This window comes from Plecotus auritus (genome assembly GCF_963455305.1).
Source record: "Plecotus auritus genome assembly, chromosome: X".
NCBI classification, from domain to species: domain Eukaryota; kingdom Metazoa; phylum Chordata; class Mammalia; order Chiroptera; family Vespertilionidae; genus Plecotus; species Plecotus auritus.
Window position 1 is genome coordinate 144,627,156 of NC_137784.1, and position 69,045 is coordinate 144,696,200.

A 69,045-nucleotide genomic window follows, 5' to 3' on the forward strand; every position below is an offset into this window, starting at 1 on the left:
GGCTGGTTCGAGGAAAGACAGACCTAAATTATCTTGAAGATGGATCTCCTCTCCTCCGCACTCCCGGTGCCAGCGAGCAGGTCAGAGAGGTCCCGGCACAGCCAGTGGCAGTGAACCGGCCAGGGTGTCCACCCGCTGACCAGCGCACTTTGGAAGAGGGTGCAGGCCAGGGGGTGTCCCCTCTGCTGTGGGGCTGACCATAGCTGCCGCGCGCCCCGCACAGGCCACATTTTGGGAAGCTCCTCACAGAAGAGGCATCTCAGAGGGGCACGCGGGACAGATGCACTGTGGTCATGTCCTCCAGGTCCGAAGGAAGTACCCGATGAGGAGGAGCCTGTGGAGTGGGCAGAGCCGAAAGCTGACCACAGGTGTCTGCAAAGTCTGAAAGACGGTGTGCATAAACGTTGGGCTCTAGGAATGGGGCGATGAGTGTCCAGGCAGGAAGGCAAGTTAATTATCCTCCAAGCCTCAGTTTCCCCATCTGTGAAATGGGGGTAAGAGTGCCTTTGTTATAGGGTTGCTTTTTATAGGAAATGATTGATGCATGTAGTGTTTAGAACTGTCCGTGGCAGGCATCAACCCTTATTAATCCTAGCTGCTGCTCTTCTAAGAGCTAAGAAAAGCTAATGACCCTTCTGTTCCCACAGCTCAAAAGCTGTCCAGCTTTAGCGGGGGGATGGGCGCTCTTCCTGTGTCCTCTCTTCCCTGCTGTAGCTCTCCCCATGGTAGGAGCAGAGTAATTGTTATATATTTATGACAATTTATACACACACACACATATATATATATATGTATACTGACTTCAGAGAGGAAGGGAGAGGGAGAGAGAGACAGAAACATCAATGATGAGAGAGAATCATGGATCGGCTGCCTCCTGCACACCCCACACTGGGGATGGAGCCCGCAACCTGGGGCCTGGGCCCTGACTGGGAATCGAACCGTGACCTCCTGGTTCATAGGTCGACGCTCAACCACTGAGCCACACCGGCCTGGCTGCGTTATCAAAGCTGAAAGCGGGGAGAAAAGTTGTCCAGAAATAATGGAAGGACAGCGGCTGTATAATCTGGCCAGAGGCTGGGCCATCATTTAGCGTTGGTGGACGTGCAAGACTTTCTCAACAGAACTAGAGGGTCTACTTGTTCTGGGGAGGAAGTCCCCCCCCCCCTTGAACTTGGCCCCACATTTTTTCAAAGCTTACCTGGGTGGAAGGCATCGCTTCATGCAGATGATAAATTCCTAGGTTCCCGTGGTGAACACAGCAAATCAGCTGAGTCCTGCTGATCCCAGAAAGAAAAACTCCTTTTGCAACTGATTGGACAATCTCTGTAGGATCTGATCCCAGAAATACTTTAAGGTTTGGGGGGAACAGCGCATGTGTGTAGGAAGCAAACAATATTCTGGACGGGAAAGAGCCCAGCTTTGGAGTCAGAATCTCTATAGCCGAAGCCGGCCAGGTGACATGTGTATTTTGGGAAGACAATAGTAAGAGCTTAAATTTCCTCAAACATCAAGTGTGAATTGTAATACCTCACCCATAGGGTGGTTTGGGGGTTATGTGAGATAACTTGGAAATGGACCTCCTCAAATTACTGAAAAGAGTAAAGGTCTTCAATAAACAGTAGCTATTTTTATGCCCTGACCGGTTTGGCTCAGTGGATAGAGCGTCGACCTGCAGATTCAAGGGTCCCGGGTTCGATTCTGGACAAGGGCATGTACCTTTGTTGTGGGCACATCCCCAGTGGGGGGGTGTGCAGGAGGCAGCTGATCGATGTTTCTCTCTCATTGATGTTTATAACTCTCTCTCCCTCTCCCTTCCTCTCTGTAAAAAATCAATAAAATATATTTAAAATAAAATAAACAGTAGCTATTTTTATGCCCTAACCGATGTGGCTCAGTGGATAGAGCGTCGGCCTGCGGTCGGAAGGGTCCCAGGTTCGATTCCGATCAAGGGCATGTACCTTGGTTGCGGGCACATCCCCAGTAGGAGGTGTGCAGGAGGCAGCTGATAGATGTTTCTCTCTCATCGATGTTTCTAACTCTCTATACCTCTCCTTTCCTCTCTGTAAAAAAAATCAATAAAATATATTTAAAAAAAAACAGTAGCTATTTAAAAAAATATTGTCTTTATTGACTTCAGAGAGGAAGGGGAGAGAGAGAGAGAGAGAGAGAGAGAGAGAGAGAGAGAGAGAGAGAGAGAGAGAGAGAGAGAAACATCAATGATGAGAATCATTGATCAGCTGCCTCCTGCATGCCCCACATTGGGGACCGAGCCCGCAACCCAGGCATGTGCCCCGGCTGGGAATCGAACCGTGACCTCCTGGTTCACAGGTCAACGCTTAACCCCTGAGCCACACCGGCCAGACAGGGGTTTGGGTTTTGTTCCAAGTGCAGTGGGAACTAGTAGGGTAGTGATGTGCGGCGTTTCAGAAGCCCTTCCGAGCCGCCCTGTGGAGGAGGATGGAGGGGGTGAGGGCACCCAGCCCAGCTGGGATGATAACCCTGTATGCTAATGCCGCCAAGAGATGGTGGTCGGCCTCGGGGCTGTGGGAGCCTGGGAGAGTGGGTTTACCGCACAGAACATTTGGAAGTAGAATCAGTGAGCCTTGCCAGGGGACTGGAGGAAGGTGAGGTAGCAGATGGAGATAGGTCAAGAAGGAGCCCCCATCCCCCCAATTTTGCTTTAAGCACTTGAGTGGCTAAGACATTTTCTCTGAAAGGGAAGGGAGTTGTGACAAAGGACAGGATCCAAGGGACGGTTTGTCTGCTCATCACTCTTTCATTGGCATCTACTGCCGGGTCTGGCCTTTAGCAAATACCCCAAATACGTGTAGGCCAATTCAGGTTTTTAAGAATTCAATTTGAGCTGAAACCGGTTTGGCTCAGTGGATAGAGCGTTGGCCTGCAGACTGAAGGGTCCCAGGTTCGATTCCGGTCAAGGGCATGTACCTTGGTTGCGGGCACATCCCCAGTGGGAGGTGTGCAGGAGGCAGCTGATCGATGTTTCTCTCTCATCGATGTTTCTAGCTCTCTATCCCTCTCCCTTCCTCTCTGTGAAATATCAATAAAATATATTTAAAAAATTCAATTGGAGCCCAGGCCGGTGTGGCTCAGTGGTTGAGTGTCGACCTATGAACCAGGAGGTCGTGGTTTGATTCCTGGTCAGGGCACATGCCTGGGTTGTGGGTTCCATCCCCAGTGTGTGTGTGGGGGGGGGGGGAGGGGGGGGCGGCGCCCGCGTGCAGGAAGCAGCTGATTCATGATTCTCTCTCATCATTGATGTTTCTCTTTCTCTCCCTCTCCCTTCCTCTCTGATATCAATAAAAATACATTTTAAGAAAAGAATTCCGTTTTAGGGGTGCTCTGAGGCAGCGTGGCTAAGAACATGGGCTCTGGAGCGAGGACAGCCCGGATGTGAATCGTAGCGCCACCGTTTTCCGAGTGAGAGGGTCTGTAACCCCTCTGTCTAGTTTTCTCACCTGTAAAGTGTGGATAATAACCCCACCGACCTCATGGGGTGACTGTAAGGACGCGCAGTATGTAAAGGGCTGCGCACATGTTGCTATTGTTACGAAGCCAGACAGCGATTGCCCCGGTGAGAGGCGGGGCCCCCAGGTTGCCATGGGGCTGAACCTGGAAACAATGCTTGCGTCATCAGCAAGGGGGGGAGGGGGATGGAAAGCCATGGCAGAACATAGGGAAGAGCCCAGAAAGAGGATCAGAAGTAGGATGAGAACGGCTCGTGAGTCTCTTTTCCGCCCTGGCTGCTTGAAGATCCACCTTCATCATGAACGACACGGGAACCATCCGGACCAGGAAGTTCATGACCAACAGACTCCTTCAGCGGAAGCAAATGGTCACAGACGTCCTTCACCCTGGGAAGGCCGCAGTACCCAAGACAGAAATTCGGGAAAAACTAGCCAGCATGTGTAAGACCACAGCTGATGGCATCTTCGCGTTTGGATTCAGAACCCACTTCGGTGGTGGCAAGACCTCTGGCCTTGGCATGATTTATGACTCCTTGGGTTACCCAGAGAAAAAGGCACCCACACACAGACGTGCAGGACATGGCCTGGATGAGAAGAAGAAGGCCTCCAGAAATCAGAGAAGGAAGACAGTCAGGGGGACGGCCAAGGCCCGTGTTGGTGCTGGCCAGAAGGGGGCTGAAGATTGAACAACAGGAGGAGTAAAGATCCTTCGGAGACTTTATCTGCGATGGTTGTGCAGATTTTTCCTGAGAGGATTAATAAACTATAAACTTAAAAAAAAAAAAAAAAAAGAACTGCTCGTGAGCGGCGTCTGAAAGCCAAGAGCAGCTCAACGAGGGAGTGGTCAGCGGTGCGGGGTGCTTCCTAGGCCAAAGGGAAGGCTGAAAAATCACCCCCTTCCTGGCAACGAGAAGTAACTGGTGATCTTAAATAAAAAATAATCATCATAATACATATATACATTTAATTGATCTCAGAGAGAGGAAGGGAGAGGGAGAGAGAGAGAGAAACATCCATGATGAGAGAATCAGGGATCAGCTGCCTCCTGCACGCCCCCCACTGGGGATCGAGCCCACAACCCCGGCATGTGTCCTGACCGGGAATTGAACCCTGACCTCCTGGTTCATAGGTCGACACTCAACCACTGAGCCACGCCTGCCGGTATAACTGGTGATCTTGAGCACTTTCTGCAGAGTGGGCAGCGAGGCTGGAGGTGTGGGTCGAAGAGTGAGATAAATAATGTATCTATACCAGCCGTGGGCAAACTACGGCCCGCGGGGCCGAAAGAGCGGAGGGTTCTCTTGCTCTCCCCTCCACTCCTTTACTTTGAATTTATATTAGTTCACACAAACACTCCATCCATGCTTTTGTTCCGGCCCTCCGGTCCAGTTTAAGAACCCATGGTGGCCCTCGAGTCAAAAAGTTTGCCCACCCCTGATCTATACAAAGAAGACCCATCTCCAGATAAAATTAAGGACATGTGTATATACAGAGAGAGCGGTGTGTGTGTGTGCGGGGGTGCGCCCCTGTGGTGTTAAGGATGTTTCGTGCACATACAAACAAACATGTTTACATCTCCCCCTACTTTGTTTTGACACAAACTGTAACATGCCCACATTGTACCATATTATACATCCCCATTCATGTCTGTACCGTATGTCCTTCCCTTAACAATAGATCTTAGCGGCCATTCCATATCAGTACACAGAGCAGGTCTTTATTTTTTAAATAGCTACAGAATATTCCTTTGTGTGCACGTACCATCAATGCCATTGCTGGCTGGGCATTTAGGTTGCTTCTAATCTTATGCTGTTACAAAGTTGTATTTATACCAATATCTTAGAATAACTTCAGCAGTCGCTGCTCTTTAGCGTGCACACCAGGTAAGGGGATGGAGATGCCGCATGGACGCAGACACCGCTTTTGAGAAGAACAGCTGTGCAAGGGAGCAGAGAAACAGGGAGCCGGGAAAGAGATCTGGGGTCAAGGAAGGGCATTCTGAAGACGGGAGATGCTTCAAGGAAATGAATACACAGAGCCATTCAATAAAGGGTGCGTGTGGGGGGGAGGGGACACCCAGGAAGAGCCTCTGGGTCACATTATAGCAAGTGTAGAAGAGATACTTCAATGGTCTGAGGCCCTGTGCTGGGTGCTGTGGGAACACCAGGGTGGGTGGGTGGGTGGGTGGATGGATGGACGAACACAGGCCTTCAGGAAGGTTCCGCTCCAGCAGGGAAGCTATGATGTGTCGCAGATGAGCGGCAATATTGTTAGGAAGTGGTGCATTCTGTTAGTGAGGTACAAAGATGTACAAACTTCCCCCGGGGTACCTGCTGGGGGAGTTTCCTCACATTTCCGTGGTTCCCTGGGTTCCTGATTGGACGTTAGCTGGAGGAGAGAATGACATTTTGCCTGAAATTTGTAGATTTTCCCAAAGGGATTAAATGACACGCATGCCCTGGAAGGCTTTAAAAAGGGGGGAAATAAATAAAACCCCCAAGAAGAATTTATATTCCTGATGGCTTTGCTGATGGTCTTGTAAATTGTATATTTAATCAAAGGCACTCGAATGTCTTTTTTTTTTTTAACTATTGAAGAGCCATTTAAATGTCAACATAAGTGATTCCCTCCCAAATAGTGCTGTTTATACATTACCTCCCCTAATAGACCATAATGATTCATAAGGAGGCATTTCTCGCCTCTAAATTGTAGGCCTATTGAAATATAAATTAAGATGATAAATAATTTGACCTTACCTGAGAGAAATAAGTATTTACATGCGTCAGATACGAAATTACCCTGAATATCAGGGTCCCTAAAAAGACAGCCTTTCTCCCCTGGCTGAATTCAATAAATAAAGCGGCTTAGGAATTTCCTCGTGTGTGTGTGTGTGTGTGTGTGTGTGTGTGTGTGTGTGTGTGTGTGTAGGAAAGAGGGACATAAACAAAAGAACAGGCCGGTGGCCGGCCTTCCCCACCCTCCTGACTTCCCATTAGGCTGGGGGTCGGCGCTGACCCCTCTGCGGGGAAATGGCAGGAAGGTGCGGACTGCCCCCGCTGCGCCCTGCGCGTTCTCCTCCCCCCGCGTCCCTCCCGCAACGCGGCTGGAGTTTCTAAACATGGAGTTTCCACGGGAACTTTGCCAGGCCGAGCTCGCAGCCCTCCCGAGTCCCCGCAGGGGGATTCGCCAAGTCGGCGGCGCCGCGCGGCCTCCGCGCCCCCCTCCCCCCGGGGAGCAGCTGACCCGGCCTGACTCCCGCAGCTCCGCAAAGCCGCTCCGCGGGGTTCATCACCCGAGAGGGCGCGGAACCTCCCGCGATCAGCGCCCCCGCCCGACCCTACCCCGGGCCCCGGCGGGTGGCAACCGGGCGCCCTTGGCGGGGCGCGAGCCAAGCCTGCCCGCCAGGCCTGTTTGTTTGCCGCCACCGGCGCTCGGGGCCCGAGGCCCGGAGAACTCTGCACTCCCCGGGCCGGGGCCGAGACGCGGGGGTCGCCGAGGCGGCGGAGGGGCGCTGGCGGCGGCGGGCCCAGGCTGGGCGCGTTGGCTGCTGGCGCTGGGTTTCTGTTTTGTTTTGAAGCCGGCGTGGGGGAGGGGCAGCACCTTGTCAATGAGAAATTTCCTGTTCGCAAGACTCCGCTTGCAGAGTTTCTGTCCTGCCCTTGAACTGACAAGAGGATCTCGGCAGTGCGGGTCCCCGAGAGCCCATCCAGGCGCGCCGAGCGCGCGCGGGGGTGGGGGCGGGGCACCCGCGCCGCGGCTCCCAGGCCCCGGGAGTCCGGCCGAGCGGGGCCGACGCCTGCCCTCCCGGTTCCCGGGCGCACCCGCGAGCGCCGAGCCGAGCGGTGACTAATCTGCGGCTTTCGGCCTCTTGGCGCGTAGCCCAGGCTCGTCTCCCGCCCCAACCCTCCCCCCCCCCCCCCGCGCGCCGTCCTCCTGGCCCCGCAGCGTCAGGCTCAGTCGAGAGAATCGCGCGGGCCAGCGCCGCCACCGCGTTCCCGGGAGTGTGGGAAGCGGGTCGAGGCGGGCGGCTCCGAGCCGTCTCTCCGAGTCGCCTTTCTTCGACCCAGGCCCGAGTAGGCGCGTGGTTCCTTCCCTGTAAGCACTTTGATCGGCGCTTCCTCTGCGCCACCGAGGAGCCGGGGCGAACCGGAGATTTTAACCCCCTGCGTGCTGCCCCACGGTGGGCTCCGTAGTGAGGGCGCCGCGGGGAGACTGGTCGACATGGGGGCGATCGGTTTCGTTGGGCAAACCGGAGTCTGGAGGAGCCCGACCGGATCAGAGGAGCTTGCCCAAGCGCGGCAGGCTCTCCGGGGGAGAGCAGGCCGCGAGGCCCGGGGCGGCTCGTTAATGTTCAAGCCCTCCCCGGGGCTGCGCGGTAACCCGACCTGCCAGGCGAGGCGAGGTGCGGGCCTGGAAGGCACGGGAGGCAGAGGCTTCTGGAGGGGGTCGAGAGGCCCCGGGGGTGGGGGTTGGGGGGGAGAGACTGGCCTTCACGCACCTTGTCTGCTGGCACGTGCACGGCTCCCAACCCGAAGAGGGGGGCCTGGCGCTCGCCCCAGGGCCTCGCCTCTGGCCGCCACTCCCTCCCTGGCCAGGTTTCGCTGGGGAGTTAATGATTGATTTACTGGCTCCGCGCGGCCGGCGCCCTCCAAAGCTATTTGTCCAAGCTGAGGAGTTGCTGGCGAGCGGCGCAGAGGCCGGGAGAGAGGGGGTCGCCCGGGAAGGGAAGCCATGCTGCCCACGGGAAAGAGCGGCCACTTGATCAGCCCCCACGGAGCGGGGCGAACCCGCTGGAGGCCCGGGCTGGGCGAACGGAGCATTGGGAAGCGCCACACGTAAACGGGTTGGCAGCTGGTGATTAGGCCGCCCGGTTTTATGAGTCATAATGGGCCGCCCGCCTGGCCCTCAACCTGCTCGTTGTGGACGCGGCGCGCCGAGGTCCAGGCGGCGGACAGTGCCGCGCTGCGCAGAGGGGGATGCTCTGGGGGGCCTGGCCCGCCGAAGGCGCTGCAAGGATTTCCCCTCATTTCTCGCTTAAGGCAACACAAACACCCTAAATCAAACCGCTCCGACAACCCAGGGCTCCACACAGACACATCAATAAGGATTTCGCCTCCCGCGTTCGAACGCACTGAAACACTTGTCCTATTTTTATGCAAATGACACCACACAAATAGATCTCCCAGGCCCGGGAGTAGGGCGAGAAGGAGGGGCGCCGCCGCCCCAGCCTGGAGGCTGCGAGAGGGGAGGGAGTCCCAAGCCCGCACCCCGGGGCCCGCGCCGGCTCAGGCGCAGCAGGGCTGGTACTGGCCAGGCAGCCCGCCCCGCGCGCCGTGGCTCCCTGCCAACGCCGCCAAGTCGGCCGCGTCCCCCAGGCTGCCTGCAGAGGCGGATTAGGGAAGGAGCGAAGCGAGCCTGTGACTAATCGCGGGGCCTCGGACCGGAGCACCAAGGCCATGTGCGACTGACAGGATCGACACTAGCAGAGGACACGGCGACGCCTCGCTTAATTGCAGGCTGAGCAGCTCCAGTGCGGAGAGCCCTGGCGCTCCCGCTCCGGGGAGGGAGGGAGGGAGGGGTGGTGTCTCCTGGAGCGAGGGACCTGGCCCCCGCTCTGCAGGAGTGTGGCCGAGCCGGCCAGCATGGGGCGGTCCAGCTCCCAGGCCTAAGGTTCCGACCCTTTCCCCGTGGAGCCCACGGCCCCCTTTCTCGCCCTGGATCCTGTAAAGGAGGCTGTACAGCGGGGGTGAGAGGTTCCAAAGCACAGCATAAAACCCCTCCCGCGAACCACTTTCTTCGCTTCCCTCCCCTTCCTTTTCCACCGCCTCATACAAAGCCCCAAAGATCAAGGAGAGGGAGAGGCGAGTCAGGGCCGCCAGGAGCCAGGTCACCCGGTGCCCCAAACTCGGGGCTCACAGAAACGCACCCCAGGCTCTTCCCCCCCTGGGCCTGGTCCTTCAGGCCCAGACCTCCTCCCTGGAGCGCTGAGGCCTCTCTGGGGAGAAGGGGGAAGCGTCGGCTGGCCTGCGTGTGTGTGTATGTGTTGTGTGTGTGTGTGTGTGTGTGTGTGTGTGTGTACGGGGGAGAGGGGAAGGCGGGGTGGCACAGAACCCAGCGAGAGAAGTTTCCACCACGCTCTGGTCGGCGGCTGCCAAAATCCCCGGGCCCCTCCCCGCCCGCACCGCCTGGCGTTGCCCCCACAAGTTTGGTTTAACGAGAGCTCGGGACAAAAGCAAACGCTTTCTATAGACCCCGAAAACAAAGGGGAAAGAGACGCGCGGGGCCGCCTCGGAGAGGCTGCTGGCGTAATGGTGCCGGGCCGACAGCAGAGCAGAAGAACTGCAAAAGCCGCGCGGGCGGGAGGAAGTGCGAGGCGGGAGCGCGGGGAGGCGGGCGGGGGAGGGGCGCTGCGCCATGTTTCCGTGTCACCCGCCGAGTCGCCGGCGCTGGGCTCGGCCGCCGGCTCCCGCCTGCCTCCGTAACAGCAGAAAGCGTGCGATTAGCAGCCAGACAGGCGGGGACTCCGGGCCCGCGGGGCCGCCGCACACGCTGCCCGCGGCCCGGGCCCGCGCCGCCCCCCCCCCCCGCCCGCCGGGTAATCATCCTCCTCGCCGCCGCGCTGCGTGCACTCTCATTAGAGCGGGGAGGCTTTTCTCTGCGCACTCGCTTGGCTCCCGCTGGCAAAACAACGCCTTCCCCGGCCGGGCCCGGGGCCAGGACTGCGAGGGAGGGCGGGACGGGGAAGGCGGTGGCGAGGCAGCGCCAGCAGCGCGGGTCACGTCGGCCGCCGCCATCCGCGGGGCACGGAGATGAGGAGGGTCCATGGCCCTCCCCACGTTGGGGCCGTACCTGGTACCAGGCCCTTCGTGCGGGGGTGGCGGGGGAGTTGCCGGCGCCCCCGCGACCTACCCTCGGCCGTCTCCCCAGGCTAGAGTGGGGGCCGATTGGAGACGGGGGCGAACCCAGGGAAGGCTCCCCAAACAGGTTTTGCCCCAACTGTCTGGCGGACGGCTAAAGGCCAGAAGCTCCCTCCCCGGGGAGGCGGCCCTTTGACCCTCAGAAGACTCGAGTCCCCAAGATTCGGGCATGATCGCACGGGAGAGGTGGCCGAGGGACGGCCGTGTCTCGCCCCGAGCCTCGGCGCCCCATTTTCTCCCCCGCGATCTGTGCACGCAGCAGTAGGCAGCCTCTCCCGGCACCACGCGCCCAGCTGCAGGGCCTGGAGCAGGTGTTCCTGCCCGGCCGGAGCGTTGGCTCCGCGCCCCTCCCGTCCCAGCTGCGGGGCTGGCGGGAGGCGGGGGGCGCTGAGGGCGGGGTGGAGGGGAATCTCACTGGAGGCGAGAAGGATCCTGCGGACTTGAATGGGGAGACCCCAGGGGGAGGACGGCCGCCGGGGCCAAGAGGGATCGAGGGTGACGCGCGGCCAGCCCTCTTCTGGAACAGCCTCGGGGGCCCGCGGAGGCCGCTCGGGCGGCGCTAGGGCTTCCGGTCCCGGTGACTGCGGCGGGGCGGCCGGGAAGTTCCCGGGGCGGCCGCGAGGAGCACCCTCCCCGGCGGCCACCGCTGCGCAGCTCTCGAGTGGTGCCCGGGGAGCCTCCCGGCGTCTGGCCGCGCCGCTCGGGGCTGCAGCAGGGCTGGGGGGCCGAGGGTGGTCCGGGCCCAGCCCCCGGCGGAGAGGGAGGCGGCGGCCGAGACCCCGCGGAGCTGCGGCGCGCCTCCCCGCCCCCTCCCCTCCCGCCGCCGCTGATGGCGGGCACGTGAAGCGCAGCTCGGCGCCTCGGCGCCAGCCAGGGAGCGGCCTGCCCCGCCGGCTCAGCTTACCCGCGGGCCCAGGAACGCGGAACCGAGCCCGGCCGGGCCCCGCAGAGCCCGCGCCCCCGCCCCGCTCCCCGCTCGCGGCGGCCCCGCACCCCCTCCCCGCCCGGCCTTGGGGCCGCGCCAGACGGCTGGCCCGAGGGGAACTCAGGCTGACTAATGGGTCGCTTGTGGGCCTTACGTGAGGCCCGGCTGTCAGCGGATGCCCGCTCGCTCGGCGCCTACGCCGCGGTCAGGCTCTTCGGGGAAGGGCGAGAGGAGGGGTTTCCCCGCTCCGCGGTTTCGGCTCCCCGGGGACAATCCGGCCGCCGCGGCTGGCCCCGGGCTGTAGGTCGTGCAGCCCGGGCCCCGAGGGAGCACCCCGAGGCCGCCTCCCGCCTTGAGGTGCGAACCCGGGATGGGGGATGAGAAGCTGGGAGCTTGGGGCTCCGGGCCGGAGGTGGGCGCAGAGGCTGGTCCACTTGGCCTGGGGCTCCCGCCTTGATGTTGGGGATCTGGGGCCAGCCGCTGGGCCGGGGTGAATTTCCAGGCTGCCCTGGGGGCCTGGAGTTCAATACCGAAACCGCTCTCACAACAAAGTCTTCCGGAAACCCCTTCGTGAGATTTTTGTGTGGAAAAAAAAGGATTTTTATAAAACTCCCCGGGAGTCCAGCTGAGAATTCGTGGGCTTGGGGGCGTGCGATGCCTTGCCCTTCCTTTCCAGGGGCCTGTAAAGATCAGCAGTTTCTTATTATTTCGCATTAACAACCAGTTCGTGTTGACACAGTTATACGACCCTCCCAGATAGAACTATAGTTTCAACACACCAGCGCGCTGCTGGAACACACCCACCAGTAACTAAGAAGGAAAACCCGGCTTCGAGCTTGGGGTTGGATGCAGGACGAACCCCCCTCATGCATCTCTGGTTTTATTCGGCCTAATTACACGAGGAATCCTGTCCCCCCCGCCCCCCAGGAGAAATCCTGAAACCTGGAGTTGAGGTGCGACTTCTCCTGGGGGGCCCTGCCAATGGGGAGGGCGGTGCTGGCCTGGAGGAGGTGGGTTTTGAATGTCACTTCCCAATGAAAATGCTTCCCTTTAGCCTTTTTCCTCCGTTCTTTCTTTTTTCTTTTTCTTTCCTTTTTTTTTTTTTTTTTTTTTTTTGATGCAGTTTTCCAAAGGAGCGTTTTGGTGAGATAAGAAGTGACCGATCAAAATCGCTGAGGGGAGGTTGTAAGCAGCCGCTTTGCCCCAGCTTAACGTTATCTTATCTTTCACACTTGCGCGGCGGAAAAAAATTGGCTTATCTTCAGCCCCACCCCCTTCTCGCCTTAATTGCTAAAAAGCACTGGTGTGTTAAACCTGGAGGAAGAGGGCTGATCACCAGTAGGAAAGGAAGATTCCAAAATGTGGGCGCCTGGGAACAGCAAGGTTGGCAGGATTTATCCTCCCCCCCCCCCCAGGCCTTCCTACTACAGCGTAGAGGGGCCAGTAGGGGTGGAAGGTTCCATGGCCAGGTTGTGGGGGGGGGGATTCTGGGGCTGGGTCACGTGGCTTCCCTAGGCCTCACTTTCTCGGCTGTGTTTCCCAACCTCTTCCCCTTCATCTCGCCAACGCAGGCGTGGGTCTCCAATGGTGGCCTCTCGCTTTGCTTTCATCCCCCCCCCCCCACCCTTACAGATCCCCCTTTTGGGGAGGGGGGTGCAAGGCCGGGACGCACGGCCTGCTGGAAATCATTAAAATATATGCGAGTGTCTGCAAACACACTTTTAAATCATGGCGTTTCCCCTCCGCTGGTATATTTAAACTCCAGAGCTGATCTCCTCCCTCTCAGTCGTTTGTCTGTGTCACCGACAGGCCGCTAATGGCCGGGCTTCCAGGCGCTGTGCATTATGCATTCGCCTCCTCCCTCTGCCGCACACAGAAGGTTCTGTCAGGCCTCGGAACACAAAACACCCTGCGCGCCCCCCCGCATTCGTGGCTGGGGGCTGCCGGCTGCTAACCCGCTGGAGACGCAGGGATGGGGGAGGTGGCATGGGGGGGCCAAGGCTGAGCAGTGTGTGTGTGTGGGGGGGGAGTGGGTCAAAGTGCCGTGGATTAGGCTGCTTGGACTCCCCAGCTCTGTGCCAACCCCCAGCTTTGCTCCTGGCTTCGACCTTCTGGAGTCAACCCTCCCTACGCCACTCACCTCTGCCCCCGAGTTGGTGGGGGCCTCAGAGGTATTTGGGGACAGATGGGCTTAGAATCAGCACTGCTGGGCCGGACTCTCTTCCTGCCCCCAGCAAGGGGCTGACGGGGCCTTCCAGATCCTTCCAGTCCCAGGGGTGGTGGGTATCCGCAGGGGTCGCTGGGGAGCGAGGGAGGAAGCCTTGATCCAAAATGCCAGGGGCTGTAGGCCGGGGCGCTGGGTCCGTGGACCAGTAGTTGACGGTTTCCCGCCCCCCATCCCTGCGGTTTGGTGCGCACTACCCCCAGCCGGGTAAAACCTGAGCTGGAGGCCCTTGCTACGTAAGCAGCCTGGGCAGGACATGGCGACCGGGTTTACCCGCGGGAGCATCGGCCCACCACCTGGGCCTCGAGGGCTCTTAAGCTGGGACCAGGTGGAGTGCAAGACAGGACCTCCCCAAGCGACCTGCATTTATGCTTATTCGGCTGACACCCATCTGTCTACCCAGCGGGCCCCCCAGTGTAAGTGGCAGTTCACCCACTGTCCCTGAGTTTGGGGATCTCAGAGCCTGACACTAATCCGGCCCAGACCAGAAATTCCCAGAGGCAGCTGCTTGCTGTTAGCACGTGGGGCTTGCCTTTTGGGCCCTCCTACCCCAACGGCAGCTACCTTCAGTTTCTCTCTGGCAAATTCCTGGGACGGGGATGCCCTGCGCTTGGGAGGGTGGGCCAGTGGCTGTTTTAAGGGCCCCTGGGTAAGTCCTGAGTTCTTTTACAAAGTGACTGAGGAAGACTGTGTGTGTGTGTGTGTGTGTGTGTGTGTGTGTGTGTGTGTGTTTAAATGGTGAACATGAATAGGCGGGCCCTACAGAGCTTTATGACTTAGATCCTACGCCTGTGTTACCAACGACCCCACACACAATGTTGGGGTCCTAGGGGCCTCCAGACACGAGGAAGGACCTTACCGTGGGGTGCCTGGCCTTTCCCCCTAGGCCTGGGCCACCCTGCAGTCGGTCTGGCCTGAAGAGTGGCCAGGCTCCAGGGGAGCTCCCCGAAGCCCCAACCTGCTTGCCCAGTGGCAGATCCTGGCTACAACCTGCACAGGAGAGTGCCTGGGGGCTGGAGGGACAGGCATATGTTCTCACCAGGAGCCCCTCCGGAGGGGATAGGGGCGGGGCGGCCCTCCGCCGCTCCATTAGAAGCGCCTCTTCTGTCTCTCCGCTGCCCTGCACCCTCCCTCCCTCCCTCCCTCCCTCGCACTCACTCACTTGCTCTCCGCCTGCTCTGCTTTCATTGAAATCGTCCCCTGACGGAGTGCCTGGTCTAGCGGCCTGACCCCGCGTCAGCTCCCAAGGGGCTGGTGGGAGGGAGCAGGCTGAAGGCCCCGGCTGCCCGCACACACGCTGCGGGCTCCGTGTGTCCCCAGCTCCTGGAGCCCCTTCTTGGGTGGGAACCCACGATGGGACTGCCCTGGAGCTTTCTGCTTCTCCTCCCTGGAACACTTCCAACTACCCGGGCCCATAGGGATGAACTCCCTGCCCACCCCCTTCTGGCTTGGGGCACCTCAGGAAAATCTCACATTTTAATTCTCAGTGAGTCATGAACACCTCCCCGCCCCCCGCACCCCCCCCCCCACACATATGCCTCTTAGGACTCCCTTAATAAGATATTTTTTAAATCCCACAGAGTTGGAAAATGTGCCCTTAGAGATGGAAGAGAAACCCTTTAATCCCACTAGCCCAAACGAGGGTACCTTGGAGGCGAGACTCCTGAAAAAAAGGGGGTTTGAAATGTGGCAAATTACGTCAAAGGCGAATTTACTGGCTTGTTTGTCTCCAGCATCAAATTTCTCCCACAGTCAGCCCTCTTGGAGGCCCCTTCACATTTACAGCGACCCCCCCCCCCATTCATTTCAACCCTCAGACTTTTAAAGTTAGACAAACAGGCCCCTTTGTCAGCGGCCCCGGGGGGCCGCGGACTCCTAGAGGCAGCAGGCTTCATGCTCTCGCTTGGTTCCGGGATTTTCCAAAAATTCTGAACGGTTGCTTGCAATTCTTAACTCCGGGAAAAGCCTGTGCCTTGGGGGAGAGTCGGGAAGGCATGGGAAGGGGAGCAAAGAGGGTTGGGCACGTGGCCAGCGTCCCTGCGGCCGCCTAACCGAGCCGGAAGAGCCTGGCAGCGCTCCCCCATCGCCAGGCCAGCTCGCCAGACCGGCCCACAGCGGCACAGCGGCCTCATTGCCTGGAACAGCGCTCCGAGAGTTTCCCCACAAGCGCCCAACTTGAGCCTTCCCGGTTATTTTAGATTTGTTTGGAATAAAAGAAGTCGCTTCAAAAAGAAATGTTGCTCGAGCACACAACCAGAGGCCTTTCTCCAGCTGTGTCTGTAACTCGCATGCATTCAGTCTAATAACTTTTAATGTCTGGCCCTAAAACGTCTTTATAAAAAATAGCTTTACAGCATAATAGTCCAGGTGTCTTTCTGCTTGTTACCGGAGATTAAAAAAATGTGTGGGTTTAGCTTCCAGAGACATCCACCCCCAGAAAGACGGAGGGAAAAAGCGTGCGTTCCACCCTGCAGGCGCAGGTCCTGGGAGCAGGGGGCCACGGGGCTGGGGACTGCTCGCGGGGGCACTTGCCCGTCTGTCTTTTACATCAGTTCTTATAAGCCGCCCTGCAACACGAAGATTTGATTGTGCCCGAAGTTTCGGATTTCAAACGGTAGAGATGTTTCACTTCTGCTTTGGGAAGGGCTGTTTTTATAACTGCTAAGAACTAAGACAATAAATAAAATCGCACCTAACACCAGTCCCGCAGTCGGCATTAGGTCTACATTTTAAAAGGGATCTTCTAGCTAGAGCTGATTTTGGCCTTGACCTTGACTTAGTAATCAACTTGAGATGCTTTTGATTATTTTGGGCATGGACACACTCCAGGATATTTTAAAACTTTCCGTGTGGATTCACAAGCCACCTCCATTTCGGATGGATGTTCTCATCCAGCCTGCACCATCTTGTCCTTAAGCAGAGACTCCCCATTTCCAGCACGAAAAGACCCTAGTGGGGTCACCTTTGGCCTTTTAGTCCAGGCGATCTGGGTGCGGTGAAGCCGGTACACCCCACCCCCACTGCCACCCCTTTCCGCTAGCTTCAGGTACTGGGGCTTCTCGGCCGTCCCCAGAGGCCCTGCGCTCCGGGGAGGCCGGAACCTCGCCTCTCCGCTTCCCCCTCCCGCCTGCCTGTCCCCGCCACCCCCCTTCGCCCCCGCCCCGCGCTCAGCGCCGCGCCGGGTGCGCTGGAGAAGCTCAATACGTGTCAATTGAATTAACTGCTGCGGGCGCGGGCTGTACGATCAGCACAACGTTACCGAGTGGAAATTTATGGGGCGAATGGTGTAAGCCAAAAGTTGCTCCCTGCCAAGGAAAATAAAACGCGGGAGATAATCTCCTGAGGTGAGGGTGGGGGGCTTGGACAGACCCTCCAGCCCTCTGAGGTGCAGACTGGGAAATGCCCGCGAACCGGGAGACATGCTGGCGGATCTCCACTCTTCTACCGTGCCCCCTCCCCCCCCCCTTCCCTCCTCCCAGTGCTCCGAGGGCTGCCTCCTCCACCCCCCGCCTCTCCGAACAATTCCCACACAATTGAAACGTCCGGGGAACTCGGGCGCGGAGTTCGGGGCGGAACGGCCCCCGGTGCCTGGGGCCGTGTTTTCAGGTAGCTCCTGACAGCTAAACCAGAACGGGCTCCTCCGGGAGGAAGGGACGCCCCAGGCAGGGGGTGGGCGCCAGCGGGCACCCGCCAGGCTCCGCTTGGTCTCAGAGGGGACGGGCGGCCGGGGGAGCGCAGCGCTGGTGGCAAGAGGAGGCAGCAGTGGCTGCCGTTGGGGTTTGACAGCTTTGGCTGAGCGGAGTGCGAGGCGCTTTATGGTAATTGCGGTCCTCCACTGGCCTTCTGGGTAGCGAGGGGAGTCTCGGCGCGCGGCTCCGAGAGCCGCCCCCGCCGCCCCCCATCCCCTGGGCTGGGGATCCGCGGGCCGCCCTCGCCGCCGCCGCCTGAGTCGGTCTGGGGCGCGCCCAGACCCGGTGTGCGCAGCCAACTCGGTCCGAGCGGGGGAGGGGAGCGCCAGGGGCGAGGGGGGCGCCACCCAAGTGGTCTGGGGTTCGGACCCCGAGAGGCGAAACGCGCCCGGCGGGGTATCGCCGATGGCTGGGGCAACTCGGGCCAACGTTTCCTGGGGGATCACCCCTCCGCGAGCCCACCGCCGCGGCGCCGCAGCAGAGGGTGAGCGAGGCCAGGGGAGCTCAAACTTGCGAGAGCTGGAGGCGGCGGCGGGCGGGCGGTTGTCGCCCGAACGCTGCGCCTGCGGGGGGAGGGGAGGCGGCTGCTGGGAGGAAGGGAGGGAGAAAGGGCGGGTGGAGGGAGGGGGAGGAGGAAGAGGAGGGAACCGGGGAGGGGAGACGCGTTGGGATCGCGGCGTGCGGCGGCAGACGGAGCCCGGGCTCCCAGCGGCAAGGTGAGCCTGAGCTACGCTCCTCGCCGATCGCCGGCGGAGCTCGGCAGCTGCGGGGAGACGCGCCGGAGCCCAGACCGCGACCGAGAGCGGGAGCGAAGCGAGCGGCGGCGGAGGGGGAGCCCGCGAGCCGCCAGGCGGGGAGCCCAAGCCGCGCTGTCGCCGCGCAGGGACGACTTGGCCAACACACTCACGCTCTCTCTCTTTCCCTCTCTCTCTCTCACACACACACACACACACACCCAGCCCGAGCGGGCGCTCACGGCGATCCGTCAACATGGCGCTGGGGCTCCTGCCCGAGCGCGGGTGGCAGCAGAGGCGGCGCGGGAGCTGCTGAGCCCGGCCGAGCCCGGCCCAGCCGCGGGAGCCCGGAGGATCGCTCGGGGCTGTCGCCACCTGCCCGGAGGCTTTGAGCCCGCCCCGCCCCGCCCCCACCCGGTCCAGAGCCCACCCCTCAGCGGGGCCGACCCCGAGGGCAGCCGGCTGGCAGCAGACAGCGAGGGAGGCGAGCGAGCGCGGCGCCGCGAGCGGGTGGCGGCCAGCCGGGGACGGCAAACTTTGCCGCTTGCCACGCTTCCCCGGCACGGCTCCATCTCTGATCGCTGCCGTCGCCACCGCACTTTCCTCCTACCCCGCACACCTCTCCACACTCACCCACCCAGCCGGCCCTGGCTCCTAGCCGCCTGGACTCTGCTCGGGGTAGGGGGGACTTCAAAGCTCCGGATCGCAAGCTCCCGGCTGACTCCCCGGCCGGGGATTTCAGGTCAGTGCCCGAAACACCTTTCCCCGGGGAGGCCGCGCGGGCGGGCGCGCCGCGGGCTGCAGTCGGCCCCCTCCCTGGGCCCCCGCCCGCTGCGGGCTGCTCCTCTGACTCGTGTGTACCCCGCGAAGCTTTCGCCTCGCGCTTCCCTTGGCTGTGATCGCTTTCGTTTTTATGTCTTCGCTCTAACTTATTAAAAATGCAGCCGACCTCGGCGGCCCTGCGTGGGCACCAGGGAGGGGCGCGGCGGGGGTCCTGCCGCCTCCCCGAGGGCCGGGAGGAGATCGGGAGTTCGCCGAGTGGAAGTTTGCAGCCTGTGTGTCTGCGTGCGCGGGAGCGCGGTCGCCCGCGAGTCGTGCGCGGGAGGGGGGGCAGCTGGGCTGGAAGCTGGGAAGCTCGGCTCGGCGTTAGCTCGCGAGCAGGAAGGGGAGGGCGGCGGGTTCCCGTCTGCTTTCTTTTTCGACTCGGGAAAGAACTGTAAAAACCCCCAGCCGCCGCCGCCTCGTCTCGCCTCTCCGGGGGCGCTCGTTCCTCCTGGTGGAACTTGGCGTGTGCTTGCGCCAGGGTGTGTGGCAGGCGCCCCGGCCGAGCCGAGCTCGACCTGCTCCCGCCGCCGCCGCGCAACTCGGGAGGGGAGTCCCGGGTTTTTTCTTGGCTTGCCCCAAAGCACGAATCACGTGGATTTAAAAAAAAAAAAAAAACTACTAGGAAATCGACCGGAGCGAGGGGTTCCGACTCGGCCCGTCCGCCCATCCGCCAGGTCAGACGCTTTGTTTTGTAAATGTTCCTGTAAAATTGCAATCGGCGACCCCCTCCCATCCCCACCCCGCTTCGCCCCTGCGGGCTATGTTTTAAGTTCGGAGCCCCCAGGGGTGGGGGTAGAACGTGTCGTGGGGGGGGGAGGGCGGGGGGGGGGAGACCTGGGCCCTCCGCTGGGCAGCGGGGAGTCTGGTGGGAAGCCCTGCTGGGCGTGTGCGAGTCTGCGGCCGGAGGAAGTTGGTCCCACTCGGAGGGTGTGCGGTGCTGAGGTGGAAGGTGAAGAGGAACTTGCGCACCCGGGCGGGATCCTCAGCCGCGGCGGGGAGGGCGAGGCGCCGCGGAGCCGGTGCTTGGAGCAGGCGGGGGGCCGCGCTGCAGAGCCTCCGCTAACTCGGGGGCTCTGGGCGGCGGCGACGTGCGCCCGCTGTTTACGAAGCGAGCCCCGAGGCGCCGTGTGCGGATCCGGGCGGCTGGAGGCACGCGTGGTCCCTGCGGGCTTCCCGCTGCTGCTCGCCCTCTGAGTGGGCACGTCCCCCGGTCCCGGAGACGGCGGAGTCTGGCCGTGTGCAGGCCGAAGCCAGGCGAGGCTTAATTTGCCGTTAATGAATCTTTTCCAGAAAGTCCAAGATCTCCAGCTAGAGGCTAGAGGCTGTGAGTGCCCGCGCGCGAGGACGCGCGCCGCCGGCGTCTGAAGGGTGGGGGTTGGGGGATGGAAGAGTGAAGGGAGGGGGGGGGTATGTGTATTTAAAAACAAACCTTGAAAAGAAACCAGTGCGCTTCAAATAGGTATTCGCACAGCTTCGCCGTGTCTAGACTAGACAGCTCAGGGTTTTAGGTTTTCTTTTTTTCCCCTCTTTTTCCTTTTCTTTCTTTTTCTCTTTTCTTTCTTTTTTTTTTTTTTTTATTTGCGAGGCTAGGGGAGAGGTAATGGTGCTACGTTCCAGGGCTAGCCTTTTGGAGAAAGAGCCTTAAAATGGCCTGGGAGTAAAAAATGGGGAGGAAATGGCCCACCCCAGAAGGTGGTGGGTGGTGAACCCAGACAGACTGGGGTATTTCTAGCGACCTGACACTTCCTGTGGCTCTGGAAACGGACACCGCGGGTCGAAATCAATCCTTACGAGGGTGTTGGATTCGGTTTTGCCAACAGAATTGCTTGCGTGGAAGGCGTTTTAATTGTCAGCCTCGGAGACTCCTCTACCTGGACACCCGGAGAAGACGTTTGCTTCTCGACCCTTCCCACTCCACCCCCGACCTGTGATCTGGTCTAGGCTTTGCGCTGCTGGCTCTCGTGTTTATTTGGGGCATGCTTTCACCGCGTGGAGGAAGTGGGGGGGGGGAGATGTTGATTAATATGCCGTCCAGGTTTAATCCGAGCCTGGCCTTCGGTGTGCACGCCGCTGCTAACCTGGGCCGCCTGGGGTAGTTAAGGGGAATGCGCGGGGTTCGGGCGCCTGGCGCTCGGCAGGCAGATTGGGGCGCGGACAGCCCCGGCGCTGTCCTTTGAGGCGCTGTCACCAGTAGGTGACTGAGAGTTAATTAGGAAGTGCTCTCCGGATCAATGGGCCGCACAGCTCATTAGCGATTCTCTCCAGCCCTTTGCAGGGCCGGCCGGGCCTCTGCCTCCCACACAGGCCGAGCCCCGCGGCCCGGGCCACGGAGCGCGCCGCTGGGAAGTGGGGAGGGCCGGGCATCGAGGGGCAGGGGAGGAGGCGAGTGGAACTCCGCCGGGCGGCGTGTTGCGTGCGGCGCCGCGGGGCCCACGCAGCCCGCTCTTTCTTCCTGCCCTCGGTCGCCTCGACTGTGTCTTTAACTCGCTCCCGCTCGCGTCGCTGCCTGGCTGCTCCTCCCGCCTCCCTCGCCTGTCTCTTGTTCTCCAAGCACGACGCCTGTGCTCCCCGCCCAGTTTGGGATTAGACCAGATAAAAATAGGACTGCCCAGCGCGCAGAGCCGTGCCTGCGGCCCGGCAGCCGGCTTGGCGGGAGCTCGAGGGGCCGGGGCCGGGGAGGACCCGCGGTGCGCTCGGGGCGGCTCGCGCCCGCAGGCTTCCCCCCTCCACCCCGCAGTCGCGGTCACGCTCCCCGGGCTCTGTCCGTCGGGAGCCGTGCGGGCAGGGGGACCCCGGCAGGGTCTCGCGCTCTCGCGGGGGCTGTTGCTGTGCTTGTGATAGATCGGTCTAGACAGGCATGCAGGCTCCCTCCCGGCTGAAGGACGGGAAGGGGGGGGGGGCGGGCCGCGGAGGCGGCGGCAGACTCCCGTGAGCTGAGTGAGCGAGCCAGCCTGCGGGCCCGGCGAGTAGGGTGGAGGGAAGGCTGTAAGGGGGGTGGGGGTGGGCACGAAGCCTGACAGAAATTCCTGGAGGCAGAGGAGCCCCCGCGAGGGGGGGGGGCAGGAGTCCCTAGGGCGTTTCTTCCTCTAATGTTTGCACGCGCACATCCTGGTGCGTTGGGCTGGATTCTTCCAAAAACCAAACGCAGCTGATGGATGATCTAGTTTCACCCGGTGCTTCTCACTGGGGGAGGCCTGGGCAGTGAGCGCCTCAGCAAGGAACCGAATGTGGGAGATGCGGATGTAGCCTCGGCGTTCCCCGGGAGAGACCTGTGGGCCACCCGGGATGCGAAGGTCGCTCAGAGCCGTGGTGGGTGTGGGCCTCTGACCAGGACCGGGGCAGATGGAAGACCCTGTGTACAGGTCTGCATCGGAGGAGACCATATAGGCCCTTGAGTTGTCTGTATACATAGACACACTTTTAACTTGAACTTGTGGGGAGTTAGTATGAGATATGTGAGGAAGGCTGCCTCCAAACAGGAGTTGGACAGTGATGTGTATAAGATTGATCATGTGTATACGCATCCATGGGGTCAATATTGAATTGGTCTAAAAATTGCTTACAGCTGTGCAGGCATTGGACTAGTTCTCTCCAGAGGTTGAAATTGGTGGGTGGGTTACCCTACATATAAATAAACCATCAGTAGCACCCCCGTCTCCTCCCCCTCCCCTCCCTTTTAGGGTTTGCCGTCTAGGGAATGTCCTAGTTACATTTCACCTGCAAACCTGTCTTGGTCTGGCCTGAAAATGGGCCACATGTAGTCAGACATGCTCAGATTAATCCTGGTGCCCATAAGAAGCAAGAGATTCTGCAGGAGGGATGCGCACATGGACTTGCAGGTACAGAGACCTGTAGCGACACCCTAAGAAAAATCCCAGACTTCGATGAGCTGGAAACGGGGAGAATTTCTGTAACTTGGGTCCAGACACAAAAGCCCCTTTAAAGGTGTGAAGAGGGTCACTTGGAAACAAAGCATGCGTAGGCACACGTCCACGCTTAGCTACACAGGCTGAACGGCCAACAACTCGGTGTCTGCCGGAGACTTTCCTTCGCAATGAGACCTTGATGGACCCGGGAGCGTGGGCCACGCCATCACTTCCACACCCTCCTTCGCAGGGAAATGACGTGTCTTTGGCTAGAAGGGCACTGCAGGCAACGCTGACCAGCTTCAGGGCGGATGGCCCGCCATCACCAATATTCCTCCCGGTTATAGTTCCTTCCCATCTAGAGTGGAAGAGAAGGTGTGTGTGAAGCGGGCAGGAGGATTCCTAAGAGATTTGGAGTTCTTGACCTTCAGTGGCTGGGGGAGCAGGGCACACTTCGGGGAGGAGGACGAGGTGGCGCACTGCTCAGCTGTTCAAGGCCACCCAGGGCCCCAGTGGGCTGAGACAGACAGAACCGGAAGAGGTGCGAAGTTCGGCCCCTGGGAGGGATGGAGGGGGTGTGCTTTCATTTTGGTGTGCCTTTTCCCCCTGGAGGGGACCATGTGGGTTCGGCCTGCGTAGGGTGGATTAGCAGGCACCCCTGACCCCAAACGCACACGTAAACTGGGCTGTGGTTTGGTTGGCCCGCGGCGTCGATTTGCCACGGTCCCTCTTTGTCTGAGCCCTGCCGGGAATTCCAGCTTTCCTTAGGAAGGCCGGGCTGGGCCACGGGCTGGACGGCAGGCTCGGAGGCCGTGCACAGCCAGGACCGTCCTCAGGAGCGCCTGGCAGCCCTGACAATGCCACCTTGGTTTCCTCGAGGGCTCCTGCCAGGTGGGGTGGGGGACAGTGCGCGAGTCCTGCCCCACCCCTCCCCCGCCAGCCCGTGGCTGAAAGGAGCTCAGATGGCCCTTTGTTAGGCCCCAGGGTCACACCCGTGCCCTGGGGGCCGCAGAGGGGCGGGAGAGCGGTGCTCTGGGTGAGAAAGGACCGTCTTGCTAGGAGGCTTCATCGCCAGACCTCCAGATTCAAGCCGGGCGAGACCTCACCCAGCCTTGGGAGGGAGGACTGGGCCCGCCCCGGCTGCTCTGCCAACGTGCGTGGCCGGCCAGGTTCTGTCTGTGTGCAAAGCCGGCCGCGCTGCTGAGCCCTGGGTGGCAGCCGCCGGGTTGGGAAGCAGCCGGGGCGGGAGTGGATGGCCTCCCACCCCGGGGGGCGGGGGGCAAGCTGCCTGATCACCAGCACTCGGCCTGGGATGTGCACTGACCTCCAGCCCTGCCTGACGGCCTTCTGGGGTTGTCCCGTGCGTTCCTTTGGGAGTGAGACGTGACTTGGTGTTGGATGGAAATTAGTGAAGGACGCTTTTCCTGGACATTTCTGTAGAAGGAAGGCCCCCTTTGCCAGCGCAAGCGCATCTGTGCCTGCCCCCAATGGAGGGGCTCAGAAATGGGGATCCCCACTTGGTTAATTTTTAGAGCCATGTCTCCCCAGCCAACGGGCACCCCTCAGCACCCATGGCTCGGCTCCCCGTGGCTAGACCCGTGGGGAAGTCCGCTAGGAGACCCTGACAGCATAAAATATAATTTGTGATCTAAGAGACAGTTTCCAGTATAATCTCATTATGCACCACAGCCTCCCGGTGTTATTTTGTGGAAGGCGGACAATGATCAATTTACATTGACCCGGGGCTGGGCGAGCTTTTAGATGGTAATTGCCATATTGATTTGCATGCAAAAAGGAGACCTGCTAAAATTAAAGACGGAAGCTAAATTAAACTAAATTTATTGTCTAGGTGCAAACCGGAGGAACTACTGGGGAAGGGGGGCGAGTGGGGTCAGTGTGCCGGGGGCAGAGCAGGTGAGAGGCCCCGGAGTTTCAGGTCACGGATTTGGGAGCAACCTTTGCCTTTGTGGTTCCTGATGTGAGGAGGGGACTTGTTTAGGATGTGGGGACCCAGCGGGAAAAAGTTATAAACAGGCACTATTGCATTGAAGGCACTGGAGTCTTTTAATGCCAGTGGTCGCTGCACCGGGGAGGAGAGGTTTATAGGGGTCTTCCCGCACCATTTCCGGCACTTTCCCCCACTTCCATTGTTCTGCCCGAGCGAGCGCTTGCAGTCGTATCAGGGACACTCAGAACTCTCCATCTGAAGAGTTTGAAAAATTTTTTTAAACCGCCCAATAACCCTTTCTGCCTCGTTCCCTCCCTCCCAGAGCGCGTGAGTGCGGGGCGCGCCGCACGGGCGCCCCCGGACAGGCTTGGGCCGTTGGAGGCTGCGGGGTTCCCACCCGGACTCAGCCGGTCGCCGATCGCTGGAGAAACAGCCCGCTCCAGGTGGCCCAAGTGGGGGGAGGGGCGTCTCCCGCGGTCGGGGGCGGGGGTCACCTCCCCGGAGGTTCCAAGGGCCTGCACCGAGCTGGGGGGCGGGGAGGCCGGAGGTGGGGAGCTGGAAACCCTGGCCCGATCGAAGATGCTGGAAAGTTTAAAAATGAGAGCTAGCCACTGGCCTGGAGTCAGGGGAGGCCGGGCCTCGGGGCGTGTTCGGCTGGCTGGCAGGGTGAGGAGATTCCACACATCCGGAGCCTGCGCGGACGGAGGAGCAACTGGTCCTCCCCGCACCTGGTGCCTCCCCGCACGGAGCTGAGCGGTTGGGTGTGGGTAGTTTGAGGAGCATCTGAAAGCCTGGGGCAGGCCTGGAAATTGGGGGTGGGGTAGGGAGGGCATGTTGGGCGCTGACTCCCGAGTTTCTGGGAGGAGAAATGGGGAAGGAATGGCTTTTTGTGTTGGGACCTCCGGGGGTCCAGTAGGGCTCTGCATCTTGCTAGCCACTTCCACCTTAATCCCCGCCCCCCACCACACTGGGGTCCCAGGGTTTTTTTTCTTACAAGCCTAAGCTTCTCCAAAGGGCTGTTGCTCTATCTAGATAATTTGATGTATTGCTCGATGTAGTAAAACTCGGGGGGCAAGCCTAGTCCTGGGGCCGGGAATCAGCACTTTCTGCAGAGGCCTGGAAGTAGCAACCCACCAACTCTCCGTGCCTATTCCGGGATCCCGGATGGAGGAGAAAGTGGAGCCTTGTTGGGGCCCTGGCCTCACACCAAAGTATTCCAGCGCAGGGAGATGTGGAGGATGTGGGGGAAATTTCGACAGACTTCAAATGGACCGAGAGATTACCGGGTGTGGGAGCAACCGGGATCCAGGCTCCTGTGGACTAAAGTTCCCTCGGTGTTAAAGGCCAGCTTGTTACCCTCGCCTTGAGTAACAGGCCTGTGGAAGTCTGCCGAACTTCTTGGCGATTTGGAATGGCACAATTAGACCAATAATTGGCTCCTCTCCGCGACTCCAGGACTGAGTTTGACCGTGGCCCATTTTTACTAGCTGTGTGACCTTGGGGGCAAGTTATTTATGGCCTCCGAGCCTCGGTAAGTTTCTTCATTTGTAAGACTGGGAATAATTACCCACCTTAGGATCAAAGACTGCTTGGCACATAGTAGGCCCCGAGGATCAGTGACTGCTTTGAATGGCCGGTCGTGTTCCTATAAAGTTGCTCCGTCAGGCCCCGCTCCCCCTAAGACCCGAGGCCTGTCTGGGGACCAACCTGCAGGTTCAGTTCCCCTCCCGGGGTTTCCCCAAGGACCTTTCTCCCCGGTCCACCTCCCTGGGTCCCCCTCTCCTTTTGTTACAGTGCTTTGCATTCTGCATTTTAAAGGGTTCCATATGAAAGGACTTGGATACCCCCCGCCCCCCCCCCAAGTGGGATCATTATATGGTGAGGAATTGATTCCAGAACCGGTATCTGGGTGCTCTTTGGCGAGGTCTTCCCGTCATTCTTTGGGGGAGGGGACTGCCGTGGCTGCGGGGGGGGGGGGGTGGGGGGGGAGGAGACCTGGTTGGAAGAGGTGAGAGGGGGTGGCCTGCTGCTGGAGCCAGAGGTGCTGTGGTTTGTTTGATAGGGATTAAGTCCGGATGTTATGAGGGCTCAGTGTGGTTTTCAATAAAGTCTGCCAGGGATTGCTTCTTTTATATCGATATGTATTTAAAAAAATTACTAGCGTGAGAAGAAAGCCAGACCCGCACGGATCCCGGCCGGTAGTGTGCTACTGTGATCAGGTTTCCCACTCACTCCCACAGGGGAAGTCAGCGTTTGATTGAAGCTACACTTGGTTCTTGACTCTCGGGGGATGCCTGCTCTGAAACGGGAGCCCTCCCTTCTCTCCTCCTCCCTCTCCTCCTCCCTCTTTTTCCCTTCTTCCCCTAAAAGCCTTTGTGCGGAAAGAGCTTCAGTAGGCACGAATCCCCGTCCCTCTCAAGAATGCCTCCCAGCCTTTGCTGACACTGTGTCGCGAGCAGTGGCTTCGACCAGGCCAGCCCTTTGGCCCCCAGCTTAGCTCGCTGCTCCAGAGGCAGAGTGTGGCTTTGCCCGCCGTCTGAAGACACCCGAACCTTTGCCCTGGGCACCCCCAGAGAGGGGGGGTGAAGGTGAGGAGCGCAGGGCAGGGGGGCTGTTGCTGAGGGTCTCGGTGGGGCAAAGCCATGTTCCAGGTTTGGGTGTCAAACTTGGTTTCATCGGAGAAACTCTTAGGCATCGCCCAAACCGTCGTCTGCCCGTAAACAGGCAAGTACCACGGTATCGCCAGTCAAAACACCCGTGGAACAAGCAGCCTCCACCTTCGTATTTATTATTTTATTAACAGCATTTTACACGGCATTTAACAAGCACAGCCTGCCCGCTCTGCGCTCCCTGCAGACGGAGGGGGGGGGCTGGGGGGGTGGCTAGGAGAGACTTCTGGCTGGAGAAAGCTCTTCAGTGAGGAAGGAAGAGCAGCGTTTGGGGTTGGTTTCTGCTGGCTCCAGGGAGCAGGCGAAAGTAATGTTTCAGACGAAGCCCACCCCCCCCCTCCTCCTCCCCAGGCTGGTGGTGCAGATGCGGCGGATCTGGTCTGCACTTGGATTCCAGAAGGTGAAATCTAGTCCGCTCCATCCTCCTTTGCCCATCGGTTATCGGTGATTTTCAAAGAATAAGTATTTGTCCGCTATCGCTATTCTATATCCTGGTGGAAAGTTTATAACGAAAAGTAATGCCTTTCTTAAGTCATAAAATGAGCCTTGTATGATTATTTAATTAAAATCTATTTAAAGACCGATTAGGCGTGTAATTTGCGCTAATAATGACGATTATGGAAATGTTCGACTTAACCAAAAATCATAAAGGAGACATTTTGATCAGTGGGGCGACCAGTAAGTATTCAGGGAGTTGGACAGTTTCCGAAGCACCGGGGGCTGAAGAAAGCGCAGAACGGCCTGGCCTGGGAGCCGGCACCACCTTTATCCCCAGCTGAGGAACTGGGCGGGGGGGGGGGGAGGGGTCCCCCAAGCCACCAGGAGAAAACGAGGAGCAGGCAGCCCTGTGCTCTTTTGCTTTGACAATCTGGCAGCGACTAACGCATGCTGCCTTGGCTAAGCCTCGGCTGGAGCCCGGAGGCGCAGGGCGGCGGGGGGGGGGGAGCGGAGGGGGGGGTCCCTTGTTCCGGAGAAACCTGCCAGCTGCTGGGCTCGGTGCGAAGGCCGAGGAGGCAGGCACAATGCCGCTGTTGTTGGTTTGATCTCGAACTGTGGATTGTTAGTCTGGCCCTAACTATGTGGTAAGGGGGGAATTGAAGGCTGTTTACAGCAGTGCAAATAATGTGACAGCTGTTGGTGCGCGAGCCGAGCTGCGCCTCCCCAGCGCTCACACAAAGCGCACCCTATGCGGCCACAGAGGGGGCCCCCACTTTGTGGCCAGAGTGTCCTCGGAGGGGAAGAGAGCTCGGAGGCGCCGCCGCCCCCGCCACGCACCTCTCCGGCTCCCGGGCTTGGGGGTGGACGTGCGGGATGGCTTGCGCGTTGCGGTTTAGGGAACTTGTTAGAAAGAGGCGGCGGGAGCAGGCCCAAGGGGTCATGCGTGTCCCTGTCTGGAGGGGCTTGGCCAGGATCTGGGGACCTGGGTCCGTAGCCGCTCGGGACAGGGCTTTTAGGGTTTGGGGAACTAACTTTGGGCCCTAAGCACGCTGCTTGGAAACAATGTGTTACCAACTGGCTCCGAAGGCCGTGGTTCCGCTCTGGAATGGCCCTGCTGTTCACACAAGTTAGACAGGCCGGCGCTGTGTGTGCACCGCGTCTCGCCTTGGGAACCCACGTGTGTAGGCTCGGGACCCAAATCGGGGGGGTGTAGTTGGGCGGGAGGGGTGCAGCTTGAGTTCTGATTACCCACATCCCTTACCCTGCCCTCCCGAGCCGGCCCCCCTTTCTCGAGTGCATTTGCTTCAGCTGCAGGGCTAAGAGGTGCAGCCCTGAGGGCTGCCCACAGCGCCACCCACTCTGACTCAGTCAACTGGAGGCACCCGGCCACAGGCCTTCTGAGTTCCTGCCCCCCCCCACCCCCCCGCCCCCCGCCAGGCTCTGCAGGGAGGCGCCAGGGCGGGAGGGACAGCAGTTGGTGGCAGCAATCACCAACTCCAGTCCTGGGATGGCCTGTGAGGGGGGTCTGGCCCTGGGCTGTCCTGGGGCCAGTGGAGTGTGACCCCCCTCCCTCCCTCCCTAGGTGGGAGCCCTCTGAGCCTACAGGATGTCTGCACATGGAGCCCACCCCGCCCCCACCGGACAGGTCTCCCCGTCTGAGTTGTAACGTGGACTTCTGCGTTGAGTCGGGTTCCCCAGCGGGGCGCCGGGAGATGCTTCTGGAGTGATACATGAACTTCCGTGCCAGTTCTAGAAATTGGGCTCTCTTTATGACGTGTGCCATTTTCTGTAGGAATGTTGCTTGCAAAACGAGTTTCGCCTCGGAGGGAAGGCGGAAAGATAAACAAGCTCGCAACGCCAAAACACTGGCAGCCTCTCCCTCCTTCCAGCTCTCTTAAAGCAGCCGGCCTGTATTTCCAGGATTAGACTCCGTGCTTGCAAGGAGGGACTCTGGTTGGCTTTTTTTTTTTCCCCCAAGCAAATGCAAATTAGAGAAAAATAATTTTCTTTCACCGATATGCAATGTATTAGTCTCTTGTTATCCTGCTCCGAGGCAGGCCTCATCTGCGCGTCTGCCAGCTCGCTCACATCTGCTCGGCGCTGCTCGGGCCATTTTAACCTTGGCGGTGGCAGTGTCGTGTCGTCTAGTTCCACGGATCAAGGAGGAGTAATTAAGCTCTGAACAGCTACAAAAATTCACGGGCCCCCATCTTTTTGTTTGGGGGTGTTCCAAGTTCCAAGGCTGAGCAGCAGACACGGGGTTCCCATTGTTCCCTGTAAAGAAAGTGGGTGCCCCTCTCCTCCCCTGACCCTCTGTCTCCAGCCTTCCCAGGACCTCCAGGCAGCACACAATTGGCAAGGAACGCGGGTGCAGGCCACAGGACCCTGTGTTTTATGCATCTTTTATTCGTAAAAAGTTCCTTTGTGCTTCCTGTGTGTGCTGATGGTAGCTGTTGTTAAGAGCCTTATGGTGTGGCTCGTTCCTTTGGGGGGGGGGGAGCATTAAGTGGGCTTCATTTCTGCTAAGCCCTGGTGGGGACCGCGGTGTGCTGACACCCCCTGTGGAGTTGTGTGAATCGTTTAGTCTGGATCTGCCCCCAGGTTGTATCAGTGCCAAGTGGTAACCCAGCTCTGTAGAGACTAGACAGAAGGGAGGGGGTGTGGGATTTTTTTTGGGGGGGGAGGGGGGTAAGTGATTAATTGCATTCAACCTAGGGTTCCCGATCGTTCTGAGCCTCCTCCTGCTGGGGAGGCCGCCGGCTTCCAAATGGGCCCCCCTCTTGCAAACACACGTGGTTGCGTGGCACAGCCGGAGAGAAAGTGAAAGGAACAAAAAGCCCGCAGTGGCCTGGATGGGCAGCGGGAAGGGGACAGTTCCAGCGACGGTCCCTTGAGCTGACCCCAGGCGGTGGATCTCCCTGGGGGGCGGGAATGCAGGGCTGGGCTGCCAGCCGCAGAGGGACAGCCGCTCCCCCTCATCCTGGGGCTCCCCCACCCCCTCCATCTTTACAGTTGGCTACACTTGGCTTGCATCTTGGGGGGAGGGGTCCACGGAGGCAACGCTCCAGGCTGGTCAGGAGGGAGCCCAGGCTGATGCGGGGGGGGGGGGGGGGGGATCGGCAGGCAGGCAGCACACCCTCGCTTTCCTGTGCGCCCTCCCGAAGTTGCTTTTTGTCAGATTCGGTGTCGGGGGAACGGAGGTGCCGAGCGAGGGCTCGGGAAAGGGGACCCCAGAAGTGTGCGGGGCTCAGGGGTTAGGTTAATCCAGGTCAGGGGAGGATGGGGGGCGGGGGGCGGTTTCGTGGAAGGCCAGGCGGGGTCGCGCCGTGGGAGCGGGTGCGCGCCGCCTCGCGAGGAGCCGCGGGGAGGGGCGGGGAGCCCGGAGCCGCCCGGGTGTGTGCGGTGGGAGAGAAAATCCCTTTGTTGCCGACTGATCGCGCTCGGGGCCGAGTCGGGGGAGGGGGCGCCCCTGCTGCTCTCGCCGCCGCCGCCCCCGCACCCCCCCCCGCCCCCGCCGCGCCCCCCCGCCCCCAGGGCCAAGTTCACTCCTGACCCACCCTAGTGGCTCTCTCCTCTGACCCACGGGCCTGGGAGGGGGGAGGGAAGGTTCTGGTTGCTCGGAAAGGTCAGGGCTGCCGGAGTGCCCCGCCCTCCTCTCCTCCCCCACCCCTTGCTCCGCAGCTCCGTCTATTACTAATGCAAAACTTGGGGCGTGGGTGGGGAGGCCCCCGGAGGCTAGCGCCACGACTGGGAGTGTGCCAGGAGCTAGCGCCTGGGCAGGCTGGATCGCTCCCCCCCGCCGCACCCCAACATGGAAGGCAGGAGGGCCGACCTCCCTCAGCCAGGCCCTAGAAGCCTGAGGCCCGACCGTGGGGAACAGCCTGGGGGTGCCAGCTACCTGCTGCTAGGCACACCCAGGAGGACCCGCCCCGACACCGCACATCCGGAGAGCTTTCTCCTCTCCCACGCCCAGAGCCCCCCATGTAAAATAGGAACTCCCCCCCCCGCCCCGCCCCCACCCCCGCCAGCAGAGAAGCGCCCTGTGTGTGACTCCACTCCGTCTGCACTTGGAGCTGCCCCAGGAAGGGCTCCCTAGGGGGAGCTTCGGCTTCCCCGAAATCCTCACCACTCTGCTGAAGGTCACCCTCCCCGGCCCGGCCCCCCCTGTCCCCGCCTCAGCCTGCGATTCTGGGGTTGCTGCGCTGCACGTTCAGCGCAGTCAGATGCTGTCTAATGGGGTGAAACGCGGCCTGTCCCGGCGATTGCCAGGCAGAGCTCAAGTCCACGGGGCAGGTTGATCCCCTGGGAAGCATGTGCCGAGTGTTTACAGATGAGGGCCACCTGCCCAGAGGCACACATGTTCTCCAGAGAACAGCCATGGGGTGAGGGACACCCCTTCCCGGAGGGGGTCCCACTGCACGCGGGCCGGGGGGTCCCTGCTCGGGACAAGGGTGCCCAGCGAGGGAGCCCCTGGGCAGGGGCCCGTGGAGCGCGGGAGTGGGACGCTTCGGTGGCGAGGTCTCCATTCTGTCTGCTCCACTTGACAAGCGTGATGTGCAGACTTAACTGATGGGCACCTGGAGGGCGGGCGGGGGCGCTGGGAGGTGGCCTGGCGCCAGGGGGAGCCGGGCGCGGAGCACGGACAGGTGCCAGCGGGGTCTGTGCCGCCTCCCTCCCTTCGCCATCCCGCCTCTCCGCCACGGCGCCTTCTCCTTCTTCAACCTGCTCTTTGTTTTGTGCGAGGGCAGCTCACCTTTAAAGAAGAGAGAAGCGTCTCTCCTTTTCCTCGGTCCCTAATGGTGCCCTCGCGGCAGGAATAAGTGGCATGGTGGTGGCACGGTGGTCCCTCTGACCTCTTTCTGCCAATCAGGCCCTTCTCCCCGGGCCGGGCCAGGCTCAGACACGAATCATAGCTCTGGGCTTCCAGAGCACATGCCTGCCCACGTCTGGTGAGGGAGACCCGAGCCTGTCCGGTGCTTTCAGTTACCGCCAACCGGAGAGGCCGAGGCCCCCTCGGTGTGCGTCTGCGTCTTGCGAGCCAGGTCTCTCCCCAGACCCGGTGTTCCAGCAACTCCCCGGCCTCCCCGCCTGCCCTCCTCTTCGGACCACCTTCCGTCCTCATCCCCGTCCCGCAGCCTCGCGCCCTTGTCTCCACTCCTGGGAAAAGGGTTAACCCCCGAGCCTGGGTGGAGGCCCGCAGCACGCACTGCGAACAGGTTGCTGCTTGCCCAGTGCTTTCCTGAGTGACTTCACACAGCCTGGCACTTGGAGAAGCAGAGCTGCCCGGGAGGGAGGTGGGGGTGTTGAGAAATAAGGGCAGATGAGCCTCTAATATGTGGCCCTGTTTATCATCCACGGCCAAGGCTAAAACAAAAAAAAAGTCCCAACTACATCAACAGCCGCTTCTCGAAGCAGCGCGGGTGATCCAGAGTGGGTGATTGGCTCTTATTCTCTTCTGGTTTCTTATCCCCACCGTCCCCCTAGTAAAGCATCCCGGAGAGATGGGGGGGGGGTCCCGTTCTTCGTCATGGTGGGATGGTGGGGGGTACACAGTGTAGCCTTTGGCAAGGATGTCCCTGCCGGGCAGTTGGGCCCTTGTCTGTTACCCTGAGAAGGGCCGGGTGCCAGGCGGGCCCATGGCTCACTGGCCCTTTCCACTCGGCTCCATCTTGGGCCAGGAGCCTGAAGAGTTAAGTCTTTAGCTTGTTGCAATGAAATTATGGCTGGCAGTGGCGCCGCTGTTTGTTCAACAGACCTCCACTTTTAAACAGTTCACAAAAAGTTCATGGGGCAGCTACAGATTGTGTGTGTGTGTGTGTGTGTGTGTGTGTGTAATCAGCAGGATCCAACAATGGACCCCCCCCCGTCTTTTTTTTGCTTCTTCGTGTTCATCCCTGCCCATCCCCCTGCCAGCGTCACCCCTAAACACACACACACACACACACACACACACACACACACGGGTGACGCTGAATTGTGGGTGTCCTGGGCCTCGACACTCCCTCTGACCCTGTGTGTGACACACATCATCCTGGCGCCCCGGGGTCATTTATCTGAGCAGCAGGGACACGGAAAACCCCACAGGACGAGCCTGGCAAAGGGCAGAAGCTTTGAAAGACCCAGGTTCCTAAGCTGCGTTTACTTCCCACCAAGTCCAGGCCGCCCTTCGTCAGCAAAGCCCTTTAAAGCAGGGGTCCTCAAACTACGGCCCGCGGGCCACAGGCGGCCCGCTGAGGACATGGATCCGGCCCGCCGGGTGCCGCTGCCTGTCCTGCTTAGCAGCCGACGCGTCCCGGGCCCGCAGTGCGCATAGGAATTTGTTCATAGTTTTTTTTAAACTATAGTCCGGCCCTCCAACGGTCTGAGGGACAGCGAACTGGCCCCCTGTTTAAAAAGTTTGAGGACCCCTGCTTTAAAGGAAGGAACTGGGGGATGATGGGGGCACCCCCCTCCCTTCCTCTGCCTTCAGCCAGGTGTCGGGGGCCCTGTCACCGAGTGGCTACTAAGGAGGTGTGCAGGGAGGGGCTGTGCAAGGGAAGGCCGGTTTTGAAGACGGATGCCGGCGATGAAGTTTCGCAGGCGCACACTTGCTCCTTCCACATCCTTTTCTTGTGGGGTTTGGTTCAGTCAGCTCCACATTGAGCATGGCACACAGTAGGGGTGGCGTGGTCCGGTCCCACTGCTTCAGCCAATGGCCAAGGACACCGGCACCGAGGAATGTTGTCCACCTTCCACATCAGGCCGCTCACGATGTCTTCCTTTTGTTGGAAGGAGCCTTGGGGACATGCCTGGTCCGACTCTACTCAGATATTATTATTTGGACCAAAAGCCCATGCGCCTCCGCAGACCCTTCCTCAACGCCTGAGTCCGACTCTTTTGGGGGCGGGGGGCGTGGCTTGTGCTTTGGAAGCTCCCCGTCTATGAAGAAAGGTGCTTCCCCGAGGAAGAGCCCCCTCGGGACGCCGCCAGGCCCGCCGCCTTCTGCAGATGGCCCCCGCCTTCCTCTGGCTTCCTTGTTGAACTCTGCGCCGTGTGCCCACGCCCGTGGCTCTTTGATGAACAGACAGTGTTGTATGTCTAGGGGCTGGGGGGGCTACGCTGCTGGACAAAAGGCCTGGTTGGGACAAAGCAATGCCCAAGGACAGCCTGGCATGTGGGTTCAGGCCTCCCCGGCGCTCCCCACCCCCACCCTCTGTGACTCTGAAAAGATCCGGACCCGGTGCCTCCATCCCAGGCGACCCGGCAGGCTTTATGCGCTAAAGTGTAAAAAACGATCATTTGCATATTTTTCCCTGCTAACAAAGGAAATGTGTCGACTTAGGGAACATTTGGGCTTTCGGAAACTGTGTGGGTGGGTGTGTGAGGGAGAAGGAGGAGGAAAAGTTCTGCTGGCCTTCGCGTCGGTGGTCTGGGGCTGGGGGAGAGACGCCGGGGCCTGCCCGGACGACGGAGCCTCGGGATGCGATTGTGATCAGGGAATTGCCCAGGGCCATCGGTCCCAGGCATTAAAGGCTCCCCTACTTATTAACCCAGCATTTAACAGCAGGATATGGGCTGAAGCGCAGTCAAAAGAAACGGCTCAACCTCCGAAGAGCAATTAAAATCCTGCACGAGGATAAATCACGCGCAGTGATAATCCTGTTAATAAAATGCAGCTTGTCCTGACCCTTCACTCATGCAGCAAACTAGAATGTGCTGGGGGTGGGGGTGGGGGTGGGGGTGGGGGTGGGGGCGGGGCTGAGGAGGTAAGGAAGTGGGGGTGGGGAGAGGTGCTTCCCTCCTCCCCGCCCCCCCATGTCTGGCAGCCGTCCCCTCCCAGGAGGTGGCTTTTGGCTGCTCCCAGGGTGCCAGCGGCTTGCAGCCCAGCAGCCGGGGCTGGCTGCTAAGACCTGTGCGCTCGCTCACTAATGATTTGTGTCCCCAGCGAGCAGGCGTCATTGAATTACTCAGCCGCCTCCCCCTGCAGCTCCCAGGCCAAACCACCCGGGTTCGGTGCTTAATCTAATCTAGGGTTGGGGTGGAGTGGGCCACCAGCCCCCCCACCCCCGACTCTTTAACCCTTGAACTGGAAGTTGCACCCCCCCACACACAGCCCCAGAAGCTCAGAGCGGCATGGGCTGCTGTGCCTGCCACCTGCCCGGATCCAGAGGCTGGGCCCAGGCCGAGGAGGCCAGCCTGCGGGCAGGGAGGGGCCCCACCCTGGATGGTGTGGGGTAGAGCTTTAACCCGCTCGCCTCCCCGGACCCTCGGGTGTGGTGTGTGCCATCGGGTGTGGTGTGTGCCATCCGCAGCCCATCCGCCACCGGCTGCCTCCCCGAGTGTGCGCTCTGTGGGGATTGCCTAGAAAGAGGGCTTCTCTCGTTTCCTATTTGGCTCCTTATTCAACCTCCTGGGATTTTGTTTTGTTTTGTTTTAAACAGACTAGACGCTTGAAGAAAAGCTGCCATCCAAGAAGACGACATGCTTTCTGCAACCCCCCTGTATGGGAACGTGCACAGCTGGATGAACAGCGAGCGGGTCCGCATGTGTGGCATCAACGAAGACAGGTGAGCGCCCGCGCCCGGCGGGGAGGGCGGGGAGGGCGGGATGCACGCTGGTCTCCGCTGCCCCGGAGCCAGCCCAGGCCTGGCTGTCTCACAGCCACAGTGGGCCCGAAAGATCGGCCTCGCTGGCGGCCCTTGATTTACAGTTTTAACAGGCAACCCAGCTCAGCGAAGCATCGCCGCCCTTTAAAAGATTAGCCCCTAAAGCGGCCGTTCAGTGCACTTTCGTTCTTAATTTATTATTTCATATTTATGAAGGAGAATTAATCCCAGTGTATATGCTGCTTTAACTCGAAATGTCAGGAGTGCGGGCCCAGGTGGATCGGCATTCGATGTGCTTTTAAAACAAACAGTTTGCGCAGGAATAACTGGGGAGGTAGCCACCCTTCGCTTCGGTTCAGCTTAGCGTTGCCAGGCGTCCTGGGCGGCCCATTCCGCGTGGCGGTTGGCTCCTGGGTTCAGTCAGCTGACGGCTTTGTTAGCTTCCTAATTAGGGATTTTTGGGGTGTGGGGTAGAGACATCTAAGCAGATGATCGAAGCTGGTTTTCGGGGTAATGATGAAACTCTCCTGCTGCTTGTCAGCGGTTTTATCCTGGGGATAAAGTTGGCACCAGGCGCCTGCTTTATCGATGCTCCCTGATAACAAGTCCCAGGGCAGCGCCGCAGCCTGGCACAGACATGGGGCTGCCTCTGGAGCCGGGCGCAGCTGACATTTGTATGATATTAGTGTTGATCCCTCGTCGTTTTGATAAAGGCAATCAAATATGGCTTCATTATCACCATGGAAACCAGCTTCGGAGGACATGGGACCTAACTTTGGGGAAAAGTTTTGAGAGCCCGCCCCTGTGGGTAACCCAGAAGTGGTCGCTATGGCCGGTACACTCCAGCCGTCTGTCCCCTGCCTTGGGCTTGACCGGTGTGCTAGCGTCTGTCCTCACCTTGTAAGGGTCGTCCAAGACAGCAGAGCCCAGATTGGCCTGCTTGGCATCTCTGGAGAAAAGATTGCGCTGGAGGAACGGCTGTGCTTAATTTGCGGCTTACCCACCTCGGGGTCCCGTTTGTGATCCCCCATCCCTGTTGTCCTGCCTTCGTTTTCCCCGGTCCAGTTCGATCACCATTTGGGGACACCTTGCAGTATGGGCCGTGGGGGAGGAATGTTTTTTCAGGGCAATTGGAAAACAATGGAGTTATTAGGAACGGGTCTTTTCTGGGGGCGCTCTGTGAGTGATGGCTTAAGCGAGGAATGCTTTCATGAAGTCGTGTGTCCTTTCACATAGGAAAATTCCTGTAAATGATGGTGACGCTTCAAAGGCCAGACTGGAACTGAGGGAAGAAAATCCCTTGAACCACAACGTGGTAAGAGATGAATGGCTTCTGTTGATGTGCTATCTGAGTCGCAGTGATCTGTAATCAATCGTGCATTAATTTGCATACCATTAACGGGCTTGGGTGGGGGTGGAGCCTGGTGTGTCAGGGCAGGGCTGAGCAGAAAGCCGCAGGACTGGGCCCTCGCCTCATCTCTTCCCCCCTCGGGTCCGTGGCCCCGAGCGCTGCTTCCGGCATGCTTGCCATTCATGCCCACGTCCCCTAGCCTGGTGGGAAATGTGCAGCCTGTCCTCGCTAAGCTGCATGCCACATCCGTGCTCCCAGGCGGAGAAATTGCCAGCCTCCGAGTAGATCCTTAGGGTGTCCGTTTCCAGTAAAATGCGAAACGCACAAGCTTCTCAGACACCAGGGAGAGGAAGTCAAAAGATGCAACCGCAGGTTGACCCCTGGCCTCTTTATTGATTTAGAAATGAGACATCTAAAGTCCTCCGCTGAAGATTGTTTCTTGTTATGTTAAATAGCATCCAGGAAAGACCCAGTGAACACGGCCCCGCCCCCACCCAACAGGCCACGGAGGGTTAGTCTGAGTTCTGGACCCTGTGAAGGCGCTGAGAGGCGTGGAGTTAGTGTGTCTCAGTTGCGGCAGCGTGTTTTTTTGCTGAGAAGGTGAATTTTCCAGAGTTAATAGGTGACTGATCATGTGTGGGCCTCGAGTCTTAAAGGGATTGACATCTTCTGGGCTTTCAGGATGCTAGTGGAACTGGCAGCAAAGGGTTCTGGATGAGGGGGGAGGGGGCCGGAGACCCTGGAACCCTTTCCCCCTTCCTGCTCAGATGTTGAGGCACCTGGTGTGTGACTGAGCAGGTGGCGGTTTCTCTTGGGGACGGTCGGGCTGCTTACCGGAATGGCTCAGTAACACCCGTGTTCTTCCGCGAAGGTGGACGCGACCACTGCCCATCGGATCGATGGCCTGACGGCGCTGAGCATGGACCGCAGCGGCCTCATTCGGGAAGGGCTCCGGGTCCCGGGCAACATCGTGTACTCCAGCCTGTGCGGCCTGGGCTCCGAGAAAGGCCGGGAGGCTGCCGCGAGCTCCCTCGGCGGCCTCGGCTTCTCTTCCGAAAGAAACCCGGAGGTGCAGTTCAAACCCAACACCCCCGAGACGGTGGAGGCCTCCGCCGTCTCAGGAAAAGCCCCCAATGGCTTCAGTGCCATCTACAAGACGCCACCCGGAATACAAAAGGGCGCCGTGCCCCCAGCAGAGGCGCTGGGCTTGGACCGGCCGGCCGGCGACAAGCAGGGCCCTCTCAACATCAATGGTGCTAGCTACCTGCGGCTGCCCTGGGTCAACCCCTACATGGAGGGGGCCACGCCAGCCATCTACCCCTTCCTGGACTCGCCAAACAAGTACCCCCTGAACATGTACAAGGCCTTGCTACCTCAGCAGTCCTACAGCCTGGCCCAGCCGCTCTACTCCCCCGTCTGCACCAACGGGGAGCGCTTCCTCTACCTGCCGCCGCCCCACTACGTCAGCCCCCACATCCCCTCGTCCCTGGCTTCGCCCATGAGGCTCTCGACGCCTTCGGCCTCCCCGGCCATCCCCCCTCTGGTCCACTGCGCCGACAAGAGCCTGCCCTGGAAGATGGGCGTCAACCCGGGGAACCCCGTCGATTCCCACGCCTACCCCCACATCCAGAACAGCAAGCAGCCCCGGGTGCCGTCCGCCAAGCCGGTGAGCAGCGGCCTGCCCGGGGACGCGGCGCTCCTGCTGCCGCCCTCGCCTCGGCCTTCACCCCGAGTCCACCTGCCCTCGCAGCCCACAGTGGACACCTACTCGGAGTTCCACAAGCATTACGCCCGGATCTCCACGTCGCCCTCCATCACCCTGTCGAAGCCATACATGACGGTCAGCGGAGACTTCCCTGTGGCCAGGCTCGCCAAGTACCCGAAGGCGGCGGAGGGGGCGGACGGCGCGCAGCCGGGGCCTGGGCACACTCGGAAAACGGCGGGTCAGGACAGGAAGGACGGGGGCTCCCCTCCTCTCTTGGAGAAGCAGACGATTACCAAAGACGTCACCGATAAGCCGCTGGACTTGTCCTCGAAGGTGGTGGACGCGGACGCGTCCAAGGCCGAGCACCTCAAGAAGATGGCTCCCACGGTGCTGGTCCACAGCAGAGCCGCGAGCGGCCTCGTGCTGGCCGGGGGCGAGATGCCCAAGGAGACCTTGTCCCCTCCGGGGAGCGGCTGCGCCATCTATAGATCCGAGATCATCAGCACGGCGCCCTCGTCCTGGGTGGTGCCCGGGCCCAGCCCCAGCGAGGAGAACGGTGGCAAGGGCCTGCCGCTCAAAAACAAGGCCCTGGACTGGGCCATCCCGCAGCAGCGGAGCTCCTCCTGCCCCCGCATGGGCGGCACCGACACCGTGGTCACTAATGTCTCGGGGGCGGTATCCAGCGCGGGCCGCCCGGCCTCCGCGTCGCCAGCCCCCAATGCCAACGCCAACGCCAACGCCGATGGCGGCAAGACCAGCAGGAGCTCCGTGGACACCACGCCGTCCGTCATCCAGCACGTGGGCCAGCCCCAGACCACGGCCGCCAAGCACAGCGGGGCCAGCAGCAAGGGCGCCAAAGCCAGCAACCCGGACCCGAGCTTCAAAGCGAGCGAGAACGGCCTCCCGCCCAGCTCCATCTTCCTCTCGCCAAACGAGGCGTTCAGGTCCCCACCCATCCCCTACCCCAGGAGCTACCTCCCCTACCCGGCGCCCGAGGGCATTGCGATCAGCCCCCTCTCCTTACACGGCAAGGGACCTGTGTACCCTCACCCGGTTTTGTTGCCCAACGGCAGTCTCTTTCCCGGGCACCTGGCCCCCAAGCCCGGCCTGCCCTACGGGCTGCCCACCGGCCGGCCGGAGTTTGTGACCTACCAGGACGCGCTGGGGTTGGGCATGGTGCACCCCATGTTGATCCCTCACACGCCCATAGAGATCACGAAGGAGGAGAAGCCGGAGAGGCGGTCCCGGTCCCACGAGAGAGGCCGCTACGAGGACCCGACCCTCCGGAGCCGCTTCTCCGAGATGCTGGAAGCCAGCAGCACCAAGTTACACCCAGACGTCCCCACCGACAAGACCCTGAAGCCCAGCCCCGGCTGGAATCCAAGCAAAACCGTCATCAAGAGCGACAAGCTCGTCTATGTGGACCTCCTTCGGGAAGAGTCAGACACTAAACCCGACACGAACGCGTCCAAACCCGCCTTTGCAGCCGACAGCATCGGCCAGACCGCCGAGCCCGCCAAGCCCCCGGCCGACCCGGCCCTGCAGTCGCACCGCGACTTCCTGGCGCTGAGAGAGGAGCTGGGGCGCATCAGTGACTTCCATGAAGCCTATGCCTTCAAACAGGCCCCGGGCCAGTCCGTCTTCGGCTTAAGCAAGGACAGCGTGTCAGTGGGCGCCAGCAAGGACAGCCTGGGGGTGCCGGTCTCCGCCCCGTTCCTGGAGCCGACACTAGGGAGCGATGGCCCGGCTGTAACTTTTGGTAAAACCCAAGAGGACCCCAAACCGTTTTGTGTGGGCGGCGCCCCACCCAGCGTGGACGTCACCCCCACCTATACCAAAGATGGAGCTGAGGAGGCAGAGTCTGATGGCAAAGTGCTGAAACCGAAGCCATCGAAGCTGGCCAAGAGGATCGCCAACTCCGCTGGTTACGTGGGTGACAGATTCAAGTGTGTCACTACCGAACTGTACGCAGACTCCAGTCAGCTGAGCCGGGAGCAGCGGGCATTGCAGGTGAGCCCCACACCCGAATCTCAGGGACTTGACCAGTTGTCAGCTTTTTAATGTGTGAAGGGACCGGGGGGCGGCCTGGTAGGGCAGGTGTGGCTATGAAGCTTATGGTAATTTAAATGTATGCAAGGTGGCTAGCGAGGGGACGTGAGGGGTGGCACGGAGGAGGTTCGTGTGCCTGGTTATTTGAGGTTATTCTGTAGATTTTAAGAACTCCACTCAGATGCCGATAAAGGAAGTTAATGATTGTGAAGGCTATCTAGAGACTGCATGACGTTTACCTATCAGTTGCTTTAATTTCTCTGCCGTTACTGTACGTTAAACGAATATGCCTAGAATGCCTTACGCGCTACTTCGTAGAGGTGTGTAGCAGCCGCATGTCTGTGGGATTCGTGCAATTTTTTTTCACCAAAAACAGAAAAGCTCGCTTTAAGGGATAGAGGATGTATTTAACTTGCTAGTGAATGATAGATGTTGTATAGGAATTTCCTTAAGATATTTTACTTTTAATTAAAAGATAAATAAAGCCAAATTGTTTGTGCAATGTTAAGAGAAAAAATTTAGTTTATGCTTATAAAAATGGATGAAGTTATCTAAATGATCCATTGAGTGCCCATTTTAATTACATAGATGGAAGGATTACAAGAGGACAGTATTTTATGTCTACCCGCTGCTTACTGTGAGGTCAGTTCTTCAAATTTTTATTACTAGAATCTTCCATAAACCTTTTGAGTTAAATTTCATTTCCAAATACCAAGGGAAGTTTGTGGGCCATGGTCGTCTTTATTCATTGTGCACTTTTTCTTTTCTGTTGTGTTTTTGTTTTCGTTTTCTTTGCGTTGTGTTTTCTGTTTTATTTACCTTCCAGAGAGAATGTCTGTCTCTATGCAATAGTGTATGTATGGCTATACATACACAGCGCATACGTATCTATACATATGGCTTTATGGATAAAGAATGTGTGACTACTTACATATAGATCCTCTTAAATTTTTATCTGTTAAATTTTAAAATATCTCAGTTGTATCATAAATTGTGGTTGGTTTTGGGCACACTTTTCTTTGAAAATCCTTTCCTTTAAGGTAAGGCAAATGAAATAGCTTTTATGGTAAGGTGTTGTGTTTTTTTTCCGTCTTCGTTCTCTTTCTAGCGTGCAATGATGCGCTTCTCAGAGTTGGAGATGAAAGAGAGAGAAGGTGTGCACCCAACAACCAAAGACCCCGAGGTGTGCAAGTTCAGCCCTGCCGAGTGGGAAAGCTTGAAAGGAAATCAGGACAAAAAGCCAAAGTTGGTCGCCCTGGAGGAGGCCATTGCTGACCAGAATAACAGTGAGAGATGTAAGTGACCCCGCGTGGCTTGTGTGGGGGACCGCGCAGGGAGCCTTTTGAACCTTCTGGCGTCCAGGGATGGGGCACCCATGGAAGACTGTTCCCTGTAGTTAGTAACAGTCTAGTACAGCATAGCAGAGGAACGGCAGCCGGAGGCTAAGTGTAAGGTGTGGCGCATGGATGTTCTTTGTTGTGGCAGCGGAATGACACTTCCAGCCAGAAGTGGCTCCCGCCACCGCAGGGACAGTCTGGTCTGGAACAGAGAGGGCTTGTGCGCTCCCAAACGCAGAGGTTTTGTTTAAGTGGGGTGAGCAGACTCCTTTTCTGTGGCGGGCGTGCTTGCCATCGTTGGGAGGCGACCGTGCAATGCAAGGACACCGTGTCAATGAAGGGCTTCTTCCCACTAGACAGAGAGCGTTTCATGTTTTGGAGGCAAAATGTGGAGAGGAAGCTCGTGCTTTCCTCCAGCCACTCATCAGTCCCAGCAGCTGGGCCTCTGCTGCCGTGGCCTTTGGGGTTTGCTCACATGACTTCTCTGCCCAATGCGTTGGTGATGGGGAATGAGGGCGTTTTGAGAGAGTGGGTGCAAAATCCCGCCCCAAGACAGGACAGTCCGGGATGATGGGTGCAATCTCTGTGCCATTAAATGCCATAGGTTTGCCATTCCTCCGCACACTTGGTTCAGGGGCGCCTGATGGGGTTTGGGAGGATTTGTGGCCTGGGAGAGCTCACCTTTGGGGCCAGCAGCAGCCTGTGGCCGGGGTTCTGGGGAGGCCACACCGGGACCAATGTGTCCTACGTTCGTCCAGGAGAAGGGCGCTGCCGTTGCTGGTGGAAGTGAAGGTGTCCTTGTTCCTGGTGGAAGTGGGCAAGGCCGGCTCAGGGGCAGGTGCTTCTTCGAAGATGAAGGAGTGGGAATGGCCCCTGGGGGCAGGGAAAAGGTTGGGGAGGGCGAGCGGCTCAGTTTTAAAGATAGGGGGCAGCGGGCTGGGTTCATTCAGCTGCACATGAATGACCCTTATGGACTTTTTTTCTCCTTCCGGCCCTTGTGGCTTGAGCCCATGTGGGCTTGGTCCCCCCCCGACCCCCACCCCCCCATTGGTTCTCTTCTCATGAGAGCGCTGTGGCTGAGAGCCGAGCTCTGAGCACGTGGGGGCTGGAGCAGGCAGGGGTCAGAAAAGGGGGTACAGGAGCTTCTAAGATGGTGGGTGCAGCCTGCGCGGAGGGGCTGGCTCAGGGAAGGTGAATGAACTTGAAGCACAATGACCAGGATTTTCACTCATTCTTTGCGAGGGAGGCGGCTGAGTGAGGTTTTTATTTTAGAAGTTCAACCGATGAGTCAGGAGGCCCTCAGCCCTGGACGTTTATGAATAGAAACCATCAGTGGCATTTGGAGGATGGGGCGGGCAGGAGGCGTGCGTCCATCTCGCCGCGAATGTGGAATGACGTCTCCTTTGCCAGTCCTTCGGCTGACGCAGCCCCAGGACCTGCTCAGTGGCTTCACCAAACTTCTCGCTGGGAAACTTGTCTCCTTTGAGTTGGGACCAGAGATGGCTGCGTCTCTCCCGTAGACAGTGTGTTCCCAAGCTCAGCCTTTGCTGGGGCCGCTGTGGTTACTGGCGAGGAGGGACTTTCGGTCACGGGCAGCCTTCCCACCTTGTACGGGGCTCACCGGGCCTGGCTCACCAGTGGCGAGGGTGCTTTGTTGCCACGGTGACTTGTAAATGTTGCCATGGCAATGCTGCTGCGAAATAATGCTATGGCATAACAATGATAAATTATGGGATGTATGTGCTGAGTCATATGACCAGGCTGCAGGGATGAAGTAAGTGTTAAACCACAAACAACACGGCCACATCACATCTGCTTTACACCAAGTGGCCGAGCGCACATGGCTTCCCACTTGTGGAAGGGCCAAGAGCAGCTATCGCCCCATCTCCTCTGGCCTCCAGGGCGAGCCTGTGGCTTGTGGTTGGAGAGACTCATGTAAGAGCCGCAGGGCGGTGCGCAGGAATGCGACCTGGAGCCTCGGCCCCGAGCTGGCGGCCATGCGTGTCTCGGCGGTCAGGGCCCTCCTGCGGGTTATTCCTGGCCTGAGTGAGGTCTTGGAGTCAGCGGGGAACTGGGCTCTTTGCCCGAGGGGCCTAGAGGATGGGGAAGGGTGGATGCACTCCGTTTGGGAAACAATCCTTGTACGAAATGGGGAAGAAAGCAACTAAAGTGTATGTGTTTATGTGGGGGGGTGGGAAATGTCAGTGAGCCCCGGCTTTAGGAATGCGGGGTTCCTGAGGACAGTTCAGGAGGAGCCACAGACATCACCCTGCAGGGCCCCTTGGGGACAGGGCCGGAGTGGCCTGCCCGGAAGCGCCACTCGGGCCGTGCGGGGATGGCAGGCGTGTGCGTGGCTGGCTCCCCGTCCTGGGGGCTGAAGGGGCACCCTCGGCACCCAGGCAGCCTGACGGGCTGGGGAGGGCCCAGTCACTGCCTGACCGTGGCCTTGAAAGGCGTGTGTCATCACCCTGTCACCTCTGCCTTCCAACCACCTGGTTTGAACATCTTTCCTATCTAAAGCGGGGGGGCGGGGGGGGGGGGGGAAGTACACTTTAAGATTGTACGTGGTGGTGGTTAAGAAAACCCTTACCGTTTCCCACGGGTCCCCAGGCCCTCCCCGGGGCTCCCTGGCATGGCCGAGTGGACCAGCGAAGTCGAATGGTGTGACTAGGAGGGCACTTGTCCTTAAATGTCGTACATCTGGGGCTGCGGTTCCGCCTGGAAGGAGAGGCTTGGGGTCCTTTTGTTAGAGCCATTTCTGCCGGCTTCCCCGGGGCGGCTGGGCCTGTTTATGAAGCCCGCCCGGGAGGCGGCTCGCGGTAATATCCCCGCTTTACAGCTGAAGGGGGCCCGGCTGTAAAGCGGCGCTGTTACTGCCGGAGCCGCTAAGAGGGTCACGGAGCACAGAGAGTCGCAGCCGCGCTGCACGGGCCGAAGATTGGGGTGAGCTGTGGCTCTGCCAGCTTTGTGTTGGGGTGCTGCCCACCGATCCTTTGCGAGAGTAGACGCGGCTCCCACGGCCCCTCTTACGGGGCCCAGCATTAAGAGCCCAGGCTAGCCAGGGCCAGGATGACACTTGTCCCCACGACTGATTGCCACTGAACCCCGGGAATGCCCCCAAGAGAAGGCTGAGCGGGGGACCAGCAGGGCTGGTCAGCATGGAGGTGACATTGGAAGCGGTCAGCGTGTGAGAAGTGTGTTGATTTCGCCCGGAAATGGATATGGATGGTGTCATTAGCTCAGTGTTATCGAAGTACCACGCTCCTTCCCCGGTGATGCGCAGGTCCGTTGGGGGGAGCACCCGAACATCACCATGGTGGTTTGGGAATTGTTTGTGTGTGACAAAAACTGAGGACAGCCAAGTAGCCGGTCGGGGATGGGCGCCACGTGGAGCAGAAAGAGCAGACGTGGCGCAGGCAGCGTTGCAGTGAGCAGTTCAGCCAGTGCTGGCCTCGCGTGCAGAGGGGTGACCTGGCGGAGAGAGAGAGGGGTGGCATCCTGCCTTGGGAAGGTCCTTAGATGCCTGCCTGTGAGGGACGCCACGGAGGAGTGCCAGGGGGGGTGACTCCGTCCTGTGGGTGTGCATGGCGTTGCTGAGGGCCGGGCTTGGGGGGGGGGGGGCTTAGATTTCCTTCTGGACAGGACATGGGGGCAGCTCCTTGGTGCAGCGATGCGCTTCCCCCTCCTCCTGAGGTGTGTGTGAGAGAGAACAGAGGGGAGGGATCAGGTGGAGTTCCTAGACATTGAACTTGACCCTGTGTGTGGGCCACACCCCTCCTCCCAGTGCCCTTGGTCTCCCAGCCTCCCCGGTCCCCAACGCTCCCCCATCCCTCTTCCTTCACCATCTCCCCTGTTACCCAAGAGGATCTTGCTTTGGGGTCACCCATCCTCTGTGAGAAAAGACCCTGATCGCCATCATTGGCCTGCCTGCTCCCCAATCCTGCTTTCTCACGGTGACCTGGGGGCCTTCATTTCTGTGTCGCTGTCCCCCCCCCCTCCCCCAGGCGAATATGGTGTTGGAAACAAACACGACCCCTTCGAGCCCCCGGAGAACAAGGACCTGTCCCTGGAGAAGTACTTTGCGGACAGGCAGCCCGTGAGCGAGCCGCCCGGCGAGCAGGCCGCCGCGGATGTGCCGGGCAGCCCCGCCCTGCAGCTGGACAGAAAGCGCAAAGCCTCGGGTGACAGCACCCACACGGAGGCCCCTGGAGAGGAGCTGTCAGAGGACCCGCTGCTGAAAGCCAAGCGCAGGCGGGTCTCCAAAGGTGAGCGCGGTCAGCGTCGGCTGCCTGCGTAGCGGCCCCCGGGGCGTCACGGGGTGGTGCAATGGATGCTTCTGGCGCTACCCTAGAGCCCTGGGGAACCCGCTCATACCCCCTCCCCCAAAGCCAGAGGCAGAGCTAGTGCCCCCCCTCCTCCCCTCCCCCACCCCCGTTAGTGATGGGTAAGACAGTTGGTTCCCCCTCCCGGGGGGGCTTTTTGATTAATTTGTAGTTATTTCTCCATTAGATGACTGGCCCGAGAGGGAAATGACAAACAGTTCCTCTAACCACTTAGAAGAGCCACATTATAGTGAGCTGGCCAACCTGAAGGTGTGCATTGAATTAACAGGGCTGCATCCTAAAAAGCGACGCCATTTGCTGCACCTTAGAGAGCAGTGGGAGCAGCAGGTGTCAGCAGCAGAGAGCAAACCTGGCCGGCAGGGCAGGAAGGAAGTGACCCAGGCCGGTCAGCCTGAGGCCACTGCCCAGGGCAATAGCCTCTCCGAAGAGAAGCCTGTCAGGAAAAGGGCAGAGACCAAAGGCAACAGAAGCTGGGCGGACGAGGCCCTCAAGTCCAGTGACAATGAGCCAGGTAAGCAGAGGCCACCCCGGAGCGGGGGAAGGGCCCTCGAGGGGGACCTGAGCGGCCTCAGGGGGTGCTTTCCTGAGGTCCTTCCAGCCCCGGTACTTCCTTCTGGAATGTACAGTGAGGAGCTCAGCTGAGAGGAGGCAGCTGGACTTCCTGGGTTGCTCCTCACCCGGGAGGCTGAGTGGCCGTCGGGTCCTGAGCACCCGGATTGGCCCTCCTTGGGGACGGTGTAGGTTCCCGGGCCCCGTGGGGTGGGAGCCAGAGAGCCCCCCCAGAGTGGGCTTCTGCCCTTTTGTCCCGGCCCCTGGAGACACTCACCAGTGTTTCGTGGGTTAACCTATTGGATGCCTGGATGGGGGCTAATTAAAATATTAATGCTTTGAAAACGGAATTGGTATATCTTTAAAACCCGAAGCCACTCTGGCGAGGGGCCGCTAACAATGGGCTTTTCTCCGCACCGGCTGCAGCTCGGTAACGCCCGCGTCTCCCCCCTCTCGCCCCCGCCGGATCTAGGTTTGCCTGTGTTCGCGGGCTCTCCGCCCATGAAGGGCCTTTCATCCACCAATGTGAGCGGCAAAAAGCAGACTCAGCCAAGCTGCACGCCAGCCTCGAGGCCGCCTGCCAAGCATCCGAAAATTAAAGAAAACCCGAAGACAGATGTGCTGTGCACGGACGAGGAGGAGGACTGCCAGGCCGCGCTGCTGCAGAAGTACACCGACGGCGGCGGCGAGAAGCCGTCCGGGAAGAGGCTGTGCAAGACCAAGCACCTGATCCCCCAGGAGCCGCGCCGCAGCCTGCCGCTGCCTGGGGACTACTACGTGGACAACGCTGACGGCAAGGTACCTCTGCCCCTCGCCGGCCCCTGGGCCTAGGGGGACACCTGCTTCTGGGGACAAAGCTTTCCTATGCCTGCACTCCGTTCCCGGGGTCACTGCCCCATCGTGGGGGGCATGTGCTCTGGGTGGTAGTGAAGTGTCAAACCAGTGAGAATGAAATCCCTGCCCCCAGCACCCCTCCCCCAAACCAAAGCGGGAAATTGCCCGCCTTAACACGTGTGCGCTGCCTGCTTCTGTGACAGGTGACCGTCCGGAGAGTCCGAAAGCGGCCCGAGTCCAGTTCCGACTACGATCTGTCACCGGCTAAGCAGGACCAGAAGCCCTTTGACCGTTTGCAACAACTGCTGCCAGCGTCGCAGTCCTCCCAGCTGCCTCGCTCCAGCTCCCCTCCCGAGGCCACGCAGTCACGCCCCATGCCCCCCGAGGCGCGGAGACTTATTGTCAATAAGAACGCGGGCGAGACCCTCCTGCAGCGCGCGGCCCGCCTGGGCTACGAGGTCAGTGTCCCTGGGGCCCTGGGTTCCCCAGCCCCCTGGCTGCTGACGGTGGGGGAGGGGGGAGCGGCGCCAGGTGGGGTGGCCCGCAGGAGGTTGGGAGTCGCCGGCTCCTTTGCCGGCTCTCTCTGGTGGCCTGTTCTGTCGCGGCGCGAAAAGAAAGACCTCTGATGTTCAGTCCTTGTCCAGGCACGCAGGCTGCTTGGCATCCTTCCATCCCGCTCACTTATCTCTGATATGAAATCTGACATAACCCAGGGCTTGGCGACTGGGGGAATTTTAATGAGCCCTTTTGGATTCTGATTAGCAAGGGGGAGAGAAGTTGCTGGCTCTGTTTTGGGTTGCGGGCAGGAAATGTCTGCAGGTAGGGGGTGGGGGAGACCTGAGCCCTCTTTCTGAGCATGACAGAGAATCCAAGGGCTGAGGATGAGGGGAGCTCGGGTTTTGCCCCGAAGTCACTGCCCTCACCCCATATCTCCATCTGGCATGCCTTCTATCGCTGTAGCAATATACAAAGCGAGATAGCGTGTGGGTTTCTAAGCCCGTATGACCCACAGTCACTCATTTCCCCCTTTCCACCTCTTCCCGTGGCGATCGCTAATGTTATCCCGCTCTCCGATGAGGAAACAGCCCCAGAGGGGTTAAATGACAACTTGTACAGGTAGTGAGTGATCCCACAGTCTGGCTCCGGAGCCCAGCCCCTCCCCCGCCTCCCGCCCCTCCCCCACCCCCTCTCCCAGGCCGGCTGGGCTCGCACTGGAATTGCCCTTTGCACAGCTAACCTCCGAGAGATAGATGACTCCCTCTGCCCCAGCGGCTCCCCCACCACGCCTGTCAGTTGAAATTGTGATGTAATAGCCCACAGGGCAAAGGCATTTTTTTTATGCTGGCATCAGCCCTCTGGGAGTTGGATGGGGAAAATAAAACGCAGCTCAGCAAGCTGCAAGAGGAGGTGTGGATAAGCTCCGGTGGCAGGCCCTGGTGGCTGAGGGCCGCAGGGTTTGTCTGCAGCTCTGGCTCCCACAGCCCGGCTCCCAAGGTGCAGGGAGCCCTCCCTGGTGGGGCTGCCTGGCCCCGGGCCCCTGAGGCATGACTCGGGGGGGGGGGGGGGGAAGCCTTTGGAAACGGCGCTTTCTTCGTTCGGGGCTACCTGGTTGCTGGTTGTATGTGCTTTGTTTTCGCCAACATGTCTGTGGTTGAGAAAAGGCACACGCCGGGGGTGGGGGGGGGGAGGGGAGGGGAGGCTGGAGGACAGCGTGCTCCACGTGTGTGGCTTTTGGGGTTCCTGGCCTTACCTTTGATCTTGGCATTGTTCCCACCAGAGACCTCAAGAGGCCCTTGTTGGCCCCTCCATGAAGCTCCCGTTGGGGTTTTGTAGGGCCGGTGGGACGGAGGCTTGGGCGACCATGGTGTTTGGGTACTAGGCCTTCGATGGCTCCTGAGACCTTGGGAATGTCTATGTCCCACGGCTGCTTCGATATGTAAATTGCGCAGGTCACTGCTTTGGGTGTTGAACATTTCACTGCTGGGTGAACGATTTCGACTTTGAACCCAACTTTCGAGGATTTCTTTAGGCAGAATTGACGTCAGGAGAGATGTGGCAATGGGAACCTTTGAAAGTTGCGGGACAATTTGCTTAACCGGGTAGAGGTGTCGTTTGGACGCCCAGGGCAGGGAGGGCTTTCCCGGAGTTGGTCTTTCCCGTCCTTACTTTCTGCTGAAGAGTCAGGTGCAGTCCGCGGCCGTCCGGGCTTTATGTCCTGCTAAGCTGTTTTATGTTCAACAGACTACTTGCTTGGCCAGAGACGCTCAAACCTTCCCTCCCAGTTAAGGCTTCTGGTTCTTAGGCTAAAAGGCCAATGTGCAGCCACATGCTTGTGCGTTTAGTGGCGATGGTTAAATTTTCTATGAATTGAATAAATCATGTTTTTTAAAAAGTTAATGAGGCATTTAATTAATTAACAATGTCGGGTTTATGGCCTTTATGGTTACATTTTGTGGTTAATGGCATTCGGCTTATAGCCGCTTAACACAGAACTGTCCAACGAAAACTGTGTGATTTTGTTTGGGAATGGGTGGGCCGCCCGGCAAGCGCTCCCATTTCTAGGGTAGAAAATAAACCGAGAAATGTATTGGGTGGACAGGCTTGGCTGGTCTCTCAGCCATTCCTCCAGCTGTTGGTGACAGCGCTTGCCAGCCATTTAGAGGCCAGCGCCCTCCCGGCCAGGAGAAGGTAGTCAGCCCACTTGACCCTGACAGAGGGCCTGCGGGTGCTTGTCACGGCTGGGTTGCGTCCCTCTCACTGGGGCCCTCTGGGGCCTTTTGAATCTTCCCAGCTGCCCAGCTCCCAAAAGCCCCGAGTTCTAGCTCCAGGACTGCATATTCATTGAACTTCAGGTTTAACTGCTCTGGACTTCGGTTTCCCCAAGTGTCGAATGAGAACAGTGCCATCTTCCTTACCTTCCTGGCACGTCATGGGTTACTGTGGCATGTCATGGGACAACAGAAGGCATGCTCATTTGGGGAAACGAGGAGTGCTGTGTACATAGCGACAGCAACGTGGCTGCGTTAGGACAGCCCGTGGCAGAACGGCTGGCCTGGCTGTGTGTTACTCCTGCCTCCTGCCACCCTCCCGGGAAGGAGTTGACTTGCCCGTCGGCTCTGCTGCCCTTTCATTTCTGGGTGCCCTCCGATCAGCCCTGGCAGCGACGAGGGTTTCCAGGTGAGGGCCATAATTGTCAGAGCAAATAAAGCCCGGGTGACAGGCCACCAGACAGGCCACCGGGCCCCGGGGAAATTGATCTGTGCACAGCAGTCAGTGGCGCTCAGACCTGATCCCAGACCACGTGACGGGGCCTCTCCCCGGCGGGGCACACAGCTCATTAGCTTGCAGCCGTCCGCTCCAGCCTGGCTGGGGAGGACCTGCTAAAAGAGCAGCAGCTTCATGCGGTATCCTGGATACCGGGGCTCGGGGCAGGTGGCCTGGGAGCCCAGAGGATTGTGGGCTTGCTGGCAGGTTAGGATCTGAAGGGAGAGCGCATTTGTGGGCATGCCTTGTCCCTTCCTCTTGTTTTTGGAAGGGAGCTGCCGCACTGACCTGAAGCGACAGGGCACCGCTGGCCGCGTTCGCCAGCACGCAGCCTTCGCTTCTCATGTGGAACATTCTGGTTAGCTCCCAAGTGGTGGGTCACCTTTGATTGACATGTCCTGGAAAGGGCATAGAGGAGTTGTCATGGAGAGGCCTGCTGTGACCCAGGCGGCTCCCCCCCGACCCAGTGGAGCATGTGTCGGGCCATCTCCTGGGCGTGGCTGGCAGGAAGAGAGGAAAGCATGTTTCTGTATTTGAAAACTTCCCTCGCCAAGGTAGTAACAATGAAACATGGAATAAAGGGCTGCTCTGCCCGCTAGGAGCGCGTCCTAGGACTGGGAACGCGCCAAAGAGTGAAAATCAGACAGCGATTCTGGGGCAGACGGTGGACACAGAACACCCTCTGAGAAAGGGCCAGCGTGTGGTATCTCAGTCCCTGTCGTTCGCCGAAGTAAACGTGAAAATGCTATTCATTCAGCCCCAAGTGGGGTGCAGGGTGAGGCAAAATGGGGGGGGGGGTGTATGTTTCCCTCTCACTCTACTCAACACACGAACAGGAGCGTGTGCGCCGCGGGCTGTACTTGTCCATGTGTCATCTAAGAGATTAGAAGCGGGACACCTCTGTCCTGGCCCAGCCAAGCCCTGGCCTGAGGCCTCAGCTAGCTGATGGCGTCCTCCCGCCGCCTTGAGAGCCTCCGTGACTCTCCTGTCTCAGGAGGAAACGGACACTGGGAGAAGTTCAAGGGTAGCTTGCCCAGGGCCAGGCTGCTGGTTTCACTGTCTCCATCGCTGAGCCCGTCACACGTGCTCTCGGACCCAAGGTGCATTGTGTGGCGCTCTGACGGCGGGCCCCCTTCGCTCCCCGCAGGAGGTGGTCTTGTACTGCTTGGAGAATAAGATTTGTGACGTGAACCACCGTGACAATGCCGGATACTGTGCCCTGCATGAAGCCTGTGCCAGGGGGTGGCTGAACATTGTGCGACACCTTCTTGAATACGGTGCTGACGTCAACTGCAGTGCCCAGGACGGAACCAGGTCAGTTGCGGGTCTTGCTGTCAGCCTGGCCCTGTGGGGCAGTATCTTTCTGGGCACGTGGGAAATCCCAGGGGGAAAGCTGGCGAGTGGCATGGAAGCGCATGGATGGTGGAATGGACCAGAGCTTTCTGGCAAATTTAGGTAGAGCTTTCAAAGTCTGCAATGTTCCCACAGACAAAGTCTGAAAATGTCGAGCCTGCCTGAGTAATTGGAGGTGTTGCCCTTTAAGACCCCATACTCTTCATCAGCATCTATTGAATTGCAGCATTTAAAATATCCTGGAGCCGACAGTCCCAGAGTCCAAACAGGGCCACTGCCACCGGCTTGGTGTAGGATCTGCCCGGGCCACACACATCCATAGCCCGTGCACCCTGTCCTTGACCTTGGTTCATGGGGTGCTGCTGGGAGGCGTGGCACGGGGCCTTCCCTGACGGTCACAACAGCAGCAAAAGCGAAACGTGTTTGGTGGTTTACGGTTTCCAAATAGCATTCCCCATTCGTGGACACTGGTGAGAGGGCCTTGCACCTTCTGGTGGGTTTTTTTAAAAAACAGACTAGGCTTTTTTATTTGTTATTATTTATTTGTTTATTTTATTGCTTTCAGAGAGGAAGGGAGGGAGAGAGAGAGAGAGAGAAACACCAATGATGAGAGAGAATCATGGATCGGCTGCCTCCTGCATGCCCCACACTGGGACTGAGCTCACAACTCAGGCATGTGCCCTGACTGGGAATCAAACCGTGACTTTTTGATTCATAGGTCAACGCTCACCCACTGACCCCCGCCGGCCGGGCTGGGCCTTTTTTTATACCAGCATAGGGATTGCTTGTATTGGCTTCCTAACGGTGGGCTTTTTCTCTTGAAAGTTATCTTAACTACTTAAGTTTATTGAAAACGTGGGGTTTTTTTTTTGTTTGTTTGTTTTTAATATATTTTATTGACCTTTTACAGAGAGGAAGGGAGAGGGAGAGAGAGCTAGAAACATCGATGAGAGAGAAACATCGATCAGCTGCCTCCTGCACACCTCCCACTGGGGATGTGCCCGCAACCAAGGTACATGCCCTTGACCGGAATCAAACCTGGGACCCTTCAGTCCGCAGGCCGACGCTCTATCCACTGAGCCACACCGGTCAGGGTATTGAAAACGTTTTTATTTCGCCTTGTGTCCCTCCTGAGGCCCTGGATCAGGTACATTTGCATTTGAGAATTGGGCCTGGAATAGTAGACACGTTCCTTGACCTTGGGCCAGTCACTGCCTCAGTTTCCCTCTCTGGAATGTCAGGACTGTTAGAGGCCAGCGTTGCGCGCGGGAGCTGACCCTCTGCCCGTGTCCCCCAGGCCCCTCCACGATGCAGTCGAGAATGACCACCTGGCGATCGTCCGCCTGCTCCTCTCCTATGGTGCTGACCCCACTTTGGCCACGTACTCAGGTAGAACCATCATGAAGATGACGCACAGCGAACTCATGGAAAGGTTTTTAACAGGTACGACCCAGTTCAGGCGGTGGCCCCATTCAAACCCCAGGGTGGGGATTCCCTGCCTCGTTTACTCAGTGGGTCACGCAGTGTCAAGTTAGTTTTGGAAAGAACAGATACGGAATCCAAAGAGGGGGTGCCAGCTTTATTTTTGCCTGTGAGGGCGGAAAAAATTCTTAGCTTGCCCCGCTAGCTTTTGTTTGCTGGGCGAGGGGCCGATGAGGGCGAGGGGGGACCCATCCCTGGTCGGGAGGGGGCGGGCAGGGAACGGTGTGGGAGAGGACGCGCCCTGGGTGGACTGGGGGTGCGGTGCCTCCCGCACCCGGTTCTCACCAGCAGCTTTACCCTCTTTCTCTCCAGACTATCTGAAAGACCTGCAGGGCCGCAGCGACGAGGACTCCAGCAGCTTCTGGGACTTTTACGGCAGCTCCGTGTGTGGTGAGCAGCATCGCTCTCTCTGGTTCAGTGGGCCGTTTCTCTGCCGGGGGTGCGGGCGTGGGGTCCTTCTCTGATCGGACACAGTCTGGCTGTGACTGATGCCATTCTCTCTCGCTCTCTCGTTCGCCCTCCATTAGAGCCGGATGATGAAAGCGGATATGATGTGTTAGCGAACCCCCCGGGGCCAGAGGACCTGCAGGAGGATGACGAGGCCTACAGTGATGTGTTCGAATTTGAGTTTGCAGAAAGCCCCCTCTTACCATGTTACAACGTCCAAGTGTCGGTCGCTCAGGGGTGAGCATGGCTGTTGGGTGCTTGGGGACTGGCTCAGCTGCTCTCGGGAGGGCGGGAGTTAGAAATACCCTGGAACAGAGCAGGATGGGTGGGGGAGGGGATTGGAATGGGGCCACGGCATGGTTGGTAACTGCCCTCATCAGAACACGCCCCCAGAGCCCGGCCCGTGTGGCTCAGTGGTTGAGTGTCAACCTGTGAACCAGGAGGTCAGGGTTCGATTCCCGGTCAGGGCACAGGCCCGGGTGTGGGCTCCATCCCCAGTGTGGGGCGTGCAGGACGCAGCCGATCCATGATTCTCTCTCATCATGGATGTTTCTCTCTCTCTCCCTCTCCCTTTCTTTATGAAATCAATACAAATATATTATTTTAAAAAAGAATACACCCCCAGAGCTCAAAGCACATGCAAGTCAGTGACTGGAAGTTTACACTGTTGGAACCTTTAGTCACTAAACTCTTTGGAAAGGGATCCTAAGTCCCTCCAACAGGCCACCAAGGAGCCTTCCCGGGCACTGAGGTCCCGTCTGGCTCCCGTGGCCGGGCACTGCCCCTGTGCCCAAGGCCTGTGGCGGACCCGTGAGAAGACTGTTCTCCGCTGTGTGACATGGTGCTTAATGAGTAGCATCCTCCTCGGGCCCTGGGGCGGTACACAAGCATGCCCACGGTGACATTGTATCGGCAATAGGAATCCTAAATGTGACACCCCTTCGCAGACGCACTGCGGGCTGGGGGTGGGGGCGTGGGAAAGGGAAGGAGAGCCCCCCTCTGCCTTGAGGATGCTCTATCGGTGTGGGTGGAGGGGAGGAGAAATCAAAGCATTTCTTTGTGCCTTGGCCTCCTCCAGTGACTAGAGAGAGCGAGGACCTGAGTCAGTGTCCATCAGCGCCTGTGACGCGGCCGTTTGTGATGCGGCTCCGTCACAGCTGCTCCTCCCGCTTCTGGCTGAGTTGCTTGGGCCTCCCCAGGGGGCCTCTTATTTGTTTGTTCCTAATGTATTTTTATTGATTTCAGCGAGGAAGGGAGAGGGAGAGAGATAGAAACATCCTTGATGGGGGGGGATCATGAATCCGCTGCCTCCTGCACGCCCCCCACTGGGGGTGGAGCCCGCAACCCGGGCCTGGAATCGAACCCTGACCTCCTGGTTCCTAAGTCGACGCTCCACCACGGAGCCACGCTGGCCGGGCCCTAAGTGGCCTCTTGATAAAGGGAGATGCAGCCGGCAGGGAGTGGCAAGAAGTCGGTCCCCTCCTCTGGGTGGGAAGTGCCGGGGGAAGTGGTGTCCAGGCGGCGGGAGTGGCCCCTGCCTGTGCCACCAGGGACCGAGCCCACCAGGGTGGCGGTTACCACTTGGCGAGCGCTTGGCACGTCGCCAGACACTCGAACCGCTCCCCTTGCCGTCGCAGGCCTCGCAACTGGCTGCTGCTGTCGGACGTGCTGAAGAAGCTGAAGATGTCCTCGCGGATATTCCGCTGCAATTTCCCCAACGTGGAGATCGTCACCATCGCCGAGGCCGAGTTTTACCGCCAGGTTGCCGCGAGCCTCCTGTTCTCTTGCCCCAAAGACATGGAGGCCTTCAACCCGGAGAGCAAGGAGCTCCTGGATCTGGTCGAGTTCACGGGCGAGCTGCAGAGCCTGCTGGGCTCCACTGTGGAGTGGCTGCACCCCAGCGACACGGGCTCCGATGACTACTGGTGAGCCGGCCGGCGCCTGTACAGTGTGCCATAGTGTGAATCCCTGTGCATATGTGTCATATACGGCTATTTCTGTAAAGAAAGGACACTATTACATATGGAAATCTCTCTTCTTTATATAAGAGAAACGGCTCCAGTTGGAAGGACTTAGAAAGGTGGTTTTGTTTCCTTTTTAAACGTTTTAGTCCGTTTTTATGAAGCTGTTATAACGTTCCTTTCCTTTTCCATGCACACACGCTTTGGGATATGTTTGTGGGGGTTTTTTTTGTTTTTGTTTTTGTTTTTTTGGTTTTTTTTTTTTTTTTTTTCCTTGCAAGATTTGTTTCTTTGCTTTTCTTTTTTAAGGAAAAAAAAAAAAAAAGATGAGGCAGGGAGCGCAACACTTTGATTTAATTTCCTACAAAGCTCCGACGGATGGCCGAAGCCGCAGCCATGGAGTGTGGCCGCAACTGTGTGGTTGGTTTGGGGGTGAATTCGGTGATGTTGTAATTTTATGTTTTGTTTACAGAGTACCTGCTCGGGTCAGGTAAATGCTACTGGATGCAGTCCAGTGGCGTGTAATATAAATTCAAACCATATCCACACACAACAACTAATTGTATGAAACTTTTATATCCTAATTTAAAAGCTGTGAAATTAGTTTTCACGCATCAAACCGGATTGTTTATATGTTTAAACATTTTATGCTCTTATTTAAAGAAGACTTTGAGCTATTTTTTTCTGTACCCTGTAAAATATTGAAAACTAACATAATATGTTGAGGTTGCTTGAAAATGTACATAAAACTAAAATTTTCTGAATTGTGTGTTTATGTTTGAAATCTGTGTTTTAACTTTGTAAGTAAATTCTCTGCCTTTGTATTTATATTTTACAAAAATTTTCTTAAAAGGCAATAAACCTGTTGAAGAAAGGAGAACATTGAAGTATGTTGTGTCTTATGTATTCCTAAAATGTCACAGATTTTTTAAAAAATCTTTATTGTTGAGAGTATTACAGATGTTCCTCCTTCCCCTCCCCCCCTCCCCCGCCATTGCCTCCCTCCACCTGGTTCCGCCCCACCCCATGCCTTCACCACCCTGTTGTCTGTGTCCATAGGTACGATCTTTGGTTAATCCCGCCCCCCCCCCTTCCCTCTGAGATTCGTCAGTCTGCTCCATGCTTCCATGCCTCAGATTCTGTTTTATTTACCAGTTTATTTTGTTCATTAGATTGATTCTTTATCTTGATTTTTAGATTTGATTGTTGATAGATCTGTATTTATTCCCATTTATTCACACTTTTTAATCTTTTTTTTTTTTTCTTCTTACTCTTCCTCTCCTTAAAGAATACCTTTCAACATTTCATATAATACTGATTTGGTGGTGATGAACTCCTTTAGCTTGTTCTTGTCTGTGAATCTCTTTATCTGCCCTTCCATTCTGAATGATATCTTTGCTGGGTAGAGTAATCTTGGTTGTAGGTTCTTACTATTCATCACATTGAAAATTTCTTGCCACTCCCGTCTGGCCTGCATAGTTTCTGTTGAGAAATCAGCTAACAGTCGTATGGGTGCTCCCTTGTAGGTAATTAACTGTTTTTCTCTTGCTGCTTTTAATATTCTCTCTTTGTCTTTTGCTCTTGGCATTTTAATTATGATGTGTCTTGGTGTGGTCCTCTTTGGATTCCTTTTGTTTGGGGTTCTCTGCGCTTCCTGGACTTGAAGTCTATTTCTTTCACCAGGTGGGGGAAGTTTTCTATCATTATTTCCCAGTGGCTCAGCCTCCCCAGTCACCTGAGCTGGGGGCCCTTTAGGTGTGTCCCTATGTGGGCTGTGTGCACAGTCTTGTAGTTGAGCCTTGATTGCTGTTGGTGTCTCTGGGAGGAGTTGACCTCCAGGCCAACTGGCTGTGAGGACGAGCTGCTGTGCAGGAGGGAGGCCCAGCTGAGAAGCAAGGCAGGCTGGTGCTAGAGCCGGGTCTTGGGCCTTTTATTGAGAGGTTTGGGGCATGTCACCAGCTGCAGCTTGTTTGAGAGCCAGGACTGGCCATTCATATGGAAAAGCTGCTGCAAACAACTTGGGCGGGGCTGCAAGTTGGATGGGGGCGGGGTCTCAGGGACTCACCAGGGCGGAGCTAACAGTGCGCTCCAGGTCAGTGGGGACTCAGGTAGGGCTGCCAGTCAGCCCAGGGACAGGGATAGTCCCAGCACAGGAACAATGACCCCTGCGAGCACCTGCGCCTTGGAGAAAGCCGCCCCTGAGTTCCTGCCCCGAGGCCAGACCGTCCAGCTCCTCCTGGGTCGCCTGGGTCCCCGGCGCTGGAACTGGGAAGAAGCCCGCCATGTAAGTTCATGCGCCAGCTCGTTAAGAGGAGCAGCTGGGTCCCCAGCAGCCTCTGTGTCACTGAGCCCCGATCCCGCTGGTTTTTACAGCCTGTCGTTGTGGGGACTTCTTCTCCCAGCTCTGGGACCCTGGGCTGGGTGTCTGGTGTGGGGCTGGGACCCCTTGCCGCTCTGGGTGGCCTCCGCAGAGAGGACCTCGCTCCCGATTGAAAGCAGCCCACGTGGGTGCGGCCCAGCCCGCTCCGCCCCTCCGCCAGGCTCCGCCTCTCCGCCAGGCTCTGCCCCTCCACCAGGCTCCGCCTCTCCACCAGGCCCCGCCCCTCCACCAGGCCCCGCCCCGCCACCAGGCCCCGCCCCGCCACCAGGCTCCGCCCCGCCACCAGTCCCGCCCCGCCACCAGGGTCCTGCGCTGCCCTCTTTGCTTCTCTAGTTGTGGGGCTTCCACTCAGCCAGCTTTCTGGCGGTTCTGGGCGATGGTTGTTCTGTATTTTAGTTGTAATTTAATGAGGTTGCGGGGGGCGACAAGTACAGGCGTTTGCCTGCGCTACCATCTTGGTTCCTCACAGGGGTTGGTGTGTTTTTTTTTAAGTGCTATTGATGGCAAATTTCCTCTAGATCAATGGTCGGCAAACTCATTAGTCAACAGAGCTAAATATCAACAGGACGATTGAAATTTCTTTGGAGAGCCGAATTTTTTAAACTTAAACTTCTTCTAATGTCACTTCTTCAAAATAGACTCGCCCAGGCCGTGGACTTTTGTGGAAAAGCCACACTCAAGGGGCCAAAGAGCTGCATGTGGCTCGCGAGCCGCAGTTTGCCGACCACGGCGCTAGATCACTGTAGGGCAATTTACAGTCTCTGAACCAAAGCAAACTGCAGGATTTCAGGGGAGTTATGCTCCGAATATGATTCGCAGTCTTACTCTGAAAGCCCAATGTGTGGCCCTGTATTTTGATGTGTCAAATCCTCATCTTCCCCCATCACCTTTGAAGCCCTCGTCAGGTTTTGCATTGCCTTTGGGCTTGCTGGACGGACTACAGTAGTTCCGTCCCGGCCAACTTTTTATCTTCAGGAGTGCTTTTCCAGAAACGGGGCTTTCGTTGTGTCTTTTCTCCCTCCAGACCTCATGGTTTTGGGTCACTTTCTGGGTCAAGTACAAACTGGCATGGCCCGATAGTCCAGGCCTATACCTTTGACCTCTCTGCTCCTCCACTGCTCTTACTTTTTCCAGCAGTTTCCATATTGTGGACTGTTACTTGGCCCTCCATTCCCGTCCCACTTGCTTTAAGGTCCTTCTTAGCTGCAGAGGTTAGAAAACGGAAAACTACTCAACTCCCTTGCCGCTAGGAATCTGTTCAGTCTGGAAAGCAGAGTAAGGTAGAGGCATCTTCTTAATCTAGTGGCTTCAGGGAGACACGCTGACCAGTTGGAGTGACTAGACCAGCCTTCCAACACTGGGTCTTCAGCTTTGTAGGTGGGAGTGGCAACAGCATTCTGATGCCCGGATGACCACCTCAGCCTATTGCTCTTGAACCCAGTGGTTCCGCTGTGGTCCCTGACTCATTCCCCTGGCTCTCCCAAAGACTTGATAACTTGTTTCAAGTTCATTTGCGTTCAGAATGCCCTGAGCACGTCCCAGACCAGCATTGAACCCTGAGAACATCTAGGCAGAGCAGACGAAGCGGGCTCTGGGGTCAGGGACAAAGCTGTGGATATTATGTGCTGGAAGGGAGTGTCTTGAAGTATGTGGAGGGGGAGGGGTCAGCAAACTCCTGCCTGGCAGAAAGCAGTGTGTGGCGTGAGCAAGGGAACCCCTTTTGGGGGAGAGTTGGGGTACCAAATGAAGCTTGGGATGCACAGAACGCAAAAGGCAGCTGACAAGTAAGTGGTTTTGGTCTATTAATTTTTCTGATTATAAAAAAATACACTTTTTTTAAAAAGCCCAAGCATCTTAGACATGGAGGCTCTTTGCCAGCCCAAGCCAGCCTTTCCTCCCACCCCCCACCCCACCGCAGAGTTAAAACCACTGTGAATCGTTTGCTGACTTTTTTAAGGAAGTCATTTCTGGCAGTGGAGTGATGGAGAGAATGAAATAAATAACAAGGCCAGTAAAATGGACTTGCAGAAATGATTTGAGCAACTTGGTCAGGAACCAGATTGTTTGAGATGGGAGACGGGAAGAAAAGGATACATAGTTTCCTACTGTTTACCCAGGGAACGGGGCGTTAGGCATACACGGTGTACTGGTTACTAATGTGGATTTTGTAATCAAAGAAAACACGATAATTTCAAGAGAAACATCAAAAGCGCTTTATTCAAAGGAATGTCCATCGCTAGCTACACATTTCCCCATCTTTCAGGTAATTTGTGGGTACCATCCCAATAGAACTTTTCTTGTTTTGAGGCAAACCATTCAGAGACCCTATTTCCACTTCTTCGTACATTTTGAAGTGCTGCTCAGAAAGTGCGTGTGCCATTGATCGGAACAAGTGGTAATCTGAAGGAGCGAGGTCTGGTGAATACAGCGGGTGGGTTAATACTTCCCAGGCAAGATCTTTTAACGTGTCTTTAACTGGTTTTGAAGTGTGTGATGGTGCATCATCATGAAGCAAAATTACTTTGCTGTGTCTTCTGGCACATTCTGGTCGTTTCACGATCAAAGCGTGGCTCAAATTGATTATTTGTTGTCAGTAGTGATCAGTATTAATGGTTTCACCTGGTTTGAGAAGCTCATAATGCACCACACCTTCCTGATCCCACCAAACGCAGAGCATTGTCTTCTTTCCGAAGCGATTTGGCCTTGCAGTCGATGTTGATGGTTGACCTGGATCAGCCCATGATTCTGTGCGTTTGGGATTCTCAAAATAAATCCACTTTTCATCGCCAGTCACAATTTGATGCAAAAAAGACTTTCTTTCTGCCGTTGAAGCAACGTTTTACTGATGACTTGTCCGTTTTCCATTTGTCTTTTGTTCAGTTGGTGTGGCACCCATTTTCCTTCCTTTAAAATCTTTCCCATTTGTTTGTAAACGATCAGAAATTGTTTGCTGGGCAACGTTTAATCTTTCTGTAAGTTGTTTTTGAGTTTGACACGCATCTTCATCCAATAATGCTTGTAATTGTTGGTCTTCAAACTTTTTCGGTTGACCTGGACGTTCTTTGTCTTTCACAACGAAATCATCACTTTTAAAGCATTTAAACCAGCGTTCACAAGTATCTTGAGATGGAGCATGTTCACCATAAGCTTCCCGAAGTATACGATCACTTACAGCAGCACTTTTCTTCAAAATAAAGTAATGAATTAGAACTTCCCGCAAATGCTCTTTTCTTGGCACAAAATTCAACATTTTTAAGCATAAAAATATCTATGATGGTAACACCTTCAGCACATTTGACACATGAAGTTTTGAAGCTTGCTGTCAATGGAACAAAATAGCCTGCATATCAAATCGCATATATATCAACATATGTGTAACTCCACCTAGTGAAAAAAATCCGCATTATTAACCGGTACACCTGGTAAACATATATCTGCTTTTAAAATTCCCTCTGGCCCTAACCGGGTTGGCTCAGTGGATAAAGTGTCAGCCTGGGGATTCAAGGGTCCCAGGTTCGATTCCGGTCAAGGGCATATACCTTGGTTGCGGGCACATCCCCAATGGGGAGTGTGCATGAGGCAGCTGATCGATGTTTCTCTCTCATCGATGTTTCTAGCTCTCTATCCCTCTCCCTTCCTCTCTGTAAAAAATCAATAAAATATATTTTTTTAAAAAAAAGATTTGACTTTGAGTCGTATAATGATAAACCAGAAGCAATGCCTAGGAATCAAAAAGGAAAATGAAAAAACCTAACTCTGTATTCCCTCGGTAGCACACGCAGACAGAAAACTATTCCTCCTGACTAAAACACAATAAATTGATTACATAACCCCTAGTGGGTTTACCCTAAGCCAGTGGTCGGCAAACTGCGGCTCGCGAGCCGCGGTTTGCCGCTCTGTTGACTAATGAGTTTGCCGACCACTGCCCTAAGCAAACACATGAAATTGTTCTCAGTAATCTCATCCTTGTGCTGAAACTGACCTTTTTGTGTTGTGAGATCAAGCGAAGGTGGTCGGTATTGTTGAGAGCTGGGATTTGGGGCATGGGAGGAAGGAAATGCGAATGTTACATTGCTGAGACGGATAGAGATTGTGGCGCTGAACTTGAATTAGAAGGATGGGAGCGCCGAAACCGGTGTGGCTCAGTGGATAGAGCGTCGGCCTGCAGACTGAAGGGTCCCAGGTTCGATTCCGGTCTAAGGGCACGTACCTTGGTTGCGGGCACATCCCCAGTGGGGGGTGTGCAGGGGGCAGCTGATGGATGTTTCTCTCTCATCGATGTTTCTAACTCTCTATCCCTCTCCCTTCCTCTCTGTAAAAAATCAATAAAATATATTTTAAAAAAAGAAGAAAATATAGTGTTTGCTTTTTATTTTTTTTATTTTTATTTTTATTTTTTAAATATATTTTATTGATATTTCACAGAGAGGAAGGGAGAGGGATAGAGAGTTAGAAACATTGATGAGAGAGAAACATCCATCAGCTGCCTCCTGCACACCTCCTACTGGGGATGTGCCCGCAACCAAGGTACATGCCCTTGACCGGAATCGAACCTGGGACCCTTCAGTCCGCAGGCCGACGCTCCATCCACTGAGCCAAACTGGTTTCAGCTAGTGTTTGCTTTTTTTAAAAAAAAAAAGAAGAAGAAGGATGGGAGCTTGTGCGTTGGTGACCATGGGGAGATTCAGGGAGAGTGGGATGCTTGGAGCGGGCATGCGGCCCCTCGCTTCTTCCCCTCTTCCATCCGGTTGTTCTCGAGCTTTATCTCTTTGTAAGAAACCTGTGATCTGGCAGGTTAAAGGTAAGGCTGTGAACGGATGATGAATTTTATCTTACCAAGTGTCCCCTAGTTCTGTCCACTGAAAAGGATTAGAAACAGTGACCCGTGGCAATGAGCACCACTCGCTCTCAGACTGTGGTTTCTAAACACCTTTTTCCACTAAAAAGGACTCGGGCACCTTTGAGAACTCGTGGATTCCAGTTGAAGAGGGAGAGAGTTTGGGGGAGGATGGATATATACAAGCTGGTGGCACCGTGCCAGAAAGACTGGGCAGCCAGCCTGGCCAAGTCCCAACGGGATCAACATGGGCTGCTCTGAGCACAACAAATACAAACACAGACACGAAAGTTGCTCAAATCCATGAGTTTATAAAGAGACACAGAACGGACCCGCCCTGGCCGGTGTGGCTCAGTGGATAGAGCATCTGCCCGTGGACTGAAGGGTCCCAGGTTCACTTCCGGTCAAGGGCATGTACTTCAGTTGCAAGCTCCATCCCTGGCCCTGGTCAGGGCACATGCAGGAGGCAACCCATCGATGTGTCTCTCCCACATCGATGTTTCTCTCTGTCTCTCCCCCTCCCTCCCACTCTCTAAAAATCAATGGAAAAATACGTCCCCGGGTGATTAACAACAGCAAAAACAGATCTGTTTTGGAGGGATGCTGGGGAAAACCTCATCATTTGAGAAAAAAAAAGGCTTTTCCCTGCCTTTCCTCTAGGAAAGGAGCTGGTATGCTTTCCAACAGTCCCCGGGCCAGTGTGTGAAGCAATAATAGAATGCTGCCATTTCCCGGCCTCAGTGAAGTGGTGCGCTAGGCCATGCTCAGGAATGCCAGCATTACCAGAAATAGAGCTGAAAAGGGGCATCCGGGCATTCCGAGCGTCCTGATGGGAAACCACCTACCATGTGGGAGTCCAGGAATAGAACGTGAGCCACGTGTGGAATGCAGCATTTTCTAGAAGCTAGACTCTGAAAAGTGAAAAGAAACAGGTGACATGGTTATATTTTAGTTTAACTGGATCTCTCCAAAGTCTTACCATTTCAACACGCAGTGTATAAAAATTATTGAGAGTTAACTTCTCAACTAAGACTTCTCAACAAGGCCATGCGCATTTTACACAATAAATGGTAAAAATGGTCGGAGGGGCGGCCTATACACTAAAAAAGGCTCAGAGATACCAAGAGTTGCGAAACAGGCATCGTTGAGTCCGATTTGAAGAAACTAAGAAATATTTGTGGAAACCAGAGAAGTGGGAAGGCCGCATTTTTTGCTAGCGCCCTTATCTTGTGTGCTGAAACATGGATGGATGAAAGGGGGGGGCGGGGCCTGGGGTTTGCATGGAAGTAGCCAGATCGGCTGGTAAGCGCTGGAGCAGGTGATGGGTACATGGAGGTTTCTGTGCTGTTCTCTCTACTCTTGAGTACGTTGGAAATCACTGATTAGGGTGCGAGCAGGAGGCAGCCCATCGATGTGTTTCTCACATCACATCGCTGTTTCGCTCTGTCTCTCCCTCTCTGTCCCGCTCTCCCTAAGAATTTGGGGAAATGTCCCCAGGTGAGGACTGAAAAGAAAGGAAAGGGCTGTGTAAGAAGGGAGATACAGAGTGGAATGTGGGGAAGGGAGAAAGAGCCTTGTGTTGGGTTTGAATTGCTAACGTAAGATTGAAACAAAACAGATACAGTGTGCACTTCCCAGCTCCGCCCACTGAAAGGGCTTAGGAAGCATTGACACCCACTGGCCCTGAGCACGTGTAGCACCAAATTCTTGGTTTCAGTGATTAGGCAGCCGTGGGCAAACTACGGCCCGCGGGCCGGATCTGGCTGTTCTATCCGGTTCTCTTGCTCTCCCCTCCGCTCCTTTACTTTGAATTGATATTAGTTCACACAAACACTCCATCCATGCTTTTGTTCTGGCCCTCCGGTCCAGTTTAAGAACCCATCGTGGCCCTCGAGTCAAAAAGTTTGCCCAGCCAAAACCGGTTTGGCTCAGTGGATAGAGCGTCAGCCTGCGGACTGAAAGGTCCCAGGTTCGATTCCGGTCAAGGGCATGGACCTTGGTTGCGGGCACATCCCCAGTAGGAGGTGTGCAAGAGGCAGCTGATTGATGTTTCTCTCTCATCGATGTTTCTAACTCTCTATCCCTCTCCCTTCCTCTCTGTAAAAAAAAATCAATAAAATATATTAAAAAAAAAAAAAAAAGTTTGCCCACCCCTGGATTAGAGTGTCAACGTGAACGCCGAAGTGCCACGGGTTCGATTTCCCGTCAAGGGCATGATGGTTCGCTGGTTGGGGCACGTTTGAGAGGCAGTCAATGCGTCGCTCACATCTCTCTCTCTCTCTCTCTCTCTCCATCCCTCCCTCCCTTCCACTCTCTCTAAAAAGCAATGGGAAAAATATCTTCAGGTGAAAAATTATTTGAAGGCTTGTTGAATTTTGTTAAAGGAGCCTCAACACCTGCCTTTTAGAGTCGTGGAGATGAAAGAAGATAATGCGTGTCGAGCACCAAGCACAACGCCCAACAGGCCTTGGCGCTAGGTAAATGTGTGGCTGTTCCTTTAAAAAAAAAAAAAAGTTGTACACTAAAAAATGGCAAATGGCAAAGGCCACAGGGGCCGGGGGTGGGCAGGGCAGGGCTTCTCCGGGCGCCAACGAGGCCGTTTTTAATGGTTTCAGCATCGAAACATCGAACTGCTGAATCTGAACAAGAACAAATGCAACTTTGTATCACGCTGGCATTACCGCACACAGCCCAGGATGAACCGCAGTGCTGACAATAGTACACAGTGCACATCTACAGTGGGATATATTCTAAGAACAAAAATAGCTGGGAGGATACATTGGCCTTGACTTAGTAAATCTCTCGTAGTGCTATTTGTGTTGTAATTCTGAGAGTTGTATATGCATTGATGATAGAGCAAACGGTAAGTACCAGTATATTGGTCAAGTTAGAAACCACTGGGGCTCTGACCGGTGTGGCTCAGTGGATAAAGTGTCGGCCTGCGGACCGAAGGGTCCCAGGTTCGATTCCCGTCAAGGGCATGTACCTCTGTTGCAGGCTCCGCCCCCACCCGGGCCCTGGTCAGGGTGCGAGCAGGAGGCAGCCCATCGATGTGTTTCTCACATCACATCGCTGTTTTGCTCTGTCTCTCCCTCTCTGTCCCGCTCTCCCTAAGAATTTGGGGAAATGTCCCCAGGTGAGGATTGAAAAGAAAGGAAAGGGCTGTGTAAGAAGGGAGATACAGAGTGGAATGTGGGGAAGGGAGAAAGAGCCTTGTGTTGGGTTTGAATTGCTAACGTAAGATTGAAACAAAACAGATACAATGTGCACTTCCCAGCTCCGCCCACTGAAAGGGCTTAGGAAGCATTGACACCCGCTGGCCCTGAGCACCAAATTCTTGGTTTCATTGATCGGCTGCCTCCTGCACACCTCCTACTGGAGATGTGCCCGCAACCAAGGTCCATGCCCTTGACCGGAATCGAACCCGGGACCCTTCAGTCCGCAGGCCAACGCTCTATCCACTGAGCCACACCGGTTTCGGCCTATTCTTTTATTTTTTAATCAATGGCATGGAAAACAAAAGCGGGAGGGAATGTTCTAGAACTGTAGAGAGGACTGAAGAGACGAGGCAACCGAGCACAATGCATGAACCTTGATAGAATCGTAGATCAGGAAAAAATAACCAGAAACGCTTTAGGGACCGCTGGGGACTTTTTAAACATCAGTTCCATTGAAGTATAATTTCCATACCAGAAAAGACACCCATGTTAAGTGTGCAGTTCTATGGATTTGACAATTTGACCCCCAGGGAAGCAGCACCCCCAATCAAGAATGTAACATTTCCGTCGCCCCAAAAAGTGCCCTGTGTTTTTTTCCTTTCAACAGCCCCCTCACCCCAAGCAACCCCTGATGTGGTTTCTGCCATTATAGAGTCAATGAGGGTATTAGTGAGTAAATGTAAATTTTCTGAGGAGTAATAATGGCACTGTGGTCATGTAGGAAAACGTTCTGATTCTTGGGCGAGGTGCGCTCGGGTGCTCAGGGGTGAATGGTGATGTCTGTGATTTACCTTCAAAAGGTTGGTAAAAGAGCCGAAACCGGTTTGGCTCAGTGGATAGAGCGTCGGCCTGCGGACTGAAGGGTCCCGGGTTCGATTCCGGTCAAGGGCATGTACCTTGGTTGCGGGCACATCCCCAGTGGGAGGTGTGCAGGAGGCAGCTGATCGATGTTTCTCTCTCATTGATGTTTCTAGCTCTCTATCCCTCTCCCTTCCTCTCTGTAAAAGATCAATAAAATATATTTAAAAAAAAAGAAAAGGTTGGTAAAAGAGTGTACACACAGAGATAAGAGGTGGCAAAATATTAGCAACTGGTGAATCTGGGGAGAGAGTACATTCAACTGTTCTTGCAACGTTTCCAGGGGCTTGAAATTTTTCAAAATAAGAAGTGGAGGGCAAAAATGTCATTTTCACCTCCGACTTTCCTCACTGCCTCTCGTAGCTGCGTCCTCAGAGACAGGTTAAAACATTCACTGCCCCGTCACTCTTCTCCCTTTTCTGCAAGTGTTCGGATTCTGTCAAAAACAGAAGGGCTGCCCGGCCGGTGTGGCTCAGTGGTTGAGCGCTGATCTATGAACCAGGAGGTCACGGTTCGATTCCCGGTCAGGGCACAGGCCCGGGTTGTGGGCTCCATCCCCAGTGTGGGGCGTGCAGGAGGCAGCCGATCCATGATTCTCTCTCATCACGGATGTTTCTGTCTCTCTCTCCCTCTCCCTCCTCTCTGAAATCAACACAAATATATTTTAAATAAATACATACATACTTACGTACATACATACCAGCGCTTCGGGGATTGATTTCAACATATGAAATTTGGGGGGACACAGACTTTCAGTTCATGACACCCCCCT

At 57.2% G+C, this 69,045-nt stretch overlaps 2 protein-coding genes across 3 annotated transcripts; both read left to right on the top strand.

The window, feature by feature from the left end:
• Nucleotides 1-3,784: 3,784 nt before the first annotated feature.
• On the top strand, nt 3,785-4,171 carry LOC308240350 (small ribosomal subunit protein eS24-like; the record flags this gene model as incomplete). Its single annotated transcript, XM_080653227.1, has 1 exon — nt 3,785-4,171. The coding sequence occupies one exon, from the start codon at nt 3,785-3,787 to the stop codon at nt 4,169-4,171; it is 387 nt and encodes a 128-aa protein (XP_080509353.1).
• A 14,420-nt stretch (nt 4,172-18,591) lies between these two features.
• On the top strand, nt 18,592-57,853 carry BCOR (BCL6 corepressor). Of its 2 annotated transcripts, XM_080653959.1 has the most exons (15): nt 18,592-18,716; nt 36,141-36,266; nt 37,542-37,620; nt 38,528-41,371; nt 41,999-42,052; nt 42,519-42,705; nt 46,752-47,012; nt 47,359-47,601; nt 48,112-48,437; nt 48,677-48,931; nt 52,885-53,051; nt 54,388-54,533; nt 54,885-54,962; nt 55,100-55,256; nt 56,657-57,853. In XM_080653959.1, the coding sequence occupies exons 2-15, from the start codon at nt 36,181-36,183 to the stop codon at nt 56,946-56,948; spliced, it is 5,175 nt and encodes a 1,724-aa protein (XP_080510085.1). In that variant the 5' UTR covers nt 18,592-18,716; nt 36,141-36,180; the 3' UTR covers nt 56,949-57,853. The 2 variants fall into 2 exon arrangements, with proteins under 2 accessions (XP_080510085.1, XP_080510086.1); XM_080653960.1 differs by lacking the exon at nt 41,999-42,052.
• The last annotated feature ends 11,192 nt before the right edge of the window (nt 57,854-69,045 follow it).

Bases quoted from the DNA above. Each gene is read 5' to 3' on its own strand.
- BCOR (XM_080653959.1), top strand. From the start codon at position 36,181: ATGCTTTCTGCAACCCCCCTGTATGGGAACGTGCACAGCTGGATGAAC. The intron at 37,621-38,527 runs GTAAGAGATGAA...TCTTCCGCGAAG, and splicing joins ATCCCTTGAACCACAACGTG to GTGGACGCGACCACTGCCCA. The intron at 41,372-41,998 runs GTGAGCCCCACA...TTAATTACATAG, and splicing joins GGGAGCAGCGGGCATTGCAG to ATGGAAGGATTACAAGAGGA.